Source organism: Miniopterus natalensis, chromosome 2 (assembly GCF_054644295.1).
Source record: "Miniopterus natalensis isolate mMinNat1 chromosome 2, mMinNat1.hap1, whole genome shotgun sequence".
In the NCBI taxonomy this organism is placed as follows: domain Eukaryota; kingdom Metazoa; phylum Chordata; class Mammalia; order Chiroptera; family Miniopteridae; genus Miniopterus; species Miniopterus natalensis.
Genome location: NC_142082.1, coordinates 52,344,561 through 52,397,144, shown reverse-complemented (window position 1 = coordinate 52,397,144; position 52,584 = coordinate 52,344,561). Strand labels below are relative to the sequence as shown.

The following is a 52,584-nucleotide window of genomic DNA, read 5'->3' as shown; positions in this document are numbered from 1 at the left end:
CCATTAAGTTCTAAGATTTCTCTCTTGTAGGCTTCATGATCCTCACTCTTGCCTCCTTTTATTTATCCCCTCATTCTCTCCCTCTCTTCCTCTTTCCTCCGTCCTTTTCCAGCTCTCTTCACAGTCTTCTTTTATACAGAGAGGTTTAGCAATGATCTTGTGTGTCCTGTGGTCCTCCTCCTGTGTCCTAAGGTCTCAGTCTCCAACCTAAGTGGCTCATCATTGACATTTTTCTGAATAGACAGTTCCTTCCTAAGAGGAATTCAGGCACCTGCTGTTGCAACAATACATTTTCCACTTTATTAAAATTGCATTTGTAAAGTTTATAGAATATATAATAAACCACATTAAAGACTCCCAATTCTCTGTTAAACTTTTACTCATTTCAGGTGCATTTAAAGTCACTGTCTTATATATAAGAGATGTTTCACCTGGCCGGGCATGGCTTAGCGGTTGAGCGTCGACCTAGGATCCAGGAGATTGGGTTTGATTCCTGGTCAGGGCACATGCCCCGGTTGCGGGCTAGGCAGCCGATCAATGACTCTCTCATCATTGATGTTTCTCTCTCTCTCTCTCCCTCTCCTTTCCTCTCTCTGAAATCAATAAAGATATATTAAAAAACACACACAAAAGAAATGTTTCATTTCTTTTGACCCATAATAGAGGCAGATTTGTTCCTAGAATAATTTACAGTTTATTTCCTTCTTTTCAGCCTTCTCCAAGCCCCAGCTTTCTGAGTTCCATTCCCTGTCTTGTGAACATTATGCTGCTCTTCTTGCTTCTTTCCTGCTTTGAAAATAATCCTAGATGTCGCTGCAGGAAATCTAGGCTGAAGTCACTCTTGCAACCTTGGGAACAACTTAACCTCTCCAAGCCACCCATACCTTGTTTGTAGTATGGTGACAACTGTATTTTGTCACCTACTTACCTTACAGATTGGGGTGAGAATCAAACAAATACATGAGGGATGTCAAGGTTTCTATTAAGTGTAAAGCCTGAATCAGGTGTGAATATAATTTTCATTGCTAAAATAACATCTTGTTTTAGTTAAAATAATTAAACAGCCCTAGCCAGTTTGGCTCAGTGGTTAGAGAGCAGGCCTGTGGACTTAAGGGTCCTGGGCTCGATTCCAGCCAAGGGCAAGTACCTCATTTGCACACTAGATCCCTGGCCCTTGTCAGGATATGTGCAGTCAACCCCCCCCCCCCCCCCGCCTTCCACTCTCTGAAAAGCAAAGGAAAAAAATATCCTTGGGTGAGGATTTTTAAAAAAATTAAACAGTTTGTTAACAAATTAAAAGTTGCATTAACATATAAATTTTTAAAGAATTTGGAGGTAAAACCACACTTTTGTATTTGGTTATTAGAATTATGTGGGCTCCTCTCAGCAGTGGCCCAGACAGAGGAGTCCCTAGGCTGAAGTACCGTTCCCTGTGCAGTCACAGCTTGTTTTGGGCTGGGCCTCTCCTGTGGGGGACTGGGGCAGGTCTATCAATTAGCTGGCTCCTCCTTTTAATTTGATTATTCAAATTTCTGGCAGGTATAGCAATTAGCTTTTGCCATGTAAAATTAATGATAAAATGTCCACAAATCCCCAGTGTCATTCTACAAGAAAACATTTATTTAGTTTACATGTGCGTGGGGTTAATAGTGGGTTGAACAGTCTAGCCTGAGCTCAGCTGAGGGGTCTCTCATTCTGTTCCTGGGACCAGCTGGGTAGCCAAACACATTCTTCAAGGCCATGGTAGCAGTGCAAGACAGCAAGCAGACATGCAGACTTGGAACCAGCACACCACTATTTCTGCCCCATTTTATTGACCCAAACAAGTCACATGGTGGAACTCAACGTCAAGAAGTGGGGAAATATACAGCTGAGTCTTATTATTTGTGGTAGTTATGATCTATAAAGTCATTATGTACAGTGAATTAGTAAAGACTGGACCATTGTTCCCAGGGGAACTATAGGTTAGGTTTCTGTGAGCCTCTGGTCACATTTTCATCGACACACAACTTTGTTTTATGTGTGTTTCTGTTTAAAGACACTTTGCTTAATATATGTTATTGACTCACTAACATTGAGTTCACAACCAACACCACCACAACATGCCTGAAGGAACTTATGTAACACATGTATTTCCTCTATGAAGCACATCACAGCCTTCTTGGACTTAGGAACACTAGAGCACATCAGCACAATGCTTGGGCCATACATATACACAGTGAAATCACCAACGAAAAGCACAAAAATGCAAAAAATACGGCACTAAATAGCCTGCAAAAAAGAACACTTGTTTCCACTATGAGACTTTAGCTGGGAACTCGAGTTCTTTGCCACTCCTCTGCCCATCTCTGCAAATGACCCTGAAAGTAACAAGAGTATTGATTGGGGGTGGGGAGGTGGGAGGGCGGTGTTGAATTGTTAACAAATAAATGCTACCAAGTAGGCAAATTCAAAAAGGAGGATTCATGAATAATGAGGATGAACACTACTTTGCCCCTTAGTGGAAAAAAAAGTTATATGGCAAAGGGTGTGGATAAAGGGAGGGTTAAAAAATTGGGGCCAATAATGCAGAATCTTGGGCCCCATCTCAGACTTATTGAATCAAAATTTGCATTTCAGACTCCCTAGATGTTTGTATGCACATTCAGGTTTGAGAAGTACTGCCCTCAATATGATTGTAGGTACATCCATGCCAGAGGGAGACAGTTAAACCCTATAAATATTAGGGACCTACTACATAAATAAAGGGGTTTTTTTTAATTTATTTTTTCATCCTTACCCAAGGGACATGCTTAGAGAGAGGACGAGAGACAGACACAGAGAGAGAGAGAGAGCAAGATCAATGTGGGAGAGAAACATCAATTGGTCTCCTTCCATATGTGCCCTGGCTGGGGATTGAACTCGAAACCCAGGTATGTGCCCTAACCAGTACTCAAACCTGCAACCTTTTGGTGTACCGGGTGATGCTCAACCAACTGAGCCACTCTGGCCAAGCTAATATTAAGTTTTTATGGGTCCAAAAGTCTGGGCATGCTGGGACAGCCTCTCTAAGGTGAAGAAGAAGTTATTGCATGTTACATTTCCCATTTATTGGGAAGAGGCACTTGGTGGGACTTTTTGGCTTTTGGAGGCAGCATATATCACATATGGGAATACAGATGCAGCAGTTTTATTGGGTAACATGGACAGCTGCCAGTTTAAGTGGGTCCCTGAACAAGAGAATACTCTGCAGCAAGTCTAAGCTGAAATGCAAGCTGCCTTGTTATTTGGTCCTATGTCTCAGCAGATTCAGTGGTGCTCAAGATACTCATGGTAGATAAGGGTGCTGTATGGAGTCTTAAGTAAGCCCTGATAGGAGAGTCATGGTGCAGAAACTCAGGGTTCTGGAGCAAGTCCATTCCTCTGACAGCAAGTCACTTGGAAAATTGTCCCTGGCATGCCACTGAGAGCCTAGCTATGCACCTCAAGTATTATGCAACTACTGCTTCCCATCGTGTGCTGGATATTTCAGATCTACCAAACCACAGTGCACTATCAGACAGACAAGGAAAAAGAGGAGTCATGGGTTGGAAATTCCTTGGAGGTCAAAGAACAGTGACCAGAAAAAACATGAGTGGGAGAGTTGGAAGTTCCCCAAGAAAGGCAAACTCAGCATAATAAAATAATCTTTTTCTCTGTTTCTCTCCCTGAATGCCCTCTATTGGGTGCAGAATAGTAACATGAGGCATTCTATCCCAGGCCAAATCTCTGGAGTTTCCATTGACAATTTCTTCTCATCAAAGGGATACTCCCTTAAAACAGTATGTCTTTAATCTGTGCCTGCCTCTCCATCTCTATGACTACTGCCTTAATTAAATCTTTCATCATTTCACTTGCAAGTTTTCTACATTGACAAATGGTGATTCTGCGTACCAGATTATTCCATTCACTCCCCAAATATCTGTTGGGCATCTATTATGTATCAGGCACCGGTGTAGTTTTTGGGGGAACCATATGAAGAATTACAAAATATGCTGCTGCAGGCCTCATGGAATTTAAAGTCTGGTAGAAGAGAGGTATGGAAATCCTGCTTAAAATCCTTCAGTGAGTCCCTGCTGTTTTCAAGATGAAGCCAAGACATCTTGACGGGCTTTTCCCTACTTATCCTCCAGCATCACCTCTTATCACTGTCCTTCAATTTTGCAGGCTCTGCAACTGCAATGCATACTTTCCCTTCTTCAGAGCTCCTCTTTTAAAAGGGTTCACTCCAGCTGTCCACCTTCTCCAGGAAGCCTTCCAGACACTCCCTTCCCCCGTTAGCTGCATGTCTCTGTAGTTCCAGCACACCTCATGCTACCACTACCACAAATGTGTCACACTTCATTGTGATTCATTGTTCTTTTGTCCACCTCTTCTACCTTGAGCTTAGCTTTGTGTAACCAACACTTAGTACAGCGTCTGATTCACAACAGGGACTTGACATTTTTTATCAAACATGCCCTCCACTCTGCAATAGCAGACAAGGTCCACACATCACTTCTGCACCTTGACAAAGGAACTTCTGTGGCATAACTCCCTGGCGTCCTCCGGCCTTGGGGCTTCCAGGTGGGCAGCTAACCTGTCCCTACCTCTCATACCAGGACTCAGTCGTGCGCCCCCTAGCGCCTCCGGCTGATACAGCGGGAATGGGAGGGGCGCCCTCGAGCACGCGGTCCCAGACCTGCGTACGGCGCATGCGTAGCACTGGAGAGTTTGGCTCAGTCCAAGAGTGAGGGGAGCGGGCTGAAGGTTCAGATACTTTTTCCTTTTGCAGTAGGGAGCTGGCTCATATTATTTTCCTCTCTGATTGTGCCTTAACTTAAAATTTAAGACTCGCTGTGTGGCCTTATAGGGACCGAGGAGGGGGCTAGAGTGTTGTCAAGCCCTTCTTAGTCCTTCAGCACCCCTCCCGGAGGGCGGCGGGTTGGACGGTCCCAGGTCACGGCGCGCGGGGGCGGAAGCGGCTGGGGCTGCGACCGCGACGGCTGTCAGAGCGGCACAGCGGCCGGCGGGGCTGCCATGGAGCGTCAGCGCTGGCTGCCGCTGGAGGCCAATCCCGAGGTGAGCGCGGCTCTGATTTCGGCCTGGGGACGCAGGCGGGGGCGAAGGGAGCTGGGCTGCCGCGGCTGGTCCGGAGCAGTTTGTCTCTAAATCGTGTTCTCTGTTTCGTTTCCAGGTCACCAACCAGGTGAGTGAGGCGTCTTGTCGCTCGGACCCTGGAGTCCTCCCTGGCCGTCTACACGTACCGCTCTCCCTAGGAGTCTGGCATTTAATCCCGTGAGGGCCCCTCTGGCGGGTGTGCCCGTTTTGCGGCCGTGCGGCTCCCACCTGGCTCCCGGAGATGCTCCCAGCCGCCGCAGCTCCTCCTGGCGCCCCGTCCCCCGTCATCGCGTCTCCTGCGTCTCGGGGTTGGAGGGATGTTCGCCCTGTGTCCCTAGTGCCCGTTCCCTCTTCGTTTTGCTTGCACCCTGCTCGTGCCGATGCCATCGTTTTCCAGCCCCAGTCCCTTGTGGGTGACTAATTTGCCTCCACTACCTGACTCCACGCTTTGTAAACTCGCCCACCCAGTCCTTGTAATTTCATCCACCGCCTGCACTATGAAATCACCTTTCAATCATCTCTTGCCCCATTAAGTCACTTCTCTTCCCCGTCACGCCCCTTTTCTCTTCCAGTTTCTTAAAACTGGAATTTAGTTGCTTTTATAGCGTGGGAAGCTCAGTATAATAGTTCCCACACTACTCTTTGCCACATACAACCCTTCAAGTTCGTCTGTGTTTGGAGGTTCAGTTTTGGGGAGGGAAGAGGGAACATCCCCCAGCCAGCCACCCGATTAAAAGAACAATGAGTGCTACCAGGTGTAAACTTTTGATTTGCTCCGGTATATTTTGTCTTACATTCTCAGCAGGTGGTTTACTTTTTACTGCCTTATAGTTATTATATGATAAACTTTACCCCCATAATCTTCCTTCTCATCACTAAGGAATAACATTTTTTTTAATGCACTTAATTAGCTTTTGGTTTTCAATGCTTGTAGAAAATTCCTTATATATGGAAAGTAGATGGACATATTTGAATGTTGGCAACAAACCCTTTGTCTTCTTATTCAGGTTTATTATATACTTTTGAAATGACTATTTTCCCCCAACTCTTCTCTCTTTAGTATTCTAGAAAAGGCTTAAAACCCAGCATATGTCCTTTATATTGTTCTTATGGTGATGTTCCCTATCTATGTTAATTTCCTTTTGTTTCACCCCCTTTAAAATTTGTTGTTCATTTTTTCCCTAACACATTTTGACCACTTTGTAAAGTGGGAGTAATCTTTAGGCAGAAGTCAGTATTTGTAACTTCTGAATTTATGCCATAGGAAAGAAGCATATTTCTCTTAGACTTAGCCCAAGACTATTTTTCACTCTTGTGAAAAATCAGTTACCATATATCTGGAGAGTGTTTGGTTCCGTTGAATTATATGTCTGTTCTCTCAACAGTACCACACTGTTTTGATTACTGTAGTTGTATAGTAAGTCTTATTTTTCAAAATTGTTTAGGCTATTTTAGTTACTTTGCCTTTCTGTAAAAGTTTTACAGTCAGCTTGACAATTTCCACAAAAAGTCCTATTGTGATTTTGATAGTGAATGTGTGTCCAAATCTATTACTACATTCGGGGGGAAATTAGCATCTTAACAATATTGAGTCTTGCAATTCATGAAGATGGTACATCTCATCATCTGTTTGATTTGTTTCAACAGTGTTTTGTAGTTTCTGCATGTAGACCTTGCACATATTTTGTTAAGATTGATACCCAAGTACTTAGTGATTTTTGGTGCTGTTGTAAAATATACTGTTTTAAAGTTTTAATTTCTAATTGTCCTTTGCTATATGTAGAAATACTGTTTTTTTAATTAAAAAACTATTTCAGATAAAATTAATATTTTCAAAATTAAGGATAAAACAAACACACTTCCTTGTGTCCATTATTTTAGATAATTGTGATTTCCACGAGTAGAGTTACTGAGTATCATTTGACTATTTGCCTGTGTGCTTTTTGGAAGCTTCTGTAGCCTTTTCTTGATAGGAATTCCAGGTTTTCTGAATTCTTCTCTTTCCTACAGGTATTCCATTTTGCATTCTTCATAAAAGGCAGGGCCGTTATAGTAAGGCGTTGGACATTCTCTCAATGCAGAATTTACTTTCCGGCATTTTGCTGCCATAAAGATTCCAGATTCTTTGCAACATTTGGTAAAATCTTGAACTTGTTCAGAACATCTCTCTCCGGCCTTTTCTCATTATTTTAGGGGTCAAAACATCTTTTTTAATATGTCTGCAATGCTTCTCTGTCAAGTGGAGCTCCATCTCAGCAATAGAGCTAGAGATATGTACTGGTTTTTATATGTTGACTTTGTGTCCTACTGCCTTGCTAAATTCACTTAAAAAAATGTTTTTATTGATGCAGAGAGAAGAAGAAAGAGGGAGAGAGAGATAGAAACATAAATGATGAGAGAGTCATTGATCCACTGCCTCCTGCACACTCCCTGTTGGGGATCAAGCCCGCAACTGGGGCATGTGCCCTGACTGGGAATCGAACTGGTGACCTCTTGGTTCATAGGTGGGCGCTCAGCCACTGAGGCACGCCAGCCAGGCTGAGCTCAGTTTTTGAATGCCAAACCCATTTCCACTTTAGAGTCTGCACTTCTCACTTTTTGCTTGAATTGTTCTCATCTGGGTTGTTTCATGGCTGGTTCTTTAAGTCTTTTCTGAACATGCCTAGACTCTCCAGCTGTGATGTCTTCCAAAACTTTATCATTCTTTATCACCGTTCTTTGAGCTTGCTTCTGTTTGTCATTGTCCTTCATAAAATAGGCCTCCCATAGCTGATACCATAATCCACTCTGAATAATTTGTGTTGAATACAGTGGATTACTGCAGTATTCTGAATAATACTTCTTTTTAAAATAAATACTCAATTATAGCTGATATTCAATATTATTTTATAATAGTTTCAGGTGTACTGCCTAGTGGTTAGACATTTATATAATTTACAAAGTGACCCCTCTGTAAAGTCTAGTACCCACTTGGCACCATACATAGTTACCACAATATTATTGACTATAGTTCCTATGCTCTACTTTATATCCCATGACTATTTTGTAACCACCAATTTGCACTTTTTAATCCCTTCACCTTTTTCACCCAGTCCCCCAATGTCCCTCCCATCTGGCAACCATTAGTTTGTCCTCTGTATCTATGAGTCTGTTCTGTTTTGTTTATTTTGTTCTTCAGATTCCACATATATGTAAAATCATATGGTACTTGTCTTTTTCTGATTGATTTATTTCACTTTACATAATATCCTTTAGGTCCATCCATATTGTTACAAATGGTAAGATTTCATTCTTTTTTATGGCCAAGTAATATTTCCTTGTATATATGTACCACATCTTCTTCATCCAATCATCTGTTGTTGGGCACATAGGTTGCTTCCAAATCTTGGCTATTGTAAATAACACTGCAATGAACATAGGAGTGCATATATTCTTTTGAATTAGCATTTCGAGTTTCTTCAGATGTATTTCCAGAAGTGGAATCTCTGGTTCATAGGCAATTCCATTTTTAATTTTTTGAGGTAACTCCATACCACTTTCCAATCTGTATTCTACCAACAGTGTACAAGGGTTTCTTTTTCTCCACATCCTCGCTAACACTTGTTTTTTGTTGATAGCCATTCTAATAGATGTGAGGTAGCACCTCTTTGTGATTTTAATTTGCATTTCTCTGATGATTAGTGACGTTGAGCATCTTGTCATATGTCTATTGGCCATCTCTGTGTCCTCATTGGAGAAATGCCTATTCAGGTTCTCTGACTATTTTTTAATTTGATTGTTTTTTTGGTGTTAAGTTATATGTGTTCTTCATAAATTTTGGATATTAATCTCTTATCAGATGTATCATTGGCGAATATCTTCTTCCATTCAGTAGGTTGTTTTTTTGTTTTGTTGATGGCTTCCTTTGTGGTGCAAAAACTTCTTAGTTTGATGTAGTCCCATTTGTTTATTTTTTCTTTTTTTTCCTTGCCTGAGGAGATATATCCAAAAGAAATATTATTAAAAGCAATGTCAGAGAGTTTACCACTTGTGTTTCCCTCTAGGAGTTTTATGGCGTTGGGTCTTATATTTAAGTTTGATCCATTTTGAGTTTATTCTTGTACATGGTGTAAAAAGGTGGTCTAGTTTCATTTTTTTGCATGTATCTGTTGTTTTCCTAACACCGTTTATTGAAGAGACTGTCTTTGCCTGATTGTATATTCTTGCCGCCTTTGTCATAGATTAATTGACCATATAGGCATGGGTTTATTTCTGGGCTCACTATTATGTTCCAGTGATCAATGTGTCTATTTTTATGCCAGTACTGTTTTGATTACTATGGTGTTATAGTATAGTTTGATACCAGGTAGTGTGATACCTCCAAGTTCTTTTTTCTCAAGATTGCTCTATTTGGGGTCTTTTGTGATTCCATGTAAGTTTTAGAATTATTTATTCTAGTTCTGTAAAAGATGCTGTTTGATAAATGAATTCAGTAAAGTAGCAGGATACAAAATTAAAATAATACTTCTTATAGCAGACTAGCATTGCATCACCTTTGTTGACAATTGTGTAGTCAGTCCATATTTGAGCCTCCAGAGAAGTGAACTCCTTTTTTTCTTAATTCCCACATAAAATGTTTTCAGTATGCCCCTGTTCTGTACTTTAATTTAATTTTTTTTACTACATCTCTATTAAAATTCATTTTGCTACGTTCCAGGTTTTAAGAACCATATTTTCTCATTTAACTATTAGTTATGTGCCTAGTTTTACATCTAGCAATTACTACTAGTATACTTTTAATACCAGTAAAATCAAGCCATTACTAAATAAATATAATTGCTGGCATAACTCATATCATTAATAAGTTAGTAACAAAGGAAAATCTGTTGCTGCTCAGGATCTTAGGTCTTTAAAGACCAGAGAGCCCTGACTGGTGTGGCTCAGTTGGTTAAGTGTCATCCAGTGTCCTAGGTTTGATTCCTGGTTTGGGCACATGCCCAGGTTGTGGGTTTGGTCCCTGGTTAGGTGCATGTGGGAGGCTGCCTATCGATGTTTGTCTGTCACATCGATGTTTCTCTCTCTCTCCCCCTCTCCTGTCCTCTCTCTCTGAAATCAATAAAAACATTTTACAAAAAGGACCAGAGAAAGTGGCTTTAGAACAAATTTGAAAGGAAAGTGAATTTAATTTTTCTATTAAAAAAATATATATATAAAATCAGGTTTTTTGTTAATTTGTCACCTAAAGATTGAGGAACAATTTATTATAAACCAGGGGCCAAAAATCTGGAGGGAAGAGATGGTTATAGACTCTTTGAGAACTTGAAGAGTTCATTGTGGTTAAAATTAGAGAACCAGGTACAAAAAGATACTTCAATGAGAGATGGGGCTTGAAAAGTAAATAGGTACAAGAGCATCCAGAGTTTTGCATGTGGATTCTGGCAGCAAGACCTTGAAAAATCACCAAACCTCTCAGACTTGGTTGTCTTATTGGTGAAAGGATATAATAAAACCTACCTTAAAGGATATAATAAAACCTGCAATAAAGGTGAAGTGCATTAAAACTTTTTGAATGGTTTCTGATACATCATACTCTTAAAAATTATTACAAGTAATTTAAAATACTCTTTATGTGGTGGAGTATTTATCATTGGGCCATTGAATAAAAAGGATAAGTTGACCAAGGATCTTTTGGGGGCACCTATTCTGATTAGCAAAAATTTTAGAGGCATTATGAAATTTTAGTGAGCTAATCAGTCAGAACATTTTGTTATTCTATTATCCGGTATTCGGAAAAGCCAGAAGACTAGTATTAGACCTTATAAATGCCTTTATTCTGCTTCATGCAAACAGTATGCTAATTGTGTAGAGATAGCTTTGCAAATGCATATATAAGATACTTTTCTTTGTGAGTAGTCTAGAGAAATTTTTTTTGGGTATAGTTTTCAGGCATTTGGGTTTCCTTCCAGTTTTGTGCATTTAAATAAAATACACGTGTATCAGTTCTATAGATTTGTAACTTAGAAGCTACAAAATACCACTATTTTCAGATAAAAATACACATGTGTATTAAATGTGTATTTAAATACATGTGTATTTAAATAAAATACACATGTGTATCAGTTCTATAGATTTGTAACTTAGAAGCTATTGCAAAATACCACTTTTTTCAAATACTGAAAAATAAAAAGTGGAGTTCATACCACCCAAGCTAACTGCTATTAATATTTTAAATTATAAAGTGGGACACCTTTATGATTTAAAGAGGTAAAAGTTGAAGACTTCCCATTCTTTTTCCACTTCCCAGAGGTGTTTACTATTAGTAGCTGCTTTTATTCTTTTTATTCATCTGATGACTTCCTGTTTGAGTCTTACCCATAACAATTGGGAGTCAAAGGATGCAGCCATTATACTTAATAGATGTTAATTTAATTGAACTTTATATCAATCTGAACTTTATATCGATCTCATTTGATTGGTGATATGAATAACATGGTAAGGAAAACTATGACTCCAGTGATAGTTTTTGTATTTAATTTAATCTTCTGTTTAATCATTGATTATGTTCCCAGTTTAATACTAATCAGTCTCACTACAGTTGCTGCCTTTGGAGCTTGATACTTTTTATACTTGTTAGCTTTGGCTGACATGGAGTAACTTTACTGCTTACTTCACATTAATTTACCAGTTATGTCCAGACTGTTTTTTCACTAACATGTTTAACTGTTACTTTCACTTAGTAAGCACAGATGTGAAATTACGCTGCTAAGATACCATCTTGTTTATAACTTAGTTACAGTATGGTTTTTAGGGGTACATAAAATTAACATAGAAATTTAAATTCTCTTATCTGGGTTAGGGCTATCAGTCCTGTGCAGGTAATATTTGGAGCTGATTAAATTAGAATGCCTGATTTTAGATTAGTAGCCAAATATGTCTTTTCTACCCCTTTAACATGGCATAAATAACAAATATATTAAACTATTCATTATAAACGTAGCTTAATGGACATATGCAGACATACAAATGGCTAGATTATCTATTAAAATAGAGATGTAATCTTTATTTCAGCTCAGTAAATATAACTTGAGTGTCTGTGGTTTGGCTAGGCAATGGGATTAAAAAGGTAAATAAAACACAGTTCCTTCCCTGGACTTTGCAGTGAATTTTAATCCTTTTTGTTTCTAAGTAGAATTGAATATTGAGAAGGGCATAGACTAAGAATTTTGGAGGAAGTGGAGAAGGGAGAGGGAACTAATTTTGGCGTGCTTTATTGAACTTTATTAAAATCTGGACTCATAAATAGGAATCATATGAAGAATAGGTATAATGTAGAAGAATCCATTGATTTCTGTGGCCCAGGCTGTTTCAGAACATGTGACTTGATGAACCTAAAAGATGTTGAGCACATTCTGCCAAGAGAAGTTTTAAAATTCAATATATTTCTTATTAAACATTACCTAGGACCTTATTTTTGACCAATCATGTTATCGTTAAGTATAATGCAAGGTCTTAAACAGGAAGGTTTTGTCTTATGGAACCTGTGTGTGAGATGAATAATATTGTTTATGTAACATGGCATGCTTTCCATTGGTTTAGCACAGTGATTTTTAACTGGTATGCTGCAGGAATTTTTAAAACATGCAATACCTGACTATTTAGTCAGGGACACTGACCTCTTTTCCTTTAGATTGTGAAATAAAAAAATGACAACAGCCAACACACAGTAGCTGTCCCGTGTGAATGCGCTGTCTTGAACCATAAGTATATAGGTCATAAAATAGAGTTGCATCTTATTGATCACGTCCCATAATAAGGTTGCATTTGATGGGTTAATTCTTGGTACCAGAAATACTTAAGTATAGTCACCTGATTTTAAAAAAGTCACTTTGGAGCTAAAAAGTTAGGTAATTATTATTATTTGTAAATCAATCAAAATTATATCTTTTTTTTTGTTAGATCGGCAAAAAGTATAATGAATTTTTTAGTGTGCCACAGAATTTTAGTAATTAGTTTGTGTGTGCTATGAGATGAAAAAAGTTGTAAATCCCTGGTTTAGCAATATCTCATCTGATGATCTAAGAACATGTGACCGCTCTTCAGGGAGAAATACCCAAGGCACCTTTTTATTTTTAAATAATGTTAGACCAGTAGATGCTATAATGTATTTTTGAGGTAAGGTATAATGCTGAATTCTTAATATGATTTTTTTTGTTTCCTCTTCTTATTTTTTTCTGTCATCTCAAACTTATTTTGTGATGGTGCCCTTTTAAAAATCAGCTTTATTCAGTACAGACATTTGTTAAGAATTTATTGTGAAATTGACATTCTCATCATCATTTTCTTTTTTCTCTCTGCAGTAGATTAGCACCTGATATTTTATTTTCCTATGAAATCTTAAAAAAACCACCATTCTTTTGTTATAGTTGTTTTGCCAGATATAAGAGAGGCAGTGAAGTTGACTAAGTTTCATTGTATACTAGAGGTCAGGAAGCCAGTAGTGTACTTGTATCAAGTATTCTCTGGTGTTCACACAATTGGACTTTTTTTGGCTTTATATACTCCTTGCTCATTGATATGATTTGTGATATCTACCTATTTATCTTTAAACTTCAGGCAACATTTTTGGTAAGTAGGATAAACTGTTGATCTTCTACCAAAATAATTTTCTATTAGAACTTAGATGCATCTCATTAAGAATCAAGTGCTATCAGTGAGTTTAACATATCAGTCAAGCCAACTTGTATGGGTTTGTTGAACTCCTGGCTTGTTATGTTCAGTCCCAAAGTAATGGACTTTGAAAAAAGTTTTGCTTAGTATGTAATAAAGTTTGGTAATTGATATAAATAAATTGGTATCTCTTCCTACCACATTCATGGGAAACCAACTTCATTCTTTTTTTTTTTAATCCTCACCTGAGGATATTTTTCCCATTGCTTTTCAGAGAGAGTGGAATGGGGGAGGGGGGAGAGAAACATTAATGTGAGAGAGACACATTGATTGGCTGCCTCCTGCATGTACCCCTACTGGGACTGGGGATCAAGCGTGCAACCAAGGTATGTGCCCTTGACTGGAATTGAACCCGAGACCCTTCAGTCTGCAGGCCGATGCTCTAACCACTGAGCAAACTGGCTAGGACACCTGCTTCATTCTTATGGAATATCAGTAATATTTGTACCTTGCCTTCCCTTTTATGTATTAGATAGACAGTACTTACATGTTGACTATTTCCCTACTAACGCTATATATTTTTTTCCTTCTTTTACCAGTTTCTCAAACAATTAGGTCTACATCCTAAATGGCAGTTTGTTGATGTATATGGAATGGATCCTGAACTCCTTAGCATGGTACCACGACCAGTGTGTGCAGTGTTACTTCTCTTCCCTATTACAGAAAAGGTAATTGTTAAGTAATTGTTTTCAGTAAATGCAAAGTCCTTTTTTACTATTCTATTAAAAATTACACTCTTGCCCGGCCTTGCATGGCTCAGCGGTTGAGCATCGACCTAGGATCCAGAAGATTGTGGTTCGATTCCAGGTCAGGGCACATGCCCGGGCTGAGGGCTCGATGCCCAGTTGGGGGTGTGCAGGAGGCAGCAGATCAATGACTCTCTCATCATTGATGTTTCTATCTCTCTTTCTCCCTCTCCCTCCCTCTGAAATCAATAAAGATATATTTTTTAAAAATTACACTCTTCTTTAAGAACAAATGACTCCCTTCTTGCATAAAAAGAAGAAAACTAGGCAGTGGGATACCTTAAAAATCTATTTTTATTGAAGAGATGATATTTAGATTTAGATTTTTAGATTGACAATAAAGCCCTGAGCTAGTCTTTTAAACTAGAGTAATTTTCTTCTTTTATAAAATTTGGTTAGTTTGCCTCAACTGTGGTTTGATGTGACATTTAATCACATTTTGATGTATATACTTTATTGTTTTAAAGAAATTCTTACTGATTTTGAGAGAGAAACACTGATGTGTGAGAGTGAAACACTGATTGACTGCCTCCTGCATGCCCCCTACCAGGGATCAAGCTGACAACCCAGGCATGTACCCTAACCGGAAATCAAACCAGCAACCTTTTAGTGTGCGGGACGTCACCCAACCAACTGAGCCACACCGACCAGGGCTTGATGTGTATACTTTAGAAATGTTAAGTACTAGAATAATCTTAAATCTGTCATAGAAAATGTGTGAATAAAGAATATAGTCAAATGTTCAATATATAAAATACATTAAAAATATGTATATATAAAAAGAAATCTTTGCGCTTTTTTTAAGGAGGTAGGTGTAACTAATGCCATGGGTTACATTATTTTCAGGATAAACTTGATTTGGGTGGAAACACTAAGATTAAATACAGTTTAATTGGCAGATTTAGGGTGTGTTGGGATTATAAACTATCATTAGATTTCTATTTAAATTCAAATCACCTAATTTCAGGCCTTTCTTCCAGAATGATGTCATGTAGTTATTATGGAGCCAGATGTTTAAGTTCATTTTAATATAGCTTATAAATCCCAATCTTTCTGATTTTTACTTTTAAACTTAGAAACAATAGGATGAACTTGGTAGTTGTAAAAAATAAGGTAAGCCCTACCCAGTTTGGCTCTGTGGTTAGAGCATTGGCCCTCGCCCCAGGTTCGATTCTGGCCAAGAGCACGTACCTCGGTTGCAGGCTTGATCCCCGGTCTTGGTTGGGGTACGTGTGGAAGGCAACCAATCGATATGTCTTGTTCACATTGATGTTTCTCTTTCTCTCTCTCTCTCTCTCTCTCTCTTCCTTCCTCTCTCTGAAAACCAGTGGAAAAAATATCCCTGGATGAGAATTAAAATAATAATAATAATAAAGTAAAGTAAATGTTTGGGAAGATGTGTGAGAAATGAAATGCTGATGACTTGATATATACATACTCAAGTCATCTTATTTTTCAGTAATAAAAGGAGCTGTGTCTCACAGAAATTAAGAATTAGGCTTTGCTCAGTTGTAGAAATTTCTGGATAATTTTCTCCTTACCAAAACTAATTAACCTCAGTTCAAGATAAAATAAAAAATACTGAAATATTTCTCTCTCATAGTTAAGGGTACTACAAAATGAATTAATTAAAGAAGGGATATTTCTTCATATTTGCTGTTTGTAATATTCACAGAAATTTAGAGTTAGAAATTTCTTGTGATTATCCAGTATTAACTGAACTCCTATTTTTAGTGATGAGGTTGTGATTACTCTGAAATTTGAGGAAGAGGTAGGACGAACACTTAAGTTTATACTCTTCTATGCCAGTGTTACTTTCTCTTTTTTTGATTACTAAAATAAGCCAATAAATAGCTATCTCAGGACCCCAATTGTAAGGAACAGGAAAAAATGGAAGAAAAAAAAATCAGCTGTTTAAAGGCTTTCTTAGTTGGTGTGACACAAATATGAGTCTATGGTCTAAATTGGAAATTTTCCAAACCATTTATTTTTATGATTTTTTTTTTTAAGAACAAGTGGGATTTGATCTCCTTTATTTAGTGGGTCATCAGTATTAAAAAGGGCATGTTATGCCCTAGCCGGTTTCGCTCAGTGGTTAGAGCATCAGCCCAAGGGCTGAAGGATCTCAGGCTCGATTCTAGTCAAGGGTACGCATCTCCATTGCAGGCTCCATCCCCGTGGTGCGTGTGGGAGGCAGCCAATCTATGTGTCTCTCTCATATCCATGTTTTTCTCTCTTTCTCCCCTTTTCACTCTCTTGCTCTAAAAAAAAGAGCATGTTATCCTTATGAATAGGATTTCATTTAGTGGATCATTATTACTAAAAAAAAAAAGCTCATTGTTTCTATTGCTAGAAAGAACACAATTCTAAAGTATTTCTATAAATTATTTATAGATACTACCCAAAGAAAAGTATCTATAAATAACTTGTAGAAATACTTACATAAGTAGAGAATATAGTGGCATCTGCCACTTTTTCATGTCTCTTACATTTGTTAGGTTCCCCATTGCAGCTCATAAGTGACATATTAAAGCTACTCAAAGGATATCTAGTGGATGTTTTAAGAGATACAGTGTTTTGGTTTTCTGTGTTCTAATTCAGGAACTGACTATGTAGGTGCAAATGGCTTAAGCATACTAATACCAAAAGAACTGTCATGTTTGTTTGTTGTTTTGTTTATTCATTTATTTTGTTTTTTAGATTCCATATATGTGAAATCATATGGTATTTGTCTTTCTCTGACTGGCTTATTTCACTTAGCATAATAACCTCTAGGTCCATCCATGCTGTCACAAATGGTAATATTTCATTCTTTTTTATGGCTAAATATTCCATTGTATATATGTATAGTGAGTGGTACCTCGGTTTTTGAACGTCTCCGTTAACAAATATTTCAGTTTACGAATGCCGTAAATCCGGAAGTCAATGCTTCGGTTTTCCAACACGTCTCGGAAGTCGAACTTGCCACATGGCTTCTGCTGAGTGCAAGATCCTGAGGCCTAGCTGTCGGCTGGTGATCCCTCGGTTTTTGAATGTTTCAGAACTTGAACGGTCTTCCGGAATGGATTACATTAGAAAATGGGGGTCCACTGTACCACAACTTTTCTATACAATCATCTATTGATGGGGACTTGAGTTGCTTCCATATCTTGGCTATTGTAAATAACACTGCAATGAACATAGGGGTGCATATATTCTTTTGAATTAGTGTTTTGGTTTTCTTCGGGTATATACCCAGAAGTGGAAACTCTGGGTCATAAGACAGTTCCATTTTTAATTTTTTGAAGACCTTCCATACTGTTAAGTAGCTACACCAGTCTGCAATTCCATCAACAATGCACAAGGGTTCCCTTTTTTCCACATCCTCACCAACACTTGTTTGTTGATTTGTTGATGGTAGCCATTCTGACAGGTGTGAGGTGATATATCATTGTGGTTTTAATTTTCATCTCTCTGAAGATTAGTTACTTTGAGCAACTTTTCATATGTCTGTTGGCCATCTGTATGTCCTCTTTGAAGAAGTGTCTATTCAGGTCCTCTGCTCATTTTTTAATTAGATTGTTTGTTTTTGAGTTGTATGAATTTTTTACAACTTTTGGATATCAGCCCCCTATTGTATGTGTCATTGGTGAATATGTTCTCCCATTCAGTAGGTTGTCTTTTCCTTTTGTTGATGGACTCCTTTGCTGTGCAAAAACTTTTTAGTTTGATGTAGACAATACAAAAATAAAACTGTACTTCTGAAAGAGGCCGTTGGCCAGATTTGGCCTGCAGGTTGTAGTTTGTTGACACTCTATTGGAATCTGAAAATTGTAAGAAAAATACAGACAAAACAATAAAATCATCTTTCTACTCTCCCCCTCCTGCTTCTCCTCACTCATTTTTAACCTCTATTATTTTTAACCTCTTTTTAAGTAACTTGTCAGAGTTGCACAGCTAATAATGGCAAAGCCAGAAAGTGAACACTGGTAGTCCTATGTAGAGCTCACACTTTTGACATTCAGCATTACACCATATTGTTTTTACAACCAGTTATTAGAGACAATGATTGTTATGAGTATTGTTTGGTTATATAGTGTGAATTTTGTTATTATAGTATTATTTAACAGTATAGAAATGTAAAAATAGAAAGTAAAAATCATTTAGTAATCTCTGATCCCAGAGATAAACTGTTGTTTTGTTTTTTTTTAAATATGTCTTTATTGATTTCTGAGAGAGGAAGGGAGAGGGAGAGGGATAGAAACATCAGTGATGGAGAGCCATTGATCGGCTGCTTCTTGCGTGTCCCCTACTGGGGATTGAGCCTGAATCCAGGGCATGTGCCCTGACTGGGAATCGAACCACCATCTCCTGGATCCTAGGTTGTTGCTCAACTGTTGAGCCACGCCGGCTGGGCAACTCTGTTAAGTTTTTGTATATCCTTTCAGATTTTTCAATGCATATTAAATATTTTAATATTATTTTCATATTTCTACTACTGACTTTTTCTTTAATAGTATGAAGTATTCAGAACAGAAGAGGAGGAAAAAATAAAATCTCAGGGACAAGATGTTACATCATCAGTATATTTCATGAAGCAAACAATCAGCAATGCCTGTGGAACTATTGGACTGATCCATGCTATTGCCAACAATAAAGACAAGATGCATTTTGGTAAATAATTTTTCATTAGTGCTGTTTTCACCTCTTAAGGTACAAATTAACTTATTGAGCACTAGGTGGTGCTCTCGTTCTTTCTTTCAGAGAATTGCATAGAGTATTTTCCTTCTTTCATTTATAATGGGATGTATATACTGTTAGAAGAACTATTAATCCTCATTCTTTTATATTGTTGATAAATGGAGTTTTAAGAAACAAACAACTTAAGCCCTGTCATTTATCCCAATATTCTTATATTCTTAATTTACCAGTAAAAGGGTTTTACCTGAAAAATAGGCAGCATGCTTCTAGTATTTTCATATACCAGTCTCTTTGAGATATCAAGCCTTTTCAGTTTTATCTTCTTTAATATTCCCAGAATCTGGATCAACCTTGAAAAAATTCCTGGAGGAGTCTGTGTCAATGAGCCCTGAAGAACGAGCCAGATACCTGGAGAACTATGACGTCGGTACCTTCTATCTGTCTTGGTTTCATATGTGGGCAAAGTTTTGTGGGATTCTAGATTCGGTTTAGGGGTTTGTTTTGAAACTGTAGTTTTAAACAGTTATGGATTTTCCATATCTATTAAAAAGGCATTTTGTATGTTTCAGCTAACAGTACTGAAATATCTGTAAATGTTGATAACTTACCACTTTTCTATGTCCAGAGCTGAATGAGAGAAAAAAAGCAGTTTGATTTAAAAATTTATAACATATTTTATGATAAACTATTTCTTACCATTCCCTCCCTATAATAAATATATGCCAGGTAATACCCTGTGTATCTTTTGCGGGGAATTTGGAATAAAGTTGAAGACCAATGGAAAACACAAAGGTTTAAACGTAGATGTTAGACTATACTCTAGCTCTTTTATCAACATAATATTTTTGCATGTGTGAAGACAGAGGCCACATAATCTAGTTTTAAATGATTGTACTATTTCATAGAATTTTCATAGAATGGTATTTAAATTTTATTATTTTTGAAATCTATTTTTAAAGGCATTTCACCTTTTTTAAAATTTATTTTTCAATTATACTTGACGTAGAATATTATATTAAGCTTTTTATCTTTTAGTAACATTAAGTAAATTGTAAGTTCTTTGAAATTAGAAGCAGTGTAGTGTGTGTATACTCAACTAGAACGATGCTTTATGCAGAGTTTGTTCCTAGTAAAGTCATTGATTTGATTATGTTGTTTTAATACTTTATTTTAAATTGTTTTTTCTTTAAAAAAAACCTGCAGAGCTCATAAAACATCTTTATTTCACATAAAAGTAAGATAACACAGAAGTCATCAGTAATCTCACCAATGAGAGGTGCCCACCATTAATATTTTTTGTAGGGAGTATATGTATATACACAATGTTTTAAAACGAATATTTGATCACAGTGTAATATTGTTTTATAACTTGCTTTTTTCACTTAACTTATCACAAACGTAATACATACCAGTAAGTATATATTTGACATCATCATTTAGTGGCTGCATAGCTTTCCATTGTGTAGTAGTTTATTTAACCAATAAATTATTGTCATAAATTTAATATTTTTTCCTCTTTTTCACTGTTTAAAAAAGCACAACAAGGTATATCATTGTAGCTAAATCTTTGCAAATATCTGTAATTATATATACTTATATACAATTATATGTAAATATATAAACTTCTAGAAGAGAAATTGCTGGATCAAACAGTTTGCATGTTTTTAAGGCTTTGATAATTATTGCCAGTTGCCTTGCATTGAGGTTATACTTTCACCTGTAATTTACTACTTTGCTTATTTCTCTTCATCTTTGCTAATAGTAGGTATTATAAGAGCATTTTTTTAAGTTCAGGAAACTAAACTCTCTAGCTTCTGATAAATGCATGCTTTTGCTCCACATTTCTAAACTGCTGACTGAAGCTGCATGATTAAGCATAACTACAGCCAGAGCTGCAGAGGAGCATGCAACGTGGAGAAACATGGGCTAAGCTTCGGTCTCTATCATGAGATGCTTACTTTATTCTAGTCTCAGTTGAATAAAGTGTTAAATGTTAGTTCTGCCCAGCCAATGTGGCTCATTTGACTGAGCGTGGTCCCATGTACGAAAAGGTCACCTGGTTGGATCCTCCATCAGGGCACATGCCCAGGTTGTGGCCTCAATCCCCAATAGGGGGCGTGCAGGAGGCAGTTGATTGACTGATGTTTCTATCTCCCTCTCCTTTCCTCTCTTAAAAACACACACACGTTAGTTCTAACAAGTTAAATGAGTCCCACTTACACGTGGAAATTACAGTTAATTCAATAGTCAGTATCCAAAGTCTTCAGAGATTTGTGGGTTGAAAACTACAGCAATTCATTTAGTTACTCAGAATTCATCCTTAAATATTTCAAATTAAACTTTTCCTATATTTCCTCCAATTTGTTGTTTTGTCAGTGTTTTAGATGTTAAAATTTAGTATTGTTGTTTTCATGTAAAAAGTAAGATATAGTCACTTTTTTCCTATTAATACCTTGTATTCCTATTACAGGCTATTCGAGTTACTCATGAGACCAGTGCCCATGAAGGTCAGACTGAGGTATTCACATTTTTCAAAACTTTTCTTGCTATGTGTAAATTTAACTACAATGTTATTATATAACATATAGTTTTAGAAAATTACTTAGACTTCTTTTTTTTCCTTTGAAAGGATTTGCTTATGTAAAAAGTATCATGAAGTAGCACAGAACATGTTTTGACAAATTGTTAATAGGCATGTTGGTATCGACCATCTCAATTTGTCTAATTATTTAGATAGATTGCAGATTGTGTGTTGTTTGCTTTGGGTAACGGATGGACTGTGACTTCCCTATCACAGTGATTTTCAACCCTTTTCATCTCATGGCACATATAAACTAAGTACTAAAATTGTGTGTCAGACCAATATATTATTATATTTTTTGTTGATCTGACAAAAAAAAAAGCAGGTATAATTTTAATTCATTTACACCAGACAGCTATCGTTGTGTTGACTGTTGTCATTTTTTTATTTGATAGTCTAAGGGAAAAGAGATCGATACCCCTACAAAATGGGTATTGCATGTTTTAAAAATTCTTGTGGCACACCACTGTGCTGCTGCACACTATTTGAAAATCGCTGCCCCATCAGATTCCTTTGACTTGCAAGTATTTTGAGAAAAATAGTAGTACAGATAGATAACCTGTATGATTTTTAGGAGTCTGTCACACCCAGCTTCTAGCAAAAAGCTGCATCATTCTCTTTGCTCAGTAAATCTGTTCTGGGGCAATGTGATGATCTTCACCATCTTTACTCTGTTGGCTAGTTCTTCAGCTGGGTTGCCTCGCCTATCCTTTTCTCACACCTTTATTTTTATTCTATTGGTTTTCTTCCTTCCTTCCATCTCTTCTTTTTCTTTCCTCCAAACCTCACTTTCCCACTTTTGGGAAGGTATTTCGATCAAAGCGAATAGGATTTAATTAGTTGTTTGGTGTATTTATAACACGCTTAAGTGTTAACACTAGAAAATTATAGATATTTTTCTTTTTTATTCCATGTGTGACTCGAAACCATACTTTTTAATGTACAAAGCTGACATTGCCTTTATGGGTGTTTTTTTTTGTTTTTGTTTTTTAAATATATCTTTATTGATTTCAGAGAGAAGAAAGGAGAGGGAGAGAGAGAGAGGTAGAAACATCAATGATGAGAAAGTCATTGATAGAGCCTGCAACCCGGGCATGTGCCCTGACCGGGAATCGAACCCCTATCGCCTGGATCCTAGGTCTACGCTCAGCTGCTGAGCCACGCCTGACCAGGCACCTTTATGTTTTAACAGTACTTTTTAAATACCTGGCTTTAAAATAGTGAACTTAAATATTCTCACTATCTTCAAAAATTTTTTTAAGAAGAAAATTATTTGATACTATGGTATGACAACAGTTTTTATAGATCAAAGTGGGTAACTGTGAATGTTTGTAAGAAAACCATTTAGGAATTTAAACATTAATCCTTCCTAATCATATTATACCTTCTTGGTTACTTCTGCTTTCAGAAATCTGGACTTTTGGTGTTTTTGACTTTACACACACACACACACACACACACACACACCAACCCACCCACCTCCCCACTCACCCACCCCCCCACTCATCCACCCTAAGTAGCTCCAGATTGGAAATTAATGTGTTTTGGGGTTTTTTTTTGTTTGTTTGTTTTTTAAATGTATCTTTATTGATTTCAGAGAGAGGAAGTGGGGGGGAGAGAAAGAGAGAGAAACATCAATGATGAGAGAGTCATTGATAGAGCCTGCAACCCGGGCATGTGCCCTGACTGGGAATCGAACCCCGATCGCCTGGATCCTAGGTCGAAGCTCAACCGCTGAGCCACGCCCTGCCGGGCTGCTGTGTTTTTTGAATTACTTTATATGTTCCTGGCATGCTCTTAATCTTCACTGCTTTGCTTTTTTGTTTTAAATTTTTTTTGTTAAAATTAACGATGGTGATGATGATCAGCATGAGATTTGTAAAGTGTGAAAACAATTATTTGTAATAAAGGAACCAGTTGCTTTAATACATGTTTGCTTTTTAAAAAGTGTCTCTGAGATACTTCTGTTGGCACCTTTTCATTGCTTTATCCAAATGATGGCTGTAATGCCTCATTTCAGATAATGTACACATCTTTTTTCCAGATTTAAACTTCATTTTTTTTCTAAACATTGATGCCTACTAGACATTACCTGAATGACCACCAGTATTTTAGAGTGCACATATTCTTGTGTGAGTTTGTCTTGTGTCTTAAACATTTTCTTCCCTGTTTTTCTTTTCCTGTTTCTTATAATAGTTCTCCTATACATTTTCTCCACTATTACTAATGTAATTTAAATTTGTTTAACTTCTTGCCTGGAAGAACAGCTGCTTATGTAGATTCTCAGTCTTCAGTGTTTTTTTCTAATTCTCATTCATTTTTACCCAGTTGTGCTGGATTATCATTGCCGAAATGTAACCTGAGTCATTTGGTTACTGAAATTTTTCTAGGGGTTCTCTAAGTGCATAGAAGGCAGTGATTCTCAAGGTGAGGTGGAGGTAGAAGTTAGGATATTCTGGATGGGTTTTTCAAATTGTATTCCCATAAGAATTAATCTCTTCTGCTCATTTCTCATCTCCTATAGTTTAGAATCACTGCTAGAATGAGCCGTGTTTTTTATCTATATTATAACTCTAAAGTGTATGGGGGTAAAAAAAAAAGCATTTGCGAACCATTACCCAAGCATGTGTAATAATATTCAGCCTCTTTAGCCTAGGTGTATACAAGGTTTTCTTAACCCTTGTCCTTCTAATTTTTCAACATTGTTTTTTCTCTTTAAATATTTTTCTCTAGCCATCCCTCACTTTATTGTTGCTGTGTGTTTTGCTTCTTGCAGTTCCCTGCTTCGAAAAATACTCTTTCTCAATCTCTGTTCCCCCTACTTCTACCCTCCTTCAAGATTGGGCTTAAATACTACTTTCTTCATGAAGCAATCCATCCCTTCTGTGGACTTTCATACAATTCCTACTATTTGCATTTTAACTATTTTCATATTCTTTTTCATTTATTTAAGATCTATCTGTCTGTCTATCTATCATCTATCTGTTTGTTTATATTAATCATCCAAGGATATATTTACTGATTTTAGAGGTAGAGGAAGGGGGAGAGAGAGGAACATCAATGTGAAAGAGAAACATTGATCAGTTGCCTCCCAACCTGCTATCAAACCCGAAACCTAGGTATGTGCCCTGACTAGGAATTGAACCCGAAACCTTTTGGTGTACAGGACTATGCTCAAACCAACTGAGCCACCCGGCCAGGGCAAGATGTTTATTTTTTTCACATTTTAACAGCTCTGAAGTTAGGATGTGTCTTATAGTTGATGTCATATTTACTTGGTGGTGTTCCCTTATGTTATCATTTTATAACATTAATGTATAATTTATGTTATAAAATGGTACATCTTATAACCAGTGATACCTTAGTTTTGATGAAATGTGGTATCATATCACCCTTTCTGTGGCTCTTGGACCTAGGATTGGTGTCTGATTCATTTGTATCCAACATCATTCTTTGCACATTTATGAATTCACCAGAATTAGCTCAGAACTACCCTTAGTGGTTGTAAGAATACAAAAAAATAAAGGCTAAATCTTGGTTTTCTGTAGGCCCCTGAGTAAACAAAACATATTCATTACCATTGTTTCTCAACAGGGCACTATTAACATTTAGGGAAATTTTCAATTCTTTGTTGTGCGGGGCCGTTTTGTGCATTCTAGAGTGGAATGTAGATTATTATATTCTAGTCACTATATAGTATTTTAGTGACTCACAGTCATTGAGAGAACAAAAACCCATACCATACATTTCCAAATCCAGCTAAAACTCCTACGGCAGGGACTATTTTTGTGATCATCTTATTTCTGGTTTATCTACCATCTAGGGGCATAAATCTTTGATGTATTATTATCTCCTTTGCCCTCTGTATTTCTAGCACACTGGTTTTGTCATTTCCCATAAACATCTAGGTTTTTCCCATTTGTTTTTATTTACTTGGGCCACCATAACAAAACATCCCTGACTTGGTGACTTAACAACAGAAATTTTTCTCACAGGTCTGGAGGCTAGAAGTCAGTATTAAGGTGCCATCAGGGTTGGTTTCTGGTGAGGCCTCTCTTCCTGACTTATGGACAGGTGCCATTTCACTGTGTCGGCACCTGCCTTTCTTCTCTGTCCATGGAGAGAGAGAGAAAAAGGTCTCTTTTCTTATGACACCAATGCTGTCAGGTTAGGGCCTCATCCTTCTGCTCTCATTTAACCTTAATTACCTCCTTAAAAGCCTTCTCTCCAGATACAGTCATACTGGGGGCTAGGGTTTCAACATGTGAATTTTGGGATAACACAGTACAGTCTACACCACCATCTTTGTGCTTTCTAACGACCCAGTGATTGTCTGGATATTCCTTCCTCTTTGCGTAGTCAGCACCTTCTCATCCTTTAGGTCTCACCTTCAAAGCAATTTTCAAAGAGGCTTTCTTTCATTACTGTTAGGTATATCCACTACTGTGAATTTATTTTGTTATAAATCCTGTTTGTTTTCTTTCTGACACTTTTAAATAATATATAATTTTCTTCTATTCTTTGTCTTATTCTGTTTATTTACTAGAATATGAGTCCCATGAGGGCATAGGCCATGTTTTGTTGTTCATCTGACACCTTAGCACAGTGCTTAGCATATATCAACATTTATGAGAAATTACATAGTATAAAAGTAAGGAGCACAGGGTGTTGGTTTGTATACTGACTCCACTGCTTAGTAGCTTAGGCAAGATACTTTCCTCAGCATAAAATGAACATAATAGCATCTACTTATGGGATTACTGTGAAGAGTAATGAGTTAATCGTATAAAATACTTGGAATGGTGCCTGGCATACAGTGGGCCTTCAGTAAAAATTAAGTGGTAATTTTATTCTACTAGGCATTCAGAAAAATGGGTATGAATGGTAGAGGGTGAAACTGAAGTAAAAGGGTAAAGTCACATCGTGGTGGCTAGAGTTTTATAGACAGTAGGGAACCGCCAGAGATGGTGTGTTTAGTGTTCAGCATATTGAGTTTAAGTGAGTTTATGGGTCATCTGTGTAGAAGTTGGATACAGAGTCTAAAGCTCTGGGGATATATCTGGTCTTTTGTATTTGGGTAATAGTTAGAACCTGGAGAATTCTACAGAGGGAGAATAGCAGTGGACTACAGTAAAACCCTGGGGCATGTAGGTGTTAAAGGAGTGGGCAGAGAAAGTGGAGCCGGTAATAACAGTGCATTAGCAATGGCAGTTGTCACTGGTCATTGATACTCTTGTCAGAACATTTCATGGGAGTGGAATAGGCAGGAGCCTTATTGTATTCAGAGATTTGTAGACTAAATGAGGCTATCAGTAAGTTGAGCCACCACAATACAGTAGTCTTTCAGGAGGATTTGCGGTAGTGTGCTGCTCAAGATGGGAAAGATAAAAGAACAACAATGGGATATGAGGAAATTAAATTATAAGTGTTTTTTAAATTATGAACAAAGATCATTGATAGAAGAATAGAAGCAATCATCAAGTCAAATGTGAAGATAAGGAAAAGAACCCAAAAGGATGTTTTATTTGCCTTCAGACTCTACTTGTACTTCATTGATACGTCTCTAAAAAGCTATTTCTAAAGTTTGTGATTTGTTTATGTTAATCTATGAGCCAACCCAGATATGAGTAGAGATCTCTTGATGATTTATTGTTTATTTGGCTTAAACAATTTTTTTTAAATCTTCTCAGGAACCTCCATGTAAATTTATAATAAAAAATAATAGAAACTGGCACCATTTTTTATTTCTGTTTTTAAATAAACATGCCAGTATGGAAAAGATAGCAAAAAGACACTTTTAGCACTTATATTTATTTACTTTGAATCTTTAAAAATTCATTTTTAAGGCAGTTGAGATCACACAATTTTGTGGGATTTTTTTCTTAGCGTTTTCTTGTTTCATCAAGACTTCTTCATAAATAATTTTTCATAGCTGTATACTCTCATGTGAATGAACCATAATTTTCTTTCTAATTCCCTTAACTTTTGATGTTTAGATTGTTCTCAGTTTTCCAAGTTAAAAATATAACTTCCTTGAATATCTTTGTTTATCTATATACTCATTCTAAGTTCTTTCTTTAATATAATTTCTTGTAGGTAGAATTACCATGAGCCAAAGAAATGAACATTTTTAAGATTCTTGTTACATAATATGAAATTGTCTTTCTTCCATTTGATCAACCAGGTAACCTGTTTGAGCACCTACTGTGCTAGGTACTGTGTTAGGAACTGTATGTACAAAATGAATAAGATGTAGTTTGTGTCTTCTCAGATCTCTTATTTCAGTGGAGATAGCCTCAAAAATAGACCTTGCCAGTGTTGAATTATATTTTTTAAATTTGGCTTGTTTAATAGAAGGAAGTATTATGTTTGATTGCTGATGCTCTTTCAAAGATCTTTTGTAAAAGTTTATGGAATGAATTAAATCATTAAATCATAATTTAATGAAATGTGTAGTCTATTTTGGTTAGTATTATCCTATAAGAGATGGATTATTTGACTATTGGGTAAGCAATATTCTGATTTCAAGTATGCGTTCATATTCAGTATAGGACAAAAGTAGATTTACAGTTGTGAATATGCAAAACAGTTTATTCATGTATTATTTACTAAATATAGTATTATTTTTCATATGAACAACTAGAAACCTACTTTTGCCCCACCCTGTATATGTATACACAATTAAAGATAAATTGTGTGTGTGTGTGTGTGTGTGTGTGTGTGTGTGTGTGTATTTAGTTGACTTTTTTTGGCCCAATCAATGCAAATTTTCAGCAGGGGAAAATATCAAGTTTCATCTTCATTAGAAGTGTTAAGTATGGTTTGCATGGCTTCATTTTTCTCTGAAGTACAGTTTTTAGTTATTTCAATTATGTTAGAATTACAAGGGGTTAAAATGCTCACGTTCTCATCCTTCTTCAAGGATTTATTTTTTCTTTGACTTTGGAAGAAACTGTGAAGGTATAATGTACAGTTTAAGTTCCTGATTATCTTGGAAGAATCAGGTGAAAACAGTAAATGGACTTTGAAGAAAGTATGCATTTTAAGCTGTATAGTACAAATTAGGATTAGTCCAGTTTTGTCAAGAAATCTAAAATTGCAACTTTATGATTTTTCTTCTTTTTCCCTATACTTTCCATACACCATTTTCATTATCTCATTCCAACAAAACTGAAGGTAAATCCTTTTTGGGCAACTTCATTCTTAAAATTGAGAAATGCTCTGGAACTTCTATCCTAGCTCCTTTTGCCTCTGTCTCTCTTTTATCTTTTTTTATTGTTGTCATTTCTTCGGCATATCATTCCTTGAATTCAGGTATGTTTAAAGAGAATGTGTGGAGTTGAATGGGAGAATTGAGTTTGAAAGAGGGAGTACAAATTAAGATTAGTTACAATGGGGAAAATATTGAAATGATTCTTTTAATTGCTCTCTTTCAAATCATTGACACCATGTCTGCATGTATGTAATCTACTGTCACTGAATAATGATGTATAAATAGATTAAATTGGTTGTTGAAAGGTTAAGAATGTAGTTACTATTTAGAAATACTTTGTTTTCCTTCCTTAGCAAATGTTTTATCTTAAAATGGATCAAAATAGTCTTATTTTATTTTTCATTCTTCATCTTCTTTTGTTTTTTTCTTTTTTTTCTTTTCCAATATCAGGGTTTTGAAAATGGAGATACTAAACTGTTATTATTTTAAAGGAAATTTCTTAGACTGAACTCATCAGTTTACTCTGATTAGATGTAACTCTTCCATCTAAAAATGTCTTCAGGGATAAAAATAGAGTCTGAGGTTGTGTTTGGGGATTGCGGGTTTTTCTGTTTGTTTTGCTTTAAACCACAACCTTCCAAAGCAGAGAGTTAGGATTTAAGATTTTTTTCATTTGTAGTAAATGAGAATTTTACTTGGGCCTACTCTCGGATTTAAAAAATAGTGTTTCTGGGACTTAGTTTGGCCAACTTAACTATGGTAAGCTTCAGTTTAATGTAATATGTAGAGAGATACAGGTCATTGTATTAACAGGGATTTCTGCGATGGAGAATTGCAAATGGAAGTGAGAAAACACAATTGTTAAACCATTAAGGGAAAAGTCAAGACTGTCTTGAAATCTGTGGGCATCTTGATTTATTAAGTGAGCAAAATGAAGAAATTTGCCATTATTCAGATTTTCCATGGAATATGTAGTGGTATTATGTGTATTTTGATATCTCGCCCATGTTTTGCTTTGACTTCTTTGCCAACTGAATGTGGATACTCTGTAGGAAAGTTTGCATCTTTTGCATGAATCAGGTTTTACTTTCCTTTTTTAAATTTGGACTTTAAGTTTTTCATAATGCAGTGTATGTATTGAAATTTACTTGAATCTACAGAAATTCATTTAGAATTAACTTACAATTTTTATTTTAAACTTTAATAGTTTTATATATGTGTGCATGTTCTCATACATCTGCACATACACATCCTCGTAAATGTATGCTTACACATTATAATTTTACTTCTTTTCATAGCATTTGGCCACTCTAGAGAAGTTCCTTTCCTTTCCGTGTCATTTTTTAGACTCAGTGGTATTTCTAACGTCTGAAAAGACATGCCACTGAAAGTACCATGGAAATAATTTAAATTTATCACAATCAAGTATATTATTTTATCAACAGGTCAGTAAAAGAATCATGATTTCTAGCGATCATCTAATAAGCTAAAGTTCTTTTAAAATGTCGAATTTTATCCTTTCCAGTGTTTTATTCTCATTCCTACCCTGTAAGTGAAAGAAGGTATAGTGAGCAAGCACACAGTGTTCTGCACTGGAGAGCCACAGATAGTGTAGGTACTCAAGCCAAAAGATTCTCGCCAGGAGCTACTTGGCATTGCTGGAAACATTGGGCATCATTTGGGGGTGCTACAGTGTCAGTCTTTACTACTCTTTAGTGTTATTTATGGGTGAATGCAATAGAAATTGAGGTGTTTTTCAGGGTTTTTTTCAAGTATTGTCATCATCTTAATTCTCACTGCTTTTGAAAGTCTTTTTGTCATATAATGATGTTACTGTTTACTGAATGCATCTTATGAGGTAGGAGCTATACTAAGCACTATATGTACCCTGCTGTAATCTTCTCAATTCCTTAAGATAGATATTACCCCATTTTATAGATTAGAAGACTAAAGGTTACTAACTTGTTTAAGGATACACAGCTAGTAAGTGCTGCCCATGCTCTCTCTTTTTTAATCTAATGGGAGTTCTTTTACAATTGTAAAGAAATTTATTTTTTTTTAAAAATATGTCTTTATTGATTTCAGAGAGAGGAAGGGAGAGGGAGAGAGAGAGATAGAAACATCACTGATGAGAGAGTCATTGATCAGCTACTTCCTGCACACCCCTTTCTGGGGATCGAGCCTGCAGCCCGGGCATGTGCCCTGACCAGGAATCAAACCTCGATCTCCTGGATCATAGGTTGATGCTCAACCACTGAGCAACACTGGCTGGGACTGCCCATGCTCTTAAGTCAACCAAATGTATAGATACATCAAAATGGCTACAACAAACAAAAATAAAATGAGTTAAATATTAGAACCAATGATTCTAAATTTTTATTTTAGTCATTAATTTTTACCTTTTATTTCAACAATTTTTTTAATTTAAAAGTTTTTGTCCTAAAAGCAGAGTTACACAGAGCTAAGAGTTTAATACAAATATGTAGTGAGTTACAAATGAATATTCAGGGTTACTTTTTATTTTTTAATTTTTTTACTAAAAACTTATACTAAATACTTTGTTTTTCATGGCCCTTAATATCTAAGCTAGCTCTTATTTGGTAGTTGATTTTTCCTTATTTTAAACATAAAATCTTACCCATAAACCAGCTACAGTCTTTTTGTAGTCAGGCTATGTATATTTTGGAAAACAGTAATTATTTTAAGTATCTACCAGCTAATGATCCTTTATGTTCATGAAATTACATGGTTATAATGCTAATTTTTTAGTAACAGGATACCCATTTAAATGTGAAAATATTTTGGATATAACCCTAAATCTGCTAACTTTATTTTAACATTTTAGAATAATTTAGATTTAAGCACTTACAGTTCCTACCAAACACTTGATTTCTTAATAAAGAAGTACTTTTAGGTGCCCTTTTTAAAAAGTGTGTATCATTTCTTTTTAGCCTTTATAGCATTTCTAATTCTTTGATTATTATTAGGTAGTTTAAAGAGTAATCTTGTCCTTTTTTTTTTTTTTTTAAACACACAGAGCCATGTACATTAACTGAAGGAAAAGTAAGTTGAGTTTTTAGACAGACACAGTCCCCCCACCTTTTTATTAAAGGTTTAACTTGTTTGTTTGTTTGTTTATTTTTAATCCTCACCTGAAGATATTTTTTCCATTGCTTTTTCAGAAAGAGTGGAAGGGAAAGAGAGAGATAGAGAGAGAAACATCAATGTGAGAGAGACACATCAATTGGTTGCCTCCTGCACGCACCCAGACTGGGGCCAGGGGTCGAGCCTGTAACTGAGGCTGGAATTGTACCTGAGACCCTTCAGTCCACAGGCCGATGCTTTAACCACTGAACCAAATCAGCTAGGGCTAATTCATTCATTTTTAGCCTTCATGGCATTTCTAATTTTGTATCACTGAAAAAAGTTGTTGACTCATTTTTACATATACAAAGTGACATGCACATCAGTGGTGAAGGAATAATTGGCCTTTTAGGACCCAGGTATTTTTTGTTTCTGCACTAATTATAAGTTTGAAAAATAGAAAGATTTAAATATGGTTGGGGAATACAGATAGAAATAGTAATAGATTTCCCTCTACGGATCAATTCAATTACTTGATTGTTGGTGGGTGGTTGGTTTTGTGTGTAATGAAAACACTGAAATTGGAGCCAGGAGCCATGGATTCTGCCTCTGACTTTGACAGTCACTAGTTCTATGGCTTTGGGCACGTCATCTAAATCCTTGTGCTGCTTTTAAAAACCAACAACAACACTGTCGTGATACTCATGGACTGAATCCACATAGCTCACTCTGTGTGTGTGTGTGTGTGTGTGTGTGTGTGTGTGTGTGTGTGTGTGTGTGTGTGTGTGTGTGTGTCTCTGTGTGTCTGTGTCTGTGTCTTCATTCTGAGAGGATTTAAATCAGAATCAGAATGCTTAAAAATCTCTTAAAAGAATGTATGTAGCTATTTCTTCCATGAAAAATAATATATTAAATTCCTCAGAGTTCTTTCTGAAGAGCAAAACACTTAATCTCCTTTTAAAATTCCTGGGATTTTAGGTTTTTCCAAACTATAATGAAGATACAGGTTTATATTACATGTAAAGTGGTGTATATGAAGTCACAGTGTACTGTTGCAATACCCCGACAGTAAGCAAAGGGGACATAGGTTCAGTGGTCATGTCCTGGCAAACATTGATGTTATAATAATCTTAATAAAATAATAATTTTTAGCAATTTTAGGTTTCTCTACTAGAACTGAAAAACTGAGGAACTAAATTCTTTATTCACTCTAAAAAGTGAACTCTTTATTAAGACTCTTCTAAAAAGACTCAAGAACAAATTATAGATATTTGATCTTTTCCAATTAGTATGGGAAAAAGTGAAAAATTGGATTTTTAGTCTCAAGATTCAGCTCACAGTTTAAATACTTATATTTGAAAGCAAGGCTAACTTAATTAAGCAACTGCATTGACAACTAATATTAGGAAAAAATTAAAGTTGGTGTATGTGTCTTTAATATTTATAATTTTAGGAAGAAAGCTTGGGAATTTTAAGAATCCATAAAACACATTTCCTATTAAAATCCTTTCATTTGAAATATTACTCAAAAGTTTTTTCCTTAATTAGCATATAAACTTTCATTGGAATTTAAGATATATATGATGTACACTGTTATGTCTATATTATGAGTTATCTTTACAAATTGTACATTTGGAGAAATATGTATACATTGTGTCCATTTAGCCTAGAAATAGAGGTAGAATAGGAGGTAGCATAGGAAGAGATGTAGCATAGGAATAGAGGCAGAGATAAATATGACTACAGTAAATTTAGAATTATTGGTTCTAATGTTTAACAACTCAACCCATTTATTTACTTATTAAAAACAACACTTAGTATGCTGGCACTCAGGCAGTAAGACACTGGATAAAAGTTTTGTCTGCCTAAGAACTTTACAAGATAGTTACAAGTGAAATAATCATAATATGGTAATGTACCATCCTATTTTTTATGTTGTGGAACATTTGCCAGGTACACATATGAACCTTGCTATATGGAACTCATTTTCCAAGGTGTACTTTTGAATGTATCCTTTGTTTTTTCATTCCTTCCTCTTATATAAGTTCACATTGAAAAACATGATGAGCAAAAAGAGGGCTTAAATCACCCATAGATAATCTGGTAGTGTTTGGGCAAAAATTACATCTTTATCTTTAAATAGAAATGATCGTAATTTCTACTTTATAGGATTATTGTGAGGATCTATAACATCTTTGGTTTAGAACTTTTGATACACAATCTATCAAATATAGCTATTATTGTTCACTGATGAATATATAAAGATGCCTGTGTTAACATATTCACTACAGCATAGTTTATAATTGTAAAAAACTAGAAACTACTTTAAGATGCAATAATATATTCATGTTACATCTATTTAAGGAATAATATGTTGCTATGAAAAATAATGTATACTTATTGAGGTAGATAGATACTCAGAATATATGTTTAATGAAAAAAGCAGCATGAAAAATATGATCCCTTTTTGTAAAAAATAAAATACTGAGAATTTTAACAAATTGCTAAAGGCCAAGTGTAGGCTAGCATGAAAATATAAAACCCCTATAAGCAGCCCCAAAAAGGGAGCTCATATTTACTCCTCAACCTCATTGAGTGCTTATGAGATAGACTGGGGACAAGGCAGGAGAGAGCCCTAGGGTGTAGACCTGGGGGAAGGAAGCAGCTTTTACTTTGGGAAAGACACTGGGCCTGGATTCTTCTCCCCTGTGGAAAAAAACCAATAGATGCTGAGACAGAAAACTTAACCTGGGGAATAGAATAGATAAAACCACCCCCTCAGGAGAGGGGTAGGAAACTCCTATGAGAGAAGTCAATGACGGAGGGAAGAATCCCTTGAACACCTTGTTCTTGATATAACCTACCTATGATGTAGACCAACCCAGATCAACAAAGAATGCCTCCACCTTTCCACCATTGGACCAGCAAGCACATTAACAAGTGTGGGAGTGGATCAAGAACATGAAGTGTGGGAGTGGATCAAGAACATGAAGAGAGATCTTTTCTGAGTCACAAGCTCCAAATAAAAGCCTAAAACTGTGCGTAGAATAAGAACAATGAAAAAGAAAGTATCCAGCATCACAGCTTCTACCCTAAGCACAAGGTAATAGGAGTAGATTTTAAGCCAGTGGGTAACCATAGCAAAAACAAAACCTAAACAGCACAACTCCTGACTAGATTAACTCATCTCCACACACTGAAGGCTGAGAGGAAGAGGCATTCCTGTACCCAGTAATAAATACTGTTTATCTCAGTCTCTATGTTCCTACACAACTATTGTGGCTTTTGACCAAATATCATATGACAAAGAAGGAAACAGAAAATATCAACACGCTGTCAAGAAACAAAGCAATCAACAGAATCAGACTCAGATATGATCAAGATGTTGGAACTGTCAGATGCAATTTAAATAACTATGATTAATATGTTAAAGGCTCAAGTAGAAAAGATGGATAGCATATACCAGCAGATGGGGAATATCAACAGAGAGTTGGAAACTAAGAAACAATCAAATGGAAATGCTAGCAATTAAAAACATGGTATTAGAAATGGAGAATGCTTTTATTTGGTTCACCTATAGACTCAATAAAGTGAAGGAAAGAATCAGTAAATATGAAGATAAATCATTAGAAATTTATCCAAACTGAATCACAAAAATAAAAACTTGTGGAGAAAAAAACAAAACTCAGAGTATCCAAGAGCTGTGGGGCAATCTCAAATAACTTAATAGATAAAAATAGAGTACCAGAAAGAACAGAAAGAGGTGGGCATGAGGAGTGGGCATACTACAGAAGAGAAATATATGAAGAGCTTATGGCCAACTATTGCAAAAAATAAAGACACCAAACAGCTTCAAGAATCTCAGAGACAACAGTAAGTGAAATAAATACTCCTACCTTCTAACACACACACACACACCCACACACACCCACACACACACACACCCTTCAAACAAAATGTTCAGGCAGTCAGAGGAAAAAGACACGTCAAATACAGAGGAACAAAGATAAAAACTCAGACTTTTCATAAGAAGTTATCAAGCCAAAACAATGGAATGACATTTTTAAATGCTGAAAGAATTCAATAGAACAAAAATATCTTTCAAAAATAAAGAAGAAATATGGGGGGGAAAGGGGACTTCTGTAATCCGTTCAACAATAAAGATTTAAAAAAAAAAGAAATAAAGACTTTGGCACAAATAGAAACAGCATTCATTACCAGCTTACTTGCACTACAACTTTTATCTATACAAAGAATGGAAAACACTAAATGGAACAATTAAATTGCTCTAGAAATTATTTTCCAAATAAAAACTAGTAACCATGTACAGTAAATTTATGGCATATATAAAAATAAAATAGCACAAAGGATGGGAGGAAGAAATTAAGATAATATTGATTTAGCATTCTTACACTACATATGAAGGGTGTAATATTATTTGAGGATACACTCTGACTAAAGATAAATATTATAAATTGTTGAGCAATTACTAAAAAAAGTGAAAAGTATAAATAAGACAGTAATACAGATAAAATGTAATCCTTAAAATAATCCGTAAAAGGCAGAAAGAGAACAAAGAACAGACGGAAGAAAATAGAGAGCTGGCAAAATGGTAGATTTTAATACAACCATATTAATAATTAAATGAAATTAATAAAATGTAAATGGTCCAAGTGTAAATACAGATTGAAGGAAAGATTGTCATATTGGTAAAAAGCAAGACTCAATTATATGCTTTCTATAAGAAAGCCACTTTAAATATAAAGACATGGAAAGATTAAAATTAAAAGAATGGGGAAAGATGTATAATGCAAACACCAATCAAAAAAAAAAACAAAGCTGAAGTAACTGTATTAACATCAGATGAGGTAAACTTCAGAACAAGGAATATTACCAGTAATGAAGAGAAGGACATTACATAAGGATAAATAGATCAATTCAAGAAGACATAACATTTATATAACAAACTTTCTGTATACAGCTAAAAATAGAGGCTCTAAGCATGAGGCAAACATATAAAACTAAAGGGAGAAATAGACAAGTCCACCATATAGTTGGAGATTTCACTGCTCATGTCAGTAATTGGTAGAACAAATAGACACAGAAAATTGCAAGAACATACAAGACCCGAACAACATTATCAAACAACTTGGCCCTATTAACATTTACGGAAAACGTCATTCAACAACAGCTGATTATTCTTTTCACATACATATGGGATGGATGTTCATTGGATTAAGACCATATTCTGGATCAAAAACTAAACCTTAACAAATTTTTTAAAAATTTAAATCGTACAAAGAATGTTTGCTAACCATAATGGAATTAAATTAGAAATCAATAACGGGGAAAAAATCTGGAAAATTCCCAAATGTTTAAAAATTAACATACTTCTAAATAGTTCACAAAGAAAATTAGAAAACAGTTTGAGTTGATTGAAAAATTTTAAAATATACCAAAAAATATTGAGGTTGCAGTTAAAACTGGGATTCTAATGCTATAGTAGAAAATGCTTATGGTAGAAAAGAAAAAAGGCTTTGAGTCATGACCTAAGTTTTTACCTTAAGGTAGCAAAAGAAAATAGAAGAAATCCAAAGCAAGCAGAAAGAAGAAATAATAAAAATGGAAGTGAAAAGCAATGAAATTCATTATTGTACTAGAGATCCTAGACAATGCAGTAAGGCAAGAAAAAGAAAGGGTATATTGGTTAGAAAGGAAGAAATAAAAATGTCTACATGCACAGAGAGCATAATTTTTTTAATGTAGAAAGCTGTTTATTAGAAAATGGGTGAAGGAAACTATGTTAATGTCATAAAAGACAAAGACTGTTGGAAATGTTACAGGTTAAAGGATACCAAAAAAGACATGACAAGTAAATTCAATACCTGTTCCTAGATTAAATCCTAAGGGAAATGCTACAAAAGATATGAATAATTTTAAGAAAATTAAAATATGAATGGAAAGTTAGACAAAAGTTTTTTATCTATATAAAATTATGATGGTGATAAAAGTATTCTATCAATATAAAATTACAAAGGTGTTAACTAGTGTTATGTAAAAGACTTCTCTTAGTTTTAGGAAATAATGAAATACTGAGGGGTAAAGAGCCATGAGCCCTTAGATGGTTCAGGAAAAAAAATTATTGAGAGAGTGAGGAAGAGAGAAAAAAGGGTAAGCAAGACGCTAAAGCAAATTAGGGTAAAATGTCATAGGCAAATCTAGGTGTTTTCTGTACTATTTTTGTCTTTGTAGCTCTTTTTAAAAATTTTTTTAAAAAATATGTCTTTATTGATTTTAGGGAGAGGGGGAGAGAGAAAAACATCAATGACGAGGGAGTCATTGATCGGCTGCCTCCTGCACATCCCCTACTGGGGATTGAGCCTGCAGCCTGAGCATGTGCCCTGACCAGGAATCCAACTGCCATCTTTTGGATCATAGGTTAGTGCTCAACCACTGAGCCTCTCCAGCTGGACAACTTTACAGCTCTTTGTAAACTTGAAATTATTTTTTAAATGTTTTTAAAAGGCTTTTTAAAAATGAGAAAAGAAGAAGGCCATCATACTTGAAGCTGGAAATTGCTCACAGTAAGCAAGAGTGACAGGTGAGGTGATGTCTGCTTCTAGAACAAAGAGCACGTTTGCTTACTGCTTGCTGTAAAACAGTTTCCCCAAACTCAGTGTTCCTGTCCTGCAGTGCAGCCCACTGTGTGTGCAGCTATCCATCTGGGCCTTCTGCATTGCCCTCATGTGAAATGACACAAACATGTGGTGATCATGCTACTTGCTTTTCTATGAATAAAATCCTTTTTCTCTAACCTAGGAGTCTCCTGTCTTCTGCCAGCACCATGAAAAAGTAACAGGCCAACTTTTTAGATTGAAAGTATAAAATCAAATCTCAGACCTGATAGTCTAGTCCTCTAAGCATGTTTTGTTGCTATTTTGTGTTCTTTTTCTCACTCTGAATCTTTGCAAGGCATACCTTTCCCATTTCACCTGACCAAACCTTACACATTATTTCAGTGTTCACTTTCAGTTCTACTTCTGGTTTAGTAATGTCTCCTTCTCCAGATTCTTAGAACATTTTTGTTTTTTCCACTATTCATTAGTCACCTGTCCTTCCCTCTCTTTTCTCCATTTCTTTCTCTTCCTTAACCATTTTCCTTTTCCTCTTCCCCATTCTTTCCTTTCCCGCTATTTCACTTATTTAAATGTAATCAGATTGAATATGACGAACTTCTGATTAGACTGTGTGTGAGAGCAGACACCTGACACTTTTGTTCCCATATAGAGCCAAGTATAGGATCCACTTAAATATAGGGTGTCCCCCCAAAATGCATACAGCTGATAGTTCAATTGATGTTTTTTCTTTTCAGCTTTAACCCATTGGAACTGATAATTATTCAAAATGTGTATACATTTTTTGGGGACACATCATATTTCTGATGGATTTTTATTGTGAGCAGATGAAGTGTTCACAAACATGTTTTTTAAACCTCATCACAATGATAGCTTCATCTATGTATTGTTTACATAGGTCAAAAGTACTAAGTAGGATCATAGAATTTTCAATGTTGAATGAGTCTTAGGAATTATTCAGGGAAAACCCCTTCATTTTCCTAAAGAGAATAGGCCATAGTTAATGAAATCCATTGTCTCTAAGCAAGGACTTACTGCTTCTATTATTGTTTCTTCTCATTGTGGATATAAGTGATTGTAATTTTTTCATACTGCTTTAATATTTTTATTTCATGTACTGGTGTTATTTATTGGAGGTGGCAATTATAAAATTGTCATTTGGATTACCATAATTTGAATTAGTTATAAGCATGTTCATTTCATGGAAAACTGTTGGATCAGATTCGTCTTTTGTGGTGTAGTAGTGTATGAAAGGATGACTTCAAAATATCTCATTTTAAGAGGAATCCCTCCTCATTAGACTCTGCTCTAATAAATTAGTATTAGACTCTTTCTTATGGCCACTGAGGCTGTACACCATAGTGATTGAGATTATTGGATTCTAGAGCCAGATTTTCTGGGTTTGAATCCCAGCCCTGCCATGTGCTGGTAATGTGTCCTTATGGATGTTAATTTAACCTCTGTGTGCTCTGATTCCCAATAATTACAGTGCCTATCTCATGGGTTACTGGAAAGTTAAATAAATTGATATATGTAAAGTGCTTAAAAGAGGGCCTGGCACAAAATAAGTGGTACATATTTTAACTAATACTGTTGTTTACTAAAAAATGACTAATAGGCCATGATTGTTTCCATTTAACTTATCAGCCCAAGTAAGAGGATAGTTTATGTAGGTCATCAGCCTCAGAGGGGTTTATTTTACTTTATATTTTAAAGTGTTGTTTTTCCCCCTTAGTGTTTATTCTAAGAAACTCTTTTTACCAGTGCTTATTACCATACAGTTTTCTTCTATATATCATTCTAGTGTTTTGTATGTGTTATATGTTTTATGTGTATTCCTTTTTTAAAAACAACTTGATATAATAATTCCATTTTAGTGGCTTTTAAATAATAAATTCCACGAGCCTGTGCTATACATATGAGGATATGTAAGTAATGCACTTACAGAAGCTGTGGCATATAACCAGATACCTTGGTTATGTATTTCCACTTTACCCACCTTTAACCAATATTTATTTATGGCCTTTTTCTAGATTATGGTTGATTAAAAGTACTAGACCATATAAATACAAGTATGACCATACGTTGCTTTTAAGAATAAATGATCACCCAGTAACGTGGTCTGAGTAAAATGTTCTCTTTTTTAATTATGTAGTCCTCCTCGCCATCCTCATCACAGCCTCATTGTAGCCACTGCAGAACGAAGGCCTCATCATTGTGTCACCATGCATCCCTGCCCTGGGTCAAACGTAACCATGTAGACCCCGCAAAGGCTGCCAGTCCATCTCTCCGTCTTCGTCGCTGGCGACCCTTCTTACGCCTACCATCTTTGGGTCTCCATTCTGTTGTAAGTGTAGTCAATCTTCTGTCTCTTCTTCCAGTGACAAGGGCAGTCCATTTTTTCCCTTAAACTTCTTCAGTCTTCAAAGTGCTTTTCTCTTGGTTCACTCAACCATTAGCTTTTTCTCCCCCAATAAGATTGCAAGCATACCTCCATGCTTTGCAGTCTAGCTTGACTTTCACCAATGCCTTGGTGAACATCCATCTTTCCACTCCATGTCCTGCCAACATAAAAATGCCTGCCTTTTGATGAGTACTGATCGACATTCATGATAATGTTTAAGTTCCTATCAGTTGTTAAAGTGAATGTGTATTCTCTTACCCTTCATCTTTCTGATTTCATTTAGTTGACTCAGGTCAACAAATGCTGTGTACCTTCTGAGTTCTATACTATCTCTTACTTTTTTCCCCTCCATGTTTCTGAACATGACTTTCGTCTTTTGTCATGCTCTGGGGTGCTTTACTTACTCTATCCTTAATCTAATCCTTCATGGTGTAGGGTGTTTCATCTAAGCTATTCTATTCCCTGAGGTGGCTCAGGTACTTGGTTTAATCTTGATCCAATCTTCCCTTCCTATTCAGTTTCTAAACATCTTTCCAAGTAGGAGGCGAAGATTTTTACCTTGTGAATTGATGTAGGCGTCCCACAAATTTTAGGATTTCTCCTTCTTAGGTAGATAATATTAGCAAACTATTAAAAAGTACATATGTTCTTGTAATCTTGTTAATTTTCTTAAATGTTGAGGTTGATGGAATTCTAATTATTTTCATAATTGAAATAAACCGCAGGATTCGGCAAATACAGCTCTTATCTTTCTGATGTTTTAGACTGTTAGTGGCAATGACTATGGGTTGGTAGAACCTACCTAAAAATATTATATCTGAGAGATTTGGTGTATGCCATACATTTATAAGAAACTTGACAGTTCTATAAATCATCATGACTTTCGAAGCCAGAGGAAGTCTAATTACACATACATTTAATGCTTTAAAAAAAAGTTGGTGTCAAACATTCTTTCCTCCCCTTATTTACTCTTCTAGAGTCATACTCAAATTATGAAGTGGAGTCATGGCACTTTTCCTTAAACATCTGCTTCCACCAAATATCAGTATGGTCATCAAAAGAGCTTTTGATTTTTGCTGAGTATCAGCAAACTAGTGTGTCTCTGTTTCATTATCCTCATTGGGTCACAGTGTGCATTTGTCATTTTTATTCATTTATCATTTGATATTCGTTGCTTCCTTGGTGTGCTAATTTGTACAGTAGGAGATATAAGGTGAATTAAATGATCAGAGTAAAACTCTAATTTTGTAAATTCTGACTTGGGCACAGTTGATTCTAAGTATAAATAAATTCCTTTGTACTTAAAAATATTCTAAACATAAATGAACATGTCATAAAAATTGGTTTTTCCAGGTTTATGTTTTTATATAATGTTTGCTCCATATTAATTCCATTGCTTTATAACTTCATAAGTATTTTCACAGACTAGTGGTTAAGAACATGGATTCTAGAATGGTACTGCCTGGATTTGAAACCAAGTTCCATCACTTAGGTGCTTTGTGATCTAGAGCATGTTACTTAATGTTTCTGTGCCTCAGTTTTCTTGAGAGTAAAATGGGCATAATTATATTACCTACCTTGTAGAGTTTAAATGACAATTAATTAGTCAGTACATATAAAGCACTTATAACAGTGCCTGTTACATAGTAAGTGTCATACAATTATAAATTAAATTTAAACTGTACCTTTTTATAATTTGAAATTTCTATTTAGATTTTAATTTTTATCTAATTGATTTGTTATATTACTTTCTAATTCTTTGAGACAAGAAGTATTCTAAATTAGGGAACTTTATTATATAAAATAATATATATAAATGTAGGCAAAAATTATCCAAATCTATAGCTTCTGCTTTTTTGCCCTTTGTTTATTTGCTGGTCACTTTTTTAAATGAAAAACTTATTGGGATTTGCTTTTTAATTATTCTTGTTTTGGGGCGGAATCATTTTTAAAGAAATGGATAATTACAGTTTTTTAAGCAATGGATAGTGCACATTTCAGATTTTCAGATTAATTAAAGTAGACCAAAGGAAAAGGCTCATAGCAGGTACTGACACATACTTTTGAGTCACTATATTTAGTGATTTCTTACATTTGTGATAATGCAGTATTAATATTGTAATAATACAGAATATTTAGTAACACTTAGCAGTTTACAAAGTACTTTAATGCATTTCATTTCAGCCTCAAAACAGATGAAATCAGTACTCACAGGGATTGAGTACATGTTCAGGTCTCTGACTCCAATTATACTACTTTTATTTCTAGCACAGTTGTATTTACTGCCAGGATATGAAACATGGAAGCTATTAGATGTATTATTCTTAATAAGAGATGGTGTTAAAATAATTCAAAAATTTTGAAAACATAATAGCTCAAAAGATTTAAAATACTTGATATCCTGTTGAAGAATTGTCTTAAAATGAGAAAACCACCTAGTTGGATAAAAAATTCTTTCTGGCATTTTTTATAAAATTGAATTTATAGTTTGTAGAATTGCTTAGGTTTGACCTTGAAAAATTGAATTCTCTTTTGGTCATTGGTAAAATGAGGGTAATGGATTGAGTGATCAGTAATATATTTGATTTTCTGACCAGGAAAGCAAGGGAACTCATTATCACCATCTTTAATTATTTGAAGAAGTATGCTCAAGAGCTATTAAATTTTTTATAAGATGGTGGAAAACACTGGGAAACATATTGTAGCCTCAGTATGAGGGGTAACTCTAACAAAACTATCAAAGATGGAATGGATTGCCTCGAAACCTAGCGAGAGTTCCCTGTTTTTGGAGGGGCTACTAGAAGTAGAGGCTGTTGTAGAAAGGAGTTTAACAACAGTAAAACTAGGTAACTTTGATTCCTATCAACTGCGGAATTCTTTAGTTCTGTTTTGAAGTTAGGAAGAGCTAGTTTGTGATATCAGTTTTTGTTGCCATTCTCTCATTCATAAACTTGAAGAAAATGATTTCTGAAGAACAACGTGAGATTACATGAGTCACTGTATCTGTAAATGTCTGAAAAGCATTCAGTAAACCCAAGATGATAATGTTTCTTCTGTACCTTACAATTTCTGCGTCTGAAAACTTATATTAAAACTATTTAAAGTTTTATAATTACTAATGGGTGAAAAAAGTATGCATTTTAGAGTTAAGCTACTGTTGTGTTTCAGGATGTTATGTAATATGAGATGTAATTTGATTTATGCCTCTTGAAAACTTTTGTCTCTAAAATTTGTACTTGTATTTAACACTGATTGTATTTCATTTCAAACCATTTAGATCTGATATGTAGCTAACATATGCTTGTGTTAGCTGTGTAGTTATTGCATATTAAAGACAGTATCAGTGAATCATGTATTGATTTTGCATACGTTACTTGAATGTTTAACAAATGTAGCAGATATTGTTTGTGCAAATTGAATTTGGTAAGCCAAAAAAACCTAGGTATAGTTTTTTATGTTTTTATTGATTTCAGAGAAAGGAAGGGAGGGGGAGAGAGAAATAGAAACATCAGTGATGAGAGTCATTGACTGGCTGCCTCCTGCACGCCCCCTGCTGGGGATGGAGCCCAAAACCCAGGCAAGTGCCCTGACCGGAAATTGAACCTCAATCTCCTGGATCATAGATCAATGCTCAACCGCTGAGCCCTGTTGGCTGGGCCCTAGGTATAGTTTAAATTTCAAAGAGTTTACTAAAAAAGCAAGAGAAAAATTATAGGCTACAGTTAATTGTATTTTAATTTGCTCTGACCCTTATTTTTTCCCTTTAATCTTTTGGGTTATTTTCCTACATCTCTTCATTTTTAAACTTTTTGAATGTAGAATAAATAAAGATACTTATTTTACTCTAAAACTCTTTATATTGCATTTTTCAAAAAAATAAAATTATCAAAGTCAAGTCATTAAGGGGAGAACTCACTTTCTTAGTGTCTTAAAACTTGAGTTTTTTTAAACTGTTTATGCTATTATTAAATTTTAAAAGACTTTCTTTTTCAAATTTTAAAAATTAGACAAATCACTATTCATTTCTTTCAGCAAGTATACATTGTACATTTACTATATACCAGGCATTGTGCAAAGCTCTGGGGCTTTGAAGGTGAATAAAACTTTAGGTTTTTAGATTATTGAGATTAAGAAAGAAGTGCTTGTAGTTGACATTTTTCTTATTGACAGGTGAGCACGTTGTTAAAAATGTAAACATATTTATTCATTGTCCACCATATCAAAGGTTAAGCCTTTAATTATTTTGGATAAATGTTCTCTCACGTCATTTGATATTATTTGTATGTGTTTACGTGTACTTGATTGATTTGTTTGACTATTAACATATGTAATATTTATGTTTCCTCCTATTCCAGGCACCAAATATAGATGAAAAAGTAGATCTTCATTTTATTGCATTAGTTCACGTAGATGGGCATCTCTATGAATTAGGTAAGAACTTTTAAAATTTACTCTGGGGAGAGAAATTAGAAATGAAAACGTCTGTATTTATGATAAACAGGATTGTTGATATTTTTTGTGTTTACTTCATTGATTGCCTTATAACATTGAATTGGCATAATGAAAGTTTTTCATTTAAGACTTTTTACTAGAAAAAATAAAATTTTTCTTTGATATTCAAGCAACTTATAATTCAAGAATGTTTGCATTCTACCTTTACATTTTAGGAAAACAGTAAAATAAAAATCATTATGGGAAACTCCTGTAAATCATTTCAGCAGTTTCTACTAAATTATTGATATGGTTCTCATCAACATCTTCAGGAGTCATCTTGATCCTGAAACTAGTTTTAAAACATAGTGTAATATTCATGACTAGTTTTTGTATTTGGTAATAAGTATTACTAGTTTTCAGGTTTTTGTACTATCCCTTTGTATTACATCTGACTTTTTAAAAGACTTTACCAGGAGTTTGTTTTCTGGCAACAACTTCCTAAGGCATATGTCAAAGTACCCATGTTTAATTACTTAGTATTTTTACCTATAAATGCACTTAGTTTTTAAAAAGCTTAACTATAGGTAGACTATTTCAGGGACTATTTGGAGGAGATCCTCATAATTTTAATCCAGATAGAGAGCTTCTTATTTGATATGTAGTACTACAGTGCTCATGAGCCCATCTCCTTCTCCATGAGACCTCCTTGGGTTAAAAAAGGCCAAATAATGAAACCAAAACGTGAAGACTTTTTCAGTATTAACTTGTCAAGTTTTTTTCCCTTAACTTATTAAAGACAGAGTTCAGATTAAAAAAAAATTTTTTTTATTACAGTTTGCATTCAGCACCTTTTTGTATTAGTTTCAGGTGTACAGCACAGCAGATAGACATTCATACAGGTTAAGGAAAAAGAGTTCCGAGAGGACTCGGACTGTGACTATACATGTGGTCTGTAAGATTTAGATGGATTTTGTTTGGAATATGGCAACAAAATCATATACTTTATTAAAATGAAATTGCTCTATTAAAGGGGACAAGGAAAGGAAATAACAAAGTATTTATAAAAATATGTGTCCCTGTTGGTTGTCTTCTATAGTAGAGTGATTTCAGTAGGAATCAAACTAAAATGAATAGAAACTGTTATGGGAGTATATAGGAGATCTGCAGAGCATTTTGGAAGATATGCTTTGCTAATTCAGCCTATAAAATTTATATAGAGATAAGATGTAATAGTGATTGGGGATTTCAGTTGTGACTGACTGCTGGAAACTTCATTTCCACTCTGAATTTTGAATAATAAAGAATAACTAGTGGAAATGGAAATAAAGAGAGTGCTGAGACTTATCACATACATTCTGTTGACTTCGAGGAAGTAGATTTAGAAAAGGCCAGGGAAACGATAAGTATGATCCATAACTAGGGACTAAAAAGTAATGATGAATTTCAGGATGAGACTTAGTAATAGAGCAAACAATAACATTGAAAAGATATTTAGAAAAAAAAATCTGATAATTTCAATAGGAAGCAAAGAGTTGTCTAAAAATATCAGTTTGACTGGTTAACTAGCAGTAGAAGGAAAGACATATATGAAGGGTAAGTTACATATGAAGAATGGTCCTTTTTTGTACCATGCCAATCAATGCAAAAGGATTTTAAAATTGGTTTGGAGTAAGAACATCAGAAAAGAAAGGCAGAACTACTGAGATCTTGTTTGATTTAGGTGTTCTTTAGCAAGAAGAATGATCAGTATGTTTGATAGAGAATTAGATCCCTTTGGGGATTACAATCTTTAAATGAATTTAAAGAACTTCAGAGTTCTAAAAAATAGTCATAATCTTTGAGATGTCAGAGGGAATGGGGATTCTTACAAGACAAATGAAGATGGGCAGTTGCAAGGGAAATTGACAGTAACCCCAATGTAGATTCCTAATAAATTCAAAAGGAATCTTAAGCAAGAGGAGTATTGAGTTAGTGAATAGAAAATTGCAGATGACATGATACTATATATAGAGAACCCCAAAGATTCCACCAAAAACTATTAGAACTGATAAATTAATTTAGTAAAGTAGCAGGATACAAAATTAATATTCAGAATACCAGACTATCAAAAAGAGAAATTAAGAAAGCAATCCCATTTACAATTGCATCAAAAAGAATTTAATACCTAGGAATAAATTTAACCAAGGAGATAAAAAACCTGTATCCTAAAAATTATAAGACATTGAAGAAAGAAATGGAAGAAGATATGAATAAATGGGAGCATGTACTACACTCATGGATAGGAAGAACTAACATTGTTAAAATGTCCATACTACCCAAAGCAATCTATAGACTCAAAGCAATCCTTTTCAAAATGCCAATGACATTTTTCACAGAACTAGAACAAATAATCCTAAAATTTATATGGAACCACAAAAGACCCCAAATAGCCATAGCAAAATTGGAGAGCTTATGCTACCTTATATCAAACTATACTACCAGGCCATAGTAATCAAAACGGCATAGTACTAGCATAAAAACAAAGATATAGATCAGTGGAACAGAATAGATCCCAGAAATAAATCCACTCCTATATGGTTGATTAACTGGACAAAGGAGGCAAGAATATACAATGTGTTAAAGATAGTCTCCTCAATAAATGGTGTTGGGAAAACTGGACAGATACATGCAAAAAAAAAAATGAAACTAGACCACTTTCTTATACCATGTACAAGAATAAACTCAAAATGGATTAAAGACTTAAATATAAGACTTGAAACCATAAAACTCCTAGAAGAAAACATAGCAAGTAAACTCTTTGACATTGCTCTTAAAATATGTTTTTGGATATATTTTATTGGGCAAGGGAAACAAAAAGAAAAAATAAACAAATGGGACTACATCAAACTAAAAAGTTTTTGCACAGCAAAGGAATCCATCAACAAAATGAAAAGACAGCCTACTGAGTGGAAGATATTTGCCAGTGATATATCCAATAAGGGGTTAGTATCCAAAATATGTAAAGAACTCATACAACTCAACACCAAAACAACCCAAACAATCCAATTAATAAATGGGCGAGGACCTGAGTAGACACTTCTTCAGAGAGGACATATAGAAGGTCAATAGACATATGAAAAGATGCTCAAAATCACTAATTGTCAGAAAAATGCAAATTAAAGCTACAATGAGATACTACCTCACACCTGTCGGAATGGCTGTCAATAAATCAACAAACAAGTGTTGGTGAGGATGTGGAGCACAGGGAACCCTCACGCACCGTTGGTGGAATTGCAGATTGGTGCAGCTACTATAGAATACACTATGGAGGTGCCTCCAAAAATTAAAAATAGAACTACTGCAGTTCCACTTCTGGGTATTTATCCTATGAAATCTAAAATACTAATTTAAAAAGGTATGTGCTTCTTTATGTTTGTTGCAGTGTTATTTACAATAGCCAAGATATGGAAGCAACCTAAGTGTCCATCAACACATGATTGGATAAAGAAGATGTGAGATATATGTGTATATATATGTGTATATACACACACACACACGTACACACACACAGTGAAATATTACTTGGCCATAACAAAGAATGAAATCTTACCATTCGCGCCAACATGGATCGACCTAGCGGGTATTATGCTAAGTTAAATAAATCAGAGAAAGACAAATGCCGTGTGATTTCACATATATATGGAATCTAAAATAAGTAAGTAAGTGAACAGCAAATCAGAAACAGATTCATATTTACAGAGAACACACTGGTGGTTGTCAGATGGGAGGGGTGTTGGAGTCTGGATGGAAAGGTAAAGGGATTAAGAAGTAGAAATTGGTAGTTATAAAATAGTAACAGGGATATAAAATACAGCATAGGTAATATAGTCAGTAATATGTGTGGTGTCAGGTGGGTACTGAAAATATCTGGGGAAACACTGTAAAGTATAAGATTGTCTAAACACTATGCTGTATAGCTAAAACTAATAAAATACTGAATGTCAACTGTAATTGAAGAATAAAAAGATAATTTTAAAAAAGATTAAAGGAATCAAAAAGAAAATAGTGATTAAGAGAACAGCATATGGTTTTTAAGGAAAAAAGTCATTTTAAAGTAACATTTATTTATTTTGGTTAATTTTTGCTTTGTTTTAAAAAATATATCTTTATTGATTTCAGAGAGAGGAAGGGAGAGGGAGAGAGAGAGAGAGAAACATCAATGATGAGAGAGTCATTGATCAGCTGCCTCTTGCACACCCTTGACTAGGGGTTGAGCCTGCAACCTGGGCATGTGCCCGGACCGGGAATTGAACCGTGATCAACCTCTGAGCTGTGCCCGGCCGTGTGGTTTTTGTTTGTTTGTTTGTTTTATAATGTAGTATCTATTAATCTAAGTCTATCACTATGTATACATATTGATTCAAAAAATGTTACTATATTTAAAAGCCATGGAGTTGCAGAAGGGATTGTGATTTATGAATTGTACTTGAAGTGCCACTTAAAGACATCTGAGACTGTAAATTTCCATATACAGGTTGGGGTAAAAGTAGGTTTACAGTTGTTCATATGGAAAATATTACAGTAATTAATAAATAATAATACAAGAATAAACTCTGTATTTCTCACACTCACAACTGTAAAACTACTTTTACCCCATCCTATATAGAATTATCGATTACCTTTAGGTAGCATGAGTTTATATAATTCTGGACTTTTTAATGTTTTCATAGTATTGAAAGAATACTAGTTTACTTATAGTGATTATAATTGTGGTTAATTATTTTTGATGGTCAATAAATTAATCCTAGTTTGATTATTGCTCTATACTACTACCTTGGTGGTACACAATTAGTAGTAATATATAAACCTTGTGATAGCTCCCTTTCATTGATGTAAACATGTCAATCTTAGAAGCCTTCTGACTTAGCTTTTAAAGTGAAGAAATAATTTTTTTTCATATTTCTGAGGATAAGAACTGAGATCATAACTTTTAAAAAAACTGGCATTAATTTTGCCTATTCTTTTTAGGAAATTAAAGCCACGCCAATATGTACTTCTAATAAATTCTGTTTATAAAGATAAACAGAATTTGGGCTTTCAAAGATGGAAGCAAGATCCTAATAACTTTTAATGTTAAGGAATATTTATAGGTAGCACATTTAAAATATTTGTTTTAGGACACATTATTTTAAATATCATTTAACTTTTGCCTCAGTGTGAAAAGGGGAAAGTGAAAGTTGAAAGTGCATTATCTTGTAAAAACAGCTAAACATTCAACTGTTTATTTTTTACAGATGGACGGAAACCATTTCCAATTAACCATGGTGAAACTAGTGATGAAACGTTATTAGAGGTAACAATAAAACTTGTTGGCCGACTTTATTAATGTTCTTGTTATCTTTGAAACAATCTCTAAAGATCACTCGTATAACATTTTATCTGTATTTGGGTACTTCCTTGTCCTTGCTTTCTTGAAAAAAATCCAAAAAGAAAAATTTGAACTAATGTTAACCTATAGCAAATAATGACGTTTTCAGAGTTCTTTGTGTGATCAAATTTGAAAAAGGCAAGAATAGTTTTGCCCTGGCTGGGTGGCTTGGTTGGAGGGTCATCATACACCAAAAGGTTGTGAGTTCGCAGTTCCCAATCAGGGCACATACCTAGGTTGTGGGTTTGATCCCCAGTTGGGGGGCATATGGGAGGCAACTGATTGGTGTTTCTCTCTTACATGGATGTTCCCCCCCCCACACACACTTTCTCTAAAAACCAATAAAAGCGTATCTTCAGGTAAGGATTAAAAAAAGAAAGTGGCAAGAGTAGTTTTGAAAGAGTTGCACATCATATCCCATATTTCATTAAATCCAAGATACCATCATTTGTATCTTGATCCTGATTTTAGAGATTTTAAAATTTTTGAACAGCCCAGCCGGCATGGCTTAGTGGTTGAGAATTGACCTATGATCCAGGATATCATGGTTGGATTCCTGGACAGGGCACATGCCCGGGTTATGGGCTCAATCCCCAGTAGGGAGTGTGCAGGAGGCAGCTGATCAGTGACTCTCTCATCATTGATGTTTCTCTCTCTCTCTCCCTCCTCTCCTCTCTCAGAAATCAATAAAGACATTTAAAAAATAAAATAAAATTTATGAACAAATTGTATGGCTTAGAATCAATGAAATATGTAATTATCAGGTTAAAAGTTTCTTAAAAGCATTTTAAGAAAGAATACTTGCTGTATCTTACACTTTTGTACTAAGCTAATTAAGCCATAGACTGTTCGTTCTTCTGGTGTGCTTTAAGTTATTCTTCATATGGAAAAAGAAGTGTGCAGTGTAATATTAGTATGAACTAGGAAAATTTGAAACACAGTTTGCAAGTAGAACACATGTTTATAAACTGAAAAATTATACATTTTTCCCCCTGTAGGATGCCATAGAAGTTTGCAAGAAGTTTATGGAACGTGACCCTGATGAATTGAGATTCAATGCAATTGCTCTTTCTGCAGCATAGTTTGTCAATGATGGAACCACCAAATGCTGTATTATTTGCAACAAAATTTCAATTTCTGCTGCCATACACTAAAAACTTTTGATATTTTCATTAACTTGACTGATTAAACTTTGTGTGAATTAAACTTTGACTTAATCTGTGTTTTATATTTGTCCCAAAGTAAAGCTGCATTTCTTTTCTCCCCTTTCTTTCTTGTGAAGGATTTACCTTGTTTGATGACTAACAATAGCTTTTTTATTCTCTTTAAAATTTTATGGTAGGTTTTGTATTGGACCACAGACACAATTTCCATCTGCATAGTATGTATATATATCATATCATGTGTAGTAACCTTTAGATTTTGTGGTTAGGGAAGGCTTCTATGAGGAGGTAACTTTGAAGTTGAGCTCTAAATAGTAAAAAGTAGCCAATAATAGTACGGTGGTGGGGAGGAGTAGAGGGAGTTACTAATGCAGAGTCCCTAAAGTGGGAATATGTCACTGTTGTAAGACCAG

The 52,584-nt window shown here is 35.2% G+C and overlaps 1 protein-coding gene and 1 pseudogene across 2 annotated transcripts; one reads left to right on the top strand and one right to left on the bottom strand.

Moving 5' to 3' along the window:
• Positions 1-6,990: 6,990 nt before the first annotated feature.
• Positions 6,991-7,369, bottom strand: LOC148093682 (COX assembly mitochondrial protein homolog pseudogene; annotated as a pseudogene).
• Positions 7,370-14,281: 6,912 nt separating this feature from the next.
• UCHL3 (ubiquitin C-terminal hydrolase L3) lies at positions 14,282-52,220 on the top strand. Of its 2 annotated transcripts, XM_087814295.1 has the most exons (8): positions 14,347-14,492; positions 19,067-19,223; positions 19,588-19,673; positions 21,721-21,768; positions 40,919-41,110; positions 45,523-45,598; positions 50,875-50,933; positions 52,007-52,220. In XM_087814295.1, the coding sequence occupies exons 1-8, from the start codon at positions 14,418-14,420 to the stop codon at positions 52,088-52,090; spliced, it is 777 nt and encodes a 258-aa protein (XP_087670421.1). In that variant the 5' UTR covers positions 14,347-14,417; the 3' UTR covers positions 52,091-52,220. The 2 variants fall into 2 exon arrangements, with proteins under 2 accessions (XP_016071952.2, XP_087670421.1); XM_016216466.2 differs by lacking the exon at positions 40,919-41,110 and having other exon boundaries at positions 14,282-14,492.
• Positions 52,221-52,584: the final 364 nt, after the last annotated feature.

Bases quoted from the DNA above. Each gene is read 5' to 3' on its own strand.
- UCHL3 (XM_087814295.1), top strand. From the start codon at position 14,418: ATGGATCCTGAACTCCTTAGCATGGTACCACGACCAGTGTGTGCAGTG. The intron at 14,493-19,066 runs GTAATTGTTAAG...TTTCTTTAATAG, and splicing joins TCTTCCCTATTACAGAAAAG to TATGAAGTATTCAGAACAGA. The intron at 41,111-45,522 runs GTAAGTGTAGTC...CTCCTATTCCAG, and splicing joins CTTTGGGTCTCCATTCTGTT to GCACCAAATATAGATGAAAA.